The 72,089-nt window shown below is 42.8% G+C and overlaps 3 non-coding genes and 5 pseudogenes across 3 annotated transcripts; 2 read left to right on the forward strand and 6 right to left on the reverse strand.

The window, feature by feature from the left end:
- Window positions 1-2,443: 2,443 nt before the first annotated feature.
- LOC140314840 (U2 spliceosomal RNA) lies at window positions 2,444-2,656 on the forward strand (annotated as a pseudogene).
- Window positions 2,657-6,423: 3,767 nt separating this feature from the next.
- On the reverse strand, window positions 6,424-6,573 carry LOC140314845 (U2 spliceosomal RNA; annotated as a pseudogene).
- A 10,141-nt stretch (window positions 6,574-16,714) lies between these two features.
- Window positions 16,715-16,881, forward strand: LOC140314818 (U2 spliceosomal RNA; annotated as a pseudogene).
- Window positions 16,882-33,263: 16,382 nt separating this feature from the next.
- LOC140314820 (U2 spliceosomal RNA) lies at window positions 33,264-33,430 on the reverse strand (annotated as a pseudogene).
- A 6,460-nt stretch (window positions 33,431-39,890) lies between these two features.
- On the reverse strand, window positions 39,891-40,101 carry LOC140314839 (U2 spliceosomal RNA; annotated as a pseudogene).
- Window positions 40,102-42,618: 2,517 nt separating this feature from the next.
- Window positions 42,619-42,806, reverse strand: LOC140314921 (U2 spliceosomal RNA). The gene has a single exon (XR_011917246.1). It is a non-coding gene; the product is annotated as a U2 spliceosomal RNA (small nuclear RNA).
- A 275-nt stretch (window positions 42,807-43,081) lies between these two features.
- On the reverse strand, window positions 43,082-43,195 carry LOC140314869 (U5 spliceosomal RNA). The gene has a single exon (XR_011917198.1). It is a non-coding gene; the product is annotated as a U5 spliceosomal RNA (small nuclear RNA).
- A 411-nt stretch (window positions 43,196-43,606) lies between these two features.
- LOC140314904 (U2 spliceosomal RNA) lies at window positions 43,607-43,796 on the reverse strand. Its single transcript, XR_011917231.1, has one exon. It is a non-coding gene; the product is annotated as a U2 spliceosomal RNA (small nuclear RNA).
- Between the last annotated feature and the right edge of the window lie 28,293 nt (window positions 43,797-72,089).

Here is a 72,089-nt window from a genome sequence, read left to right on the forward strand (position 1 = left end):
CGAAGCAGACTTTAACACGGCTCTGGGAGCGAGCCGAGTGCGGGCTAACCAGGAGAATTGCTTGAAAGAAACGCGACACCGAATGAGCGGTCAGAACAAAGCCTCAATACGGTGTTCCTGTGGTGTTTTTATAAAATGCGGTGTAAAAAAAGGTGTGAATGCCCCATAGAAAACTAAAAGGTGGAGCGGAAGTGTTCGGCTGCAAGAAGGTGTGAATGTCCGACTATATTTGGTGAAAAGCAGGTGAAGCAAGGTCTGAATGCCCAACCTTACATCATCAAAAGCGAGATCAGAGGTTTTTGGCTGCAAGAAGGCCATAGTTTGCCAAAAGCGGGTAAGGTGCGAATGATCGGCTAAATATCAACAAAAGTGGGGGCGGAGGTCTTCGGATGCAAGTGGGTGTGAATATCCCACCATACAAGTATGGTGGAGAGGAAGCTGTGAATGGCCGACCATAGTTTGCAAAAAGCGGGTGAGAAAAGGTGCGAATGTCCAACCATACATGATCAAAACAGGGAGCGAATGGAAAGCTATAGGCCGATCACGTTGCTCTGTGTGGACTACAAAATTGTGGCTCGAGTCCTAGTTGGTCGTCTTCGGAAGGCTCTACCTCATGTAATCCATGAGGATCAGACGTGTGGGGTGGAGGGAAGGCTAATACAGTGGAATCTGGGATTGGTGAGGGACTGTATTCATTGGGTGGAGGAGCGGGGGATCAATATGAGTTTGGTGGGGTTAGATATGGAGAAAGCGTTTGACAGGGTGAACCACAGGTTTCTTTTTGCAGTTTTGGAGAGGATGGGATTTGGGCCCCGTTTTATAGAGTGGTTGGAGATCATGTACAAGGGGGTGGGGAGCAGAGTTATGGTGAACGGGCACTTGGGTACAGTGGTGGCACAGAGAACTGGGGTGAGGCAGGGATGCCCACTCTCCCCGCTGCTCTTTGTGGCTTACATGGAGCCGCTGGGTTCGGTGGTGCGGGGGGACCCGGGTGTGGTGGGTCTGCACCTTCCTGGAGCAGGTCCGGACAAGTTGACAGTGATGCAGTATGCGGATGACATGACCTTTTTTTTGACAACAGAGAGGTCGGTCACACGGCTGTTGGAAGTGGTGGAGAGTTTTTCAATAGTGTCGGGGGCCAAGGTGAACTTAGGGAAGTCCACCATTAAGTTTTTTGGACCATGGGCTGGTAGGGTGGGAGGCCTAGCTGGTCTGCCCCAGTGCCAGGGCCCAGTGAGAGTCCTGGGGGTAGAGTTTCAGGGAGAAGGGAGTGCAGAATTAAATTGGGGAAGGCGTCTGGCTGCAGCCCGTTCGCGGATGGGGCTGTGGAAATCCCGGCAACTTTCCTTAAGTGGTAGAGTGCTGGTTTTGAAGGCTGATATTTTGCCATTTTTGGTATACCTAGCGTATGTTTTTCCTTTACCTCCTCAATATAGGAGAAGTTTCATGAGAGATGTTTTTTCCTTTGTATGGGGGGGGTATGAATATGTGAGAAGGGAGTGGATGTACCAGGAAGTTCGGATGGGAGGGAGGGGTGTGCCGGACATCCCACTTAAGTTGGATGTGGTTTTCTTTTCCTTTTTGTGCAGGTCTGTGCAACAGACAAGTGGCCATCATTTTCAGGCACTTTTGCTGTTTTGGTTGTCATTCCCCTTCAGGAGATTGGTGTCCTGGGACAATAGAAGGCCAAAGGGGGATGTCTTACCCCCGTATTATAGGCAGGTGGTATGCTGGGGGAAAAAGCACCCAGAGTGTCAGGAGGGGGACCTGTGCTTCAGTCACCGGCGCCTGTACAGGGCTCTGGTGGAAAAAAGGGGGCTGGTGGGGGTGTATGGGGTGGGGCAACAAGGGTGGGTTTTCACACAGCAGAAAGGTCTCACAAACAGGGCGAGGGATATAAATTGGCTCGCCTTACACAGGAGGTTGCCAGTCAGGGAAGTTTTAAATAGACACGGGTTGACACGGGGGAGTTTGTGCCCAAGGGAGGGGTGTGGGGCTGATGAGACAATTGAGCATGTGTTTTGGGAATGTGGGTTTGCAACAAAAGTGTGGGTTGAGTTGGTTCTTTTTTTTCCAAGATTGGGGTCTTTAAAGTATGACATGATAATGCTGGGCTTGGGTTTAAGGGGGAAAGGTAGGGAGGGTTTTCTGTTATGGTTGGTTCTGTCTATGGGAAAGGTGGCGCTGTGGGATGCAAGGACGGCGTTGATTAAAAACAATGTGGACTGGCAGGTGGGAAGGGTGGTGGCAAGGGTGAGGGCAGAGATTGGATGCATGAGAAGAATGGAGGAGGAAAAGTACGGGTATCACGCTGCAAGAGAGCGATGGAAGACTTTATTTTCATGAGCGGGTAGTGTTTCTTTGTGGTTGTTTCTTATGTTTGTATGGTTTTTGTGTCGGACATGTAAAGCATTACTTTGACTGTTTTGTCATGTTGTTCTAAATGTTTCTTGGAAGTTTTGTAATAAAAAAAAAAAAAAAAAAAAAAAAAAAAAAAAAAAAAAAATCTGTACTTATCAGTTTAATATGTGATATGTCTATGCAAGGACTACATATTAAATGGATTTTTATCAATAGGAGTTGAAAAAGGAGCTTGCTCCGTTCACTCCAAGCATCGACCCGGTACTGCAGTGCCGCTGGGAACGGTGCGCTCTCCTCTGCTCTTGTGAAAAAGCAAACAGCGGTGCAGGATGGAAGTTTCTTTAATCTGCTGAGAAAAGAGAGTGAATGCGAAGCAGACTTTAACACGGCTCTGGGAGCGAGCCGAGTGCGGGCTAACCAGGAGAAGTGGTTTAGAATTTCCAACCATTATCTATAAAATGCGGTGAAAAAAAAGGTGTGATAGAACACTAAAAGGTGGAGCGGAAGTGTTCGGCTGCAAGAAGGTGTGAATGTCCGACTATATTTAGTGAAAAGCAGGTGAAGCAAGGTCTGCATGCCCAACCTTACATCATGAAAAGCGAGATCAGAGGTGTTTGGCTGAGAGAAGGCCACAGTTTGCGATGCAATAATTAAAGGCCTCATGCCAGATGTCGCCACTGAAGTAAAGAACATTTACGTGGGATGGTATGAGGGTCCTCGTTTGGCTGACGTTCGCCGATATGCTCGCCATGCTCAGAACCAAGTTGAGACGCGTAAGACAACCAAAAGGGACAAGTGTGAAAAGGAGCTGCATTTGGCAGCCATGACCATGTATTACGCAGTTGGTGTAAACAGAGCACGAGGCCGAAGTTGAAGACGTGGACGTGTGAGAGAGGAGGTCGAAATGGGCCACGCCAGAGCTATGATCCGAATATTTGTTTTTACTGTGGCCAGACTGGACACTGGAAGAAGGACTGTCCACAGCTGAAAAGTGATGAAATTTGGCCAAAGGCTGACTGAGGGTGGGAGGCAGGTTCTGGACGTCACGCGGCAGCGGAGCCTCCACTAATGGGTGATAGCACAAACACACTCACACATTTTTCCTGCTCTGTGTAGTGAAGAAACGCTTGCCGACTGTGATTCACGTAGTAAAGTTTTGCATGCTATTTCCGTCCTAGAGCAAAGATATTTCTCTCAGAATATAGGAACTTATGTTCATCAGTAGTGACGTCAGGGGAGTTTGATTGTCCTCCAAAGTTAAGTGGAAACCACGTTTACTCTATGTCTGCATCAGGCCAGGTTGTGAAGGAGAAAATGACATCGCCCATTGCGTGTGTCACTCCCGATGGGCTCTCCTTCAAACACTCATTTTTGTTATCAGAGTTGTGTCCCATTAACCTAATGGGCTGTGATCTCATGTGTAAATTAGGCATTATTTTAACTTCTACACCAGAGGGTATTAACGTTATGTTACAGCCTGACAAAGTTTTCACAGCAGTGCAGTTTGATTCATCTGCACTTACATATGCTTATGAGTGGAAACTTCCCAGCTCTCCTTTTTCACAACAACTAGTGGAAGAAGCAAAAGCGTTAGTTTCACCCCTTTCTGATTTCATGCAACCTGCTGATTTGCACTGCACATCACACATTTCTTTGGGGCCTGACAATGACTATGAGAAGAAGTGAAAAAATATGTGCGCCTACTTTATTGGCTGTGTCGCTCACTCCAGAGCAATTCGATTTTTTTAATGTTTGTGGTACTCGCCCTCACATTTCCTTGGCCAAACCTACACACTGGCATTGACAAGGTGTGGGAGAGTTTGTTGCTACATGTCAGAAAGAAACGGATTTGACCGTTTCACCTGCTGATCCAAATTTGATGTTTTCTGAACGATTGTCAGCATACAAAAAAATATTTTTGAGTACAATGCATTGTCAAAGAACTGTGGAATTAATTCCTACCACAGAATCACATTTTGAAGCATGTTTTTAATCTGAAAAAGATTTGTCTTCGATACCCATGTTGGCTGAAGTGCCCAATGATCTTTGGGCGAAGAGCAAATATGATGTGGGGTTGTTTATTGTTGAAACTAGATTAGAAGTAGATAAATATGAAGGACAAAGCAGTTTGAACTTGGTTTGAGAGAAGGAATTAATTTTATTGCAAAATCCGAATTCATGCATAACTCGTCAAATAGATAGTGATGTGTCGTTCGTGAGCGATTCGTTCGACATGAACAAATTTTTTATATGACTCGGGAGTAACGAGTTGTCTCAGTGAGTGATTCGTTCATTTTCATGCAGTACCCTTCCTCACCACATGGCAGGCGGCAGCTTCATAAGCTCAGTCAGCAGGACAGGAAACAGTATTGATTCGTTCATGACTCAACTCCTCGACTGACAGGTCCTCGCACAGGAAACAGTATTGATTAGTTTACGACTCAACTCCTTGGGTCTTCGTTCATTTGTCACGTTTTAAATTCTACGTTTCATTTGACAGGCTGAAGAGCAGTAGGCACAACAGTTCGTTCACAAACCGGATCATTAATCTCATAGACTATTCTACCATCAACAACTTGGAAACCACAATCGACTCTCTAGATGCAGAAAAAGCATTTAATGGAGTGAACTGGAAATTTTTTTACAAACTATGCTCGGACATTCAAACCTTCTTGTAACCGAACACATCCAGTCCTGCTTTTGATGATGTATGGTTGGGCATTCGCACCTTTTTTTTTACCCATTTTTGAGGAATTATGGGTGGACATTCACACCTTCTTGAAGCTGAACACCTCCTCTCCCACTTATGATCATGTGCGGTTGGATATTCGAACATTTTTTTTCATGTTTTCTAGCAATTATTGATGGACATTCAGACCTTCTTGCAGCTGAACACCTCCGCTCCCGCTTTTGATGGTGTATAGTCGGGCTTCCGAGCCTTTTCTTCCCCGGTTTTTACAAATTATGGTTGGACATTTAGACCTTCTTGCAGCCGAAAACCTCCGTTCCCTCTTTTGATCATACATTGTCCGGCATTCGCACCTTTTCTTACCCGCTTTTTACAAACCATGGTCGGACTTTCACACCTTTTAGTAGCCAAACAACTCCGCTCCCGCTATTGATTGTGTACAGTCGGGTATTTTAACCTTTTCTTACCCGCTTTTTACCAATTATGGTCGGACATTCACACCTTCTTACAGCGGAACACCTCCGCTCCCTGTTTTGATAATTTATGGTCTGGCAATACTACCTTTTCTTACCCGTTTTTGAGTAATTATGGCTGGACATTCACAGCTTCTTGTAGCCGAACACATCCACTCCTGCTTTTGATGATGTATGGTATGGCATTCGAACCTACTTGTTGCCCGCTTTTCATTAATTATGGGTGGACATTCACACCTTGTCGCAGCCAAACACCTCCGCTCCCTGTTTTGATCATGTATGGTTGGACATTCGCACCTTTTCTCACCCGCTTTTTGCAAACTATGGTCGGCCATTCACAGCTTCCTCTCCACCATACTTGTATGGTGGGATATTCACACCCACTTGCATCCGAAGACCTCCGCCCCCACTTTTATTTATATTTTACTTCACTTTTACTTGATATTTAGTCGGTCATTCGCACCTTACCCGCTTTTGGCAAACTATGGCCTTCTTGCAGCCAAAAACCTCTGATCTCGCTTTTGATGATGTAAGGTTGGGCATTCAGACCTTGCTTCACCTGCTTTTCACCAAATATAGTCGGACATTCACACCTTCTTGCAGCCGAACACTTCCGCTCCACCTTTTAGTTTTCTCTGGGGCATTCACACCTTTATTTTCACTGCATTTTATAAAAACACCACAGGAACACCGTATTGAGGCTTTGTTCTGACCGCTCATTCGGTGTCTCATTTCTTTCAAGCAATTCTCCTGGTTAGCCCGCACTCGGCTCGCTCCCAGAGCCGTGTTAAAGTGTACTTCGCATTCACTCTCTTTTCTCAGCAGACTAAAAGAAAGTTTCATCTTGGGGTCCCTGAAACTTCCATCCTGCACCGCTGTTTGCTTTTTCACAAGAGCAGAGGAGAGCGCACCGTTCCCAGCGGCACTGCAGTACCGGGTCGATGCTTGGAGTGAACGGAGCAAGCTCCTTTTTCAACTCCTATTGATACAAATCCATTTAATATGTGGTCCTTGCATAGACATATCACAACTTGGTTTGAGTGAAGGAATTAATTTTATATCAAAATCCGGAATTGTGTAGAACTCGTGAAACGACGCTTATTCTCGGATTCCTGAAAAGGTTTAGTGTTGTTCTCTCCTATCCTGCAAAGTACAACGTTCTTTTTTGTTTAAAGCTATTTGGACATGGATAAATATGAAGGACAAAGAAGTTTTAACTTAGTTTGAGTGAAGGAATTCATTTTATATCAAAATCCGAAATTGTGTAGAACTCGTAAAAATAAGCTTATTCTCGGATTCCTAAAGGTTTAGTGTTGTTGTTTCCTATCCTGCAAAGTACAACGTTCTTTTTTGTTCAAAGCTATTTAGACATGGATAAATATGAAGGAAAATGCAGTTTTAACTTGGTTTGAGTGAAGGAATTCATTTTATATCAAAATCCGGAATTGTGCATTATGGCAGCAGAATTGTAGTCTGAATACCTTTATGCCAAACAGATTTGCTTTGCCAAGGGAAGTTTTATAATTGTTTATTGTTTATGTTTACAATATATAAACTAGCAGAATAATTAATTCATCCTCCTGGTCCCTCCCACCCCGGAGAGGGCAGCCAGAGACTGGCTGCAATAGGCATCCCCGCTACCTGGGACCCAACACAGGGCAGGAGGGCCTGATGTCCACCAGGCTCGGGGCCTGCAGTCACCATATTCCGGGAGCTACTGTACCCCCAGAAGGAACCCATCCCGCCCCACCCCACTCAACCCAACCCCACCCCAGAGGACCTCTACAAAAACAAACAAACAACAACAAAAATCAAACAAACAAACAAACAAATCACCCGGTTACACCAGTCGCAGCAGCCCGGGCCTGAGACCCACCATCACCCAGGCCCCCCCAGGCCCCCCCCAACAGGGGAAAAGCACACCCCCATACAGACCCCCTCCTCCTCACCGCACGCCCCAACACCCTAAAAAAAACAACCACCTGCGGACACCTTGGAGTTCCCAGAGCAACAAGGCCGGCACCAGGACCTGCACCAACCCACGCATACTGTGGCATGTCCAGGGCAACCCAGACCCCCCAGGCACAGGCAGGGCCCCGCCCCGGGCACAAGGCAGCGGCAAGCCACCAGGTCCAGGCCCAGCTCCACCACCCACGCCAGAGCGGCCCCGTCACCCGGTACAGAGCCAGCAGCCACCACCCCAAGGCCCCTAAGGGACCCCGCCCCACACCGCAAGACAGCCCCACCCGCAAGCCCCCAAAACTGCCCTCCAAGCCCGACACACAGTCCCCCCCAGCAATGACCAACCCGGTCCCCACGACCCGAGAGACCACCAGACGCCCGAAGCCACACAGCCCCCCCCCAGCACACACCCAACCGCCCAGAGCGACGGGACATCAACCCACCACCAACACTATGTGATCAAGCTAATCAGAGGGGACCAGAGAGAATTAAATTCAGCCAATTGATGTTTTGAGGAAGCAGACATTGTTTCCATGCTAATATAATCTAAAAGAAAATTTCTAAACTGGTTAATACACAGATTGTTCTTCGCTTTCCAGTTCATGAGAATAGTTTTCTTTGCTATACATAACACTGTGAGGATCATGTGTGCTAAGCTAAATTCCACGTTGATGTTGTCTAAGTCACCCAGTATGCACAGTGTGGGGCATGCAGGAATGCTACACTTTAGCCATGTTGATAGGTCCGCACAGACTTCAAGCCAGAACTTCTGGACAGGCGCACAAAACCACAAAGCGTGTGCATAATCATCAGGTGTGTTATCTGTGCAATGTGAGCAGATGTTTGAGTGTGTTAGACCCATCCTGAACATCCTTTGTCCGGTATAGTGTGTTCTATGAAGAATTTTGTATTGTATGAGCTGTAAATTAGGATTTCGAGTCATTCTGAAGGTGTTCAAACATATTTGTGGCCAGAAGCTATGACTAGAACTGATGGATAAATCTGCCTCCCATTTTGAGGACGGTAGAGACATTGTGTCATCTATCTTAGACAATAATTTATATATTTTTGATAGTAGTTTTGGGGTGCAGATGCTTAGAAATTCTGCTACCCTAATCGGGAGTTGTAAGTCTGGTTGGTGGAGGATATATTTCTTTGTTATTATAGACTTAAGTTGTTGATATTCTAGGAATTTATTGCTGCCTATCTCATGTTGTGATATGAGCTCATCAAATGAAATAAAATGTCCATTTTGGATTATATGTTCCAGATGTTTGATTCCTTTGATCTTCCACAGAGTAAAGTTTAGCATTTTTTTGTTTTGCAGGATGTCAGGATTGTTCCAGATGGGTGTAAGCTTACACGGGACAAGTGAAGACTTTGTTATTTTAAGAAATTCCCACCAGGCTGTCAGAGAGGTGCTGATGTTAATGCTTTTGAAACATTTGTGATTTTTCACTATTTGACTAATAAGTGGCAGGTCAGAGATTTCCAGATTATCACACAATGCTTGTTCTATACTTATCCATGTTCATCTATTGGGCTAGGTTTAAACCATTTTGATATATACTGTAACCTATTGGCTAAGGAATAGTGCTGAAAATTAGGTAAATCTAATCCACCCTGTCCTTGGTCTTCTGTAGGGTTTTTAAACTAATACGTGGTGGTTTGTTTTTCCACAGAAATTTAGAGATGCATGAATCTAGTGACTTAAACCAAGTAGCAGGTGGTTTTATGGGGATCATTGAGAACAGATAGTTAACTTTTGGTAGTATCATCATTTTAATGGTTGTAACTCTCCCGATAAGTGATATAGGTAAGGACTTCCAACGAGAGAGATCGTCCTTTACTGTCTTTAATAATTCCACATTGAGGCGGCCTGTTGCCACTGCGGGTTCTTTCAGAGAGACTCAGAGACAGAGGACGGTTCAACGTATAGTTTATTTAACCCTTTTTCATGAATGTGGAGTCGTTCGCAGGCCTTCCCTCCCGGTTCGTGCTGCCGACTCCACTTCAATCCTCCTTACAGCTCTGAGTTTTTTAAAGAGGAGAGTGATTAGACAAGTGACTGCCGGTGTACTAATCACTCACCTAGTCCTGCTCCCCAGAGCTCTCTCCACAGCTCTCTCCTGCAGCTGATGCACCACGCCCCCTCCACATACCTCCACCGCCTGACCTTGCGGTCCGGCCTAACCCCCCCCCCCCCCCCCCCCCCCCACACACACACACACACACACACCTCGCCATGCGAGCTGTAAAGGAAGTCGGCCACAGCCATCTGTGCCCCCGGCCTATGGACCACTTTGAATTTAAAAGGCTGTAGTGCCAGATACCAGCAGGTGATCCGTGCATTGACATTTTTCATTCGGTGGAGCCACTGGAGGGGAGCAAGGTCCGAGCAAAGGGTGAATGGGCGCCCCAGCAAGTAATACCGCAGAGCGCCGACCACGCACCGGATGGCCAGGCACTCCCTCTCCACCGTGTTGTATCTGGTCTCCCTCTCGGATAGTTTCTGGCTGATGTAAAGCACTGGGTGGTCAACGCCCCGCACCTGCTGGGACAGAACAGCCCCCAACCCCCTTCCCGATGCATCAGTCTGCAGGACAAATGGGAGAGAGGAGTTAGGTGTGTGGAGAAGAGGCTCCCCACAGAGGGTCTGCTTTACCCTCTCAAGTGACACCTGGCACTGCTTCGTCCACCGGACCGGATCAGAGGCACCTTTTCGGGTAAGGTTGGTCAAAGGGCTGGTCAGCTCCGCGAAGTTGGGAATAAATCGCCGGTAATATCCGGCCAGCCCCAAAAACCGCCTCACCTCTTTCTTGGTCTTAGGTTTTGGGCAGGCTGCAATCGCTGCTGTCTTGTCTACCTGTGGACGCACCTGTCCGCCGCCCAAGTGGTACCCCAGATACCGTACCTCCCTCCATCCAACTGCACACTTCTTTGGGTTGGCCGTGAGCCCCGTGACTCCAGCACTGCCGCCATCTGCTGAACATGCTCCGCCCAGCTGTTGCTATGGATGATGACGTGATCCAGGTAAGCGGCAGCATACGCAGGAACTTACATCATGAAAAGCGAGATCAGAGGTGTTTGGCTGAGAGAAGGCCACAGTTTGCGATGCAATAATTAAAGGCCTCATGCCAGATGTCGCCACTGAAGTAAAGAACATTTACGTGGGATGGTGTGAGGGTCCTCGTTTGGCTGACGTTCGCCGATATGCTCGCCATGCTCATAACCAAGTTGAGACGCGTAAGACAACCAAAAGGGACAAGTGTGAAAAGGAGCTGCATTTGGCAGCCATGACCATGTATTACGCAGTGTGTGTAAACAGAGGACGAGGCCGAAGTCGAAGACGTGGACGTGTGGGAGAGGAGGTCGAAATGGGCCACGCCAGAGCTATGATCCGAATATTTGTTTTTACTGTGGCCAGACTGGACACTGGAAGAAGGACTGTCCACAGCTGAAAAGTGATGAAATTGGGCAAAAGGCTGACTGAGGGTGGGAGGCAGGTTCTGGACGTCACGCGGCAGCGGAGCCTCCACTAATGGGTGATAGCACAAACACACTCACACATTTTTCCTGCTCTGTGTAGTGAAGAAACGCTTGCCGACTGTGATTCACGTAGTAAAGTTTTGCATGCTATTTCCGTCCTAGAGCAAAGATATTTCTCTCAGAATATAGGAAATTATGTTCATCAGTAGTGACGTCAGGGGAGTTTGATTGTCCTCCAAAGTTAAGTGGAAACCACGTTTACTCTATGTCTGCATCAGGCCAGGTTATGAAGGAGAAAATGACAATGCCCATTGCGTGTTGTCACTCCCGATGAGCTCTCCTTCAAACACTCATTTTTGTTATCAGAGTTGTGTCCCATTAACCTGATGGGCTGTGATCTCATGTGTAAATTAGGCATTATTTTAACTTCTACACCAGAGGGTGTTAAGGTTATGTTACAGTCTGACAAAGTTTTCACAGCAGTGCAGTTTGATTCATCGGCACTTACATATGCTTATGAGTGGAAACTTCCCAGCTCTCCTTTTTCACAACAACTAGTGGAAGAAGCAAAAGCGTTAGTTTCACCCCTTTCTGATTTCATGCAACCTACTGATTTGCACTGCACATCACACATTTCTTTGGGGCCTGACAATGACTATGAGAAGAAGTGAAAAAATATGTGCGCCTACTTTATTGGCTGTGTCGCTCACTCCAGAGCACTTCGATTTTTTTAATGTTTGTGGTACTCGCCCTCACATTTCCTTGGCCAAACGTACACACTGGCAGTGACAAGGTGTGGGAGAGTTTGTTGCTACATGTCAGAGAGAAATGGAGTGGACCGTTTCACCTGCTGATCCAAATTTGATGTTTTCTGAACGATTGTCAGCGTACAAAAAAACATTTTTGAGTACAATGCATTCTCAAAGAACTGTGGACTTAATTCCTACCACAGAATCACATTTTGAAGCATGTTTTTTATCTGAAACAGATTTGTCTTCGATACCCATGTTGGCTGAAGTGCCCAATGATCTTTGGGCTAAGAGCAAATATGATGTGGGGTTGATAAAAGGCTGTGAACCAGTAATTGTCACCCCTAAATCAGACTTTTGTCCATGTAAAAAACAATACCCTTTTAAGCCTGAAGCAATTAAAGGGATTAAACCTGTTTTTCAATCTTTTCAGAAAACAGGCGTTATTGTTCCTTTTGAAAATTCACCTGTGCTTACTCCATTGTTTCCTGTTAAAAAGATTAAAGATGCTGGCCAGCCAGATGAATGGCGTTTTGTACAGGACCTCCAAGCGGTGAATGCTGCAGTTCAGCCACATGCTCCTACTGTGCCCAACCCACACACTATTTTGTCTCAAATTACATCAGATGCACAGTTTTTCTCAGTGGTTGACTTGTCGCCAGTGCACCCTGATAGCCCATTTTGGTTTGCTTTTTAGTTTGAAGGGAGATCTTGGACTTTTACCCGGTTATGCCAGGGGTACTGTGAAAGTCCCACTATTTACAATGCTGCCCTCAAAGCTAGTCTGGATTAACTTCAATCAACCACAGGCTCCGCTCTTTTGCAGTATGTGGATGACATCCTTTTATGTAGTCCATCTAAACAACAGTGTGAAAAAGACAGTGAATCTGTTGAAACATCTTCCTTCTTATGGCCATAAAGCCAGCCTTTCTAATTTACAGTTTGTACAGGACGAAGTCACCTTTTTGGGTCATGTGATTTCTAAGGATGGGCGCTCACTTTCTCCTAAACGTGTTGCTGCAGTTCAGATCATTCCTAAACCGGTTACTAAAAAACAGCTTATGTCATTCTTAGGTATAACATCTTACTGCAGGAACTTTATTCCTAACTACTCTTTTCTCGAAGCTCTCTTAGGTGCTCTTATCCATGGTAAAGGCCTCCAGTCAGCTGATCGTGTTCCATGGACTCCTGAGGCTGAATCAGCCTTTAGTCAGCTTAAGCTGGCTCTTCAAACAGCACCAACACTTGGCATTCCAGATCCTCATAAACCTTTCATACAGGCAGTTGATGAGAAGCATGGTTGTATGACATCTGTTCTTATGCAGGAACATGGGGCAGGCAAAGGCCAGTGGCTCATTTCTCAGCAAAACTGGACTCTGTGGCTGCAGGCCTGCCTGGTTGTCTTCGTGCTGTTGCAGCTGCAGAGAAAGCTGTCCTGGCCTCCCAAGATATTGTGGGCTACGCTAATTTGACTGTTTTGGTTCCTCATGCTGTTGCCATTATTCTTCTCGAGCAGAAAACTTCACATCTTTCAACTGCTCGTTGGCTCAGATACACCTCTGTGATATGCCAAATGTCACTGTTAAACGTTGTACTGTTCTGAATCCTGCTACTTTGCTTCCAACTCCTGAGGATGGGGAGCCTCATGACTGTGAAGCTGTTTTGGAACAAGTTTGTACACCCCGACCTGATCTTTTAGAGACTCCTCTTCCAAACTCTGACATGATTCTTTTTGTAGATGGATCAGCTTTGCGTGATCCAGCCACAGGTACTAACTGTGTTTGGTTTGCAGTATGTTCTTCACATGACACTTTGTTGTCTGGTTCTCTTCCTAAACATTTCTCTGCTCAAACTACTGAGCTTATTGCACTTACTGAAGCTTGTAAGTTGGCAGCTGGTAAGTCACTATTTACACAGATTCCAGATATGCTTTTGGTGTTGTTCATGACTTTGGTGCGCTGTGGAAACACAGGCATTTCCTTAAATCAGATGGTAAAACTATTCTGAACTCCAAGCAGGTTTCTGATCTTCTTGATGCGATCCTTTTGCCTACAGCAATCTCGGTCTGTAAGTGTGCGGCTCACACTAACTCAGACGATCCTGTTGCTTGTGGCAATGCCAGAGCTGATGCTGCAGCTAAGCAAGCAGCTAAATCTTTTCCTGTTTTCGCTTCCCTCTCTTTGCAGGCAGAAGACTCCCTCACAGATCTCCATGCTTTGCAAACTTTTGCCTCTGCAGATGAAATTTGGTCACACTTAGCATACTGACTGTCAGTGTAAACGTTAACAACCTTTTTGTTATTTAATTTACAAGCTTCAGTTAAAGCTACCAATTCGACCGCTTGAACAGAGTAATTTTTTGGTAGTGGTTGTTTTAAGAAAACTTCAGTTTTTGTTACTACTGTAAATCCTGTAGCATTTGTGCCATCAGGGTTTTTTGCTTGACCTGTTGAATAAATATAGTTATTTCTGCATTTTCATAACGTATATCAGTTAAGTCTGGCCTGGGTAAAACACTGATGGTTATTTCTGACATGCAATCATGAGGCTTTCCATCTGTGGGGTAGGTAGCAGTGTGGATGGATTAAGTGTAGCACATCTCTCGACAACAAGGTGTGGCTGTGAAAGAAGAACTGTTATGTAGGAGAGATGTCTGGTAAAGATATTTTGTTAAGTAACCATATCACAGCCACTGCATGAGGTACCTTAAGTGTTAATGGGTGAAATAACACCATTATTGTTGATGCCTGCACTGCCAATGGCTTCTGGCCATTGATTCAAAAGTACGATCTCGTCCCTTTTTCCCCCTTTCAGTGGACACTGGCCCCTAATTACCGCAATTCAGCAGGGGGTCTTTCATTAGGAGTACTGGACTCCCCCGTGCACGGTTTCAGCTCCGACCCTGGACAGCGGAAAAAACGTTGAGATCTGGTTTGAGGACCCAATTGTTGAGAAAAGTCTCTCAATGAGACTCAGAGTTGCTGGAGTCAGTTAATGCAAAGGTTTAATCTTGCAGCAAGTTCAAGAATGTGTGTGTGTATGGGTGTATGTGTGCGAACGTGTGTGAGTTTGTGAGAGTTTAAAGAACCTGTTATCCACAGGCAGGTCTTAACTAGTATGGCACGGGTCCAGCCTGTCTCATCTTTTTTGGAAGGTCCAGCGCTCGGCCGTAACCCTTCTGTCTGTTTGGACTCTCACATACATTCGGTTAATCATAGAAAAACGAGAACAAAACTTTTTAGCCCCTTAAATTCATAAAACAGACATGGTGCAGTTATTTCCATTCTAGAAAATAAGAGTAATCACCACCATTTCTATAAATTCTGGATATTCTAACAATCTGAATCTTTTTTAAATGTTCGATGAAGCCCTTTGCTGTTCTGTTTAGAGACTCAGCTGATCATAAACCAAGTTTTGCTCTTGAACCAAGCTTCTAAACTCTTCACCTTTTTCATTTCTCAGTTAGTATTCACTTTAAAACTGATTAAAAGAAAAATTAAATGAATGCCTATCAACAAATGTGGGATCTAAACTCTAGTGCTTCCTCTAAAATAATTTCCTTTCTCAATTCAGAAATGTGTGTGTTTAAGTCACAACTCCCGTGACACCAAAACGGCTTTCTTTTCTCTCTTTTCTCTACACTCTGCACTGTGAGCACACACACCAAATCAGAAAGGCTTTTTTCTCTCTTTTCTACATTATGGACTGTGGGGACACAAAACCGCTCTCTCTTTTTTTTTTTTTGATTGTGTGCCAGGGCGTTGTCTCACGTATTTGATTATGCTTAAGATACGAATGGGTTTATCAGTCACATCAGAATCCATACATACTGATCCTCCCATAATAAAATGGTCGGATCTTATCAAACACACTTTGTTTCTTGTGACAAGTCAGCGAAACAGCGTATACACGTCAAGACACTGAATCAAGTTTGCCACAAGAACTCATAAGTTTGGCAGTATTGCTCTGCCGTCAGCAATCATACACCCATTTTATTTTCATGAGACATGTGCAGGCACCTGTTCATCTACTGTTCTATCACTATGAATTAGTTTATCTATTATCAATAAGGATACTTCTACAACTACTATCAAAGATGTCCGGACTTCTTATGTTGTCAGTTGCTATATATGAATAAGTGGGTTGCTACTGAAAAGCATTAAGCATGTCACACAGCCCAAACATATAACATTTCAGGACACACCACACAGTTAACAACCACAGTGAAGCGTGTCAAAGCCCAAACATGTAACATTCAACAGGACACTTACACAACATATTCAAATCAAACAGTCAGACAACATACAAGAACATATACCCCAGCCGGCATTGCTCCCTGCCTATTTTCCTACAACTCACTATGTGTGCGCACACCTTTATTCACAAACTCTTCAACTTATACTCTTTTACCGAAGCTGCTACAGCTCGATTGGCCAAATACCCTTAGATCCTATTTCGGTGAATTTGACATCTGCCTTGCATTTAACAGATTAGCGGTTTAGCAGTTTTAATTTAGTTTGAGTGAAGGAATTCATTTTATAGCAAAATCCAAAATCGTGAAGAAGAAAGAAGAAAGTATGCTTATTCTCGGATTCCTGAAACTTTAGATTTGCTCTTTCTTTTACTGCAAAGTACAACGTTGAGCAGCACTAATGAGTTGTTTCTATTTTTGGCAGGCTTTACCTTTGTGGATGAAGCCCTTTCTGTCTGTGCAAAAGAAATCTTGTTACTGTGCAGAGTGACTTCTCTGAGTAGAGTCGCCTTACTTGTTGCGACTGTGCCGATGTTCAAAGCTGGAGTGCAAAGTTGTTGCTTGAATGGTGCTCGCTGGAGCATGCGGTAGTGTAAAGTTATACCATTTAAAAGGGTTGAAGAGTGCTCAGTGCAGCGGGTGGGTGGAGGTGCAAAGTGACACTATGGCCATAAAAAGAACACCGCTACAAGTGCGCATTGTGCCAGGAAGGGCCCTCGGACGTGAACCAGTGGACAGATATCGCTTCTCGGCCTTTTGGCTAAGATCAAGTGTAGTATGTGATATGTCTATGCAAGGACTACATATTAAATGGATTTTTATCAATAGGATTTGAAAAAGGAGCTTGCTCCGTTCACTCCAAGCATCGACCCGGTACTGCAGTGCCGCTGGGAACGGTGCGCTCTCCTCTGCTCTTGTGAAAAAGCAAACAGTGGTGCAGGATGGAAGTTTCTTTTAGTCTGCTGAGAAAAGAGAGTGAATGCGAAGTAGACTTTAACACGGCTCTGGGAGCGAGCCGAGTGCGGGCTAACCAGGAGAATTGCTTGAAAGAAACGCGAACCGAATGAGCGGTCAGAACAAAGCCTCAATACGGTGTTCCTGTGGTGTTTTTATAAAATGCGTTGAAAAAAAAGGTGTGAATGCCCCAGAGAAAACTAAAAGGTGGAGCGGAAGTGTTCGGCTGCAAGAAGGTGTGAATGTCCGACTATATTTGGTGAAAAGCAGGTGAAGCAAGGTCTGAATGCCCAACCTTACATCATCAAAAGCGAGATCAGAGGTTTTTGGCTGCAAGAAGGCGATAGTTTGCCAAAAGCGGGTAAGGTGCGAATGACCGACTAAATATCAACAAAAGTGAGGGCGGAGGTCTTCGGATGCAAGTGGGTGTGAATATCCCACCATACAAGTATGGTGGAGAGGAAGCTGTGAATGGCCGACCATAGTTTGCAAAAAGCGGGTGAGAAAAGGTGCGAATGTCCAACCATACATGATCAAAACAGGGAGCGGAGGTGTTTGGCTGCGACAAGGTGTGAATGTCCACCCATAATTAATGAAAAGCGGGCAACAAGTAGGTTCGAATGCCCAACCATACATCATCAAAAGCAGGAGTGGATGTGTTCGGCTACAAGAAGGTTTGTATGTCTGAGCATAGTTTGTAAAAAGCGGGTAAGAAAAGGTTCGAATGCCCAAACAAACACCATCAAAACAGGGAGCGGAGGTGTTCCGCTGTAAGACTGTGTGAATGTCCGACCATATTTGGTAAAAAGTGGGTATGAAAAGGTTCGAATGCCCAAATTCGGCTGCAAAAAACTGTGTTCGGCTGCAAAAAGGTGTGAATGTTTGACTAAAGTTTGTAAAAAGCGGGTAAGACAAGGTGCGAATGCCTGACAATGTATGATCAAAAGCGGGAGCGGAGGTGTTCAGCTGCAAGAAGGTCTAAATGTCCATCATTAATTGCTAGAAAACATGAAAGAAAATTTTCGAAAATCAATCCGCACATGATCATAAGTGGGAGAGGAGGTGTTCAGCTGCAAGAAGGTGTGAATGTCCTACCATAATTGCTGAAAAATGTGTTAGAAACGGTAAGAATGCCGGACCATACATCATCAAAAGCTAGAGAGGTGGTGTTCGGCTGCAAGTAGGTGTGAATGTCTGACTAAAGTTCAAATATATTAACAAAAGCGGGAGGAGAGGTCTTCGGATGAGTGGTTGAGAATTTCCGACCATAATCTATAAAATGCGGTGAAAAAAAAGGTGTGATAGAAACCTAAAAGGTGGAGCGGAAGTGTTCGGCTGCAAGAAGGTGTGAATGTCCATCTATAGTTGGTGAAAAGCAGGAAAAGCAAGGTCTGAATGCCCAATCTTACATCATCAAAAGTGAGATCAGAGGTGTTTGGCGGCAAGAAAACGGGTAAGGTGTGAATGACCGACTAAATATCAACAAAAGTGGGGGCGGAGATCTTCGGATGCAAGTGGGTGTGAATATCCCACCATACAAGTATGGTGGAGAGGAAGCTGTGAATGACCGACCATAGTTTGCAAAAAGCGGGTGAGAAAAGGTGCGAATGTCCAACCATACATGATCAAAACAGGGAGCGGAGGTGTTTGGCTGCGACAAGGTGTGAATGTCCACCCATAATTAATGAAAAGCGGGCAACAAGTAGGTTCGAATGCCCAACCATACATCATCAAAAGCAGGAGTGGATGTGTTCGGCTACAAGAAGGTTTGAATGTCCGAGCATAGGTTGTAAAAAGCGGGTAAGAAAAGGTTCGAATGCCCGAACATACACCATCAAAAGAGGGAGCGGAGGTGTTCCGCTGTAAGACGGTGTGAATGTCCGACCATATTTGGTAAAAAGTGGGTATGAAAAGGTTCGAATGCCCAAATTCGGCTGCAAAAAACTGTGTTCGGCTGCAAAAAGGTGTGAATGTTTGACTAAAGTTTGTAAAAAGCGGGTAAGACAAGGTGCGAATGCCTGACAATGTATGATCAAAAGCGGAAGAAGAGGTGTTCAGCTGCAAGAAGGTCTAAATGTCCATCATTAATTGCTAGAAAACATGAAAGAAAATTTTCGAAAATCAATCCGCACATGATCATAAGTGGGAGAGGAGGTGTTCAGCTGCAAGAAGGTGTGAATGTCCTACCATAATTGCTGAAAAATGTGTTAGAAACGGTAAGAATGCCGGACCATACATCATCAAAAGCTAGAGAGGTGGTGTTCGGTTGCAAGTAGGTGTGAGTGTCTGACTAAAGTTGAAATATATTAACAAAAGCGGGAGGAGAGGTCTTCGGATGAGTGGTTGAGAATTTTCAACTATAATCTATAAAATGCGGTGAAAAAAAAGGTGTGATAGAAACCTAAAAGGTGGAGCGGAAGTGTTCGGCTGCAAGAAGGTGTGAATGTCCGTCTATAGTTGGTGAAAAGCAGGAAAAGCAAGGTCTTATTGCCCAATCTTACATCATCAAAAGCGAGATCAGAGGTGTTTGGCTGCAAGAAAACGGGTAAGGTGTGAATGACCGACTAAATATCAACAAAAGTGGGGGCGGAGGTCTTCGGATGCAAGTGGGTGTGAATATCCCACCATACAAGTATGGTGGAGAGGAAGCTGTGAATGGCCGACCATAGTTTGCAAAAAGCGGGTGAGAAAAGGTGCGAATGTCCAACCATACATGATCAAAACAGGGAGCGGAGGTGTTTGGCTGCGACAAGGTGTGAATGTCCACCCATAATTAATGAAAAGCGGGCAACAAGTAGGTTCGAATGCCCAAACATACATCAACAAAAGCAGGAGTGGATGTGTTTGGCTACAAGAAGGTTTGAATGTCCGAGCATAGTTTGTAAAAAGCGGGTAAGAAAAGGTGCGAATGCCCGACAATGGATGATCAAAAGAGGGAGTGGAGGTTTTCGGCTACAAGAAGGTATGAATGTCCGACCATAGTTTGTAAAAAGCGGGTAAGAAAAGGTGCGAATGCCCGAACATACACCATCAAAAGAGGGAGCGGAGGTGTTTCGCTGTAAGATGGTGCGAATGTCCGACCGGTAAAAAGCGGGTAAGAAAAGGTTCGAATGCCCGAATATATACCATCAAAAGCGGAAGCGGAGGTATTCGGCTGCAAGAAGGTGTGAACGTCCGACCAAAGTTTGTAAAAAGCAGTTAAGAAAAGGTTCGAATATCCAACCAAACATAATCAAAAGTGGGAGGAGAGCTGTTCGACTGCAAGTAGGTGTGAATGTCCACCCATAATTCCTGAAAAATGGGTAAGAAAAGGTGCGAATATCCAACCATACATCATCAAAAGAAGAAATGGATGTGTTCTGCTACAAGAAGGTTTGAATGTCCGAACATAGTTTGTAAAAAGTGGGTAAGAAAAAGTTCGAATGCCCGAACATACACCATCAAAAGAGGGAGCGGAGGTGTTCCGCTGTAAGACGGTGTGAATGTCCGAGCATAATTGGTAAAAAGCGGGTAAGAAAAGGTTAAAATACCCGACTCTACACAATCAATAGCGGGAGCGGAGTTGTTCGGCTAAAAGAAGGTGTGAAAGTCCGACCATGGTTTGTAAAAAGCGGGTAAGAAAAGGTTCGAATGCCAAAATATACACCATCAAAAGCGGAATCCGAGGTGATCGGCTGCAAGTAGGTGTGAATGTCAGATCATAATTTGCAAAAAGCTGATGAGAAAGGTGTGAATGACCGACAATAATTGCTGAAAAATGTGTTAGAAAAGGTAAGAATGCCGGACCATTCATCATCAAAAGCGGGAGAAGAGGTGTTCCGCTGTAAGATGGTGTGAATGTCCGACCATAGTTGGTAAAAAGCGGGTAAGAAAAGGTTCGAATGCCCGAATATATACCATCAAAAGCGGAAGCGGAGGTGTTCGGCTGCAAGAAGGTGTCAACGTCCGACCAAAGTTTGTAAAAAGCAGTTAAGAAAAGGTTCGAATGCCCGAACATACACCATCAAAAGAGGGAGCGGAGGTGTTCCGCTTTAAGATGGTGTGAATGTCCGACCATAGTTGGTAAAAAGCGGGTAAGAAAAGGTTCGAATGCCCGAATATATACCATCAAAAGCGGAAGCGGAGGTGTTCAGCTGCAAGAAGGTGTGAACGTCCGACCAAAGTTTGTAAAAAGCAGTTAAGAAAAGGTTCGAATATCCAACCAAACATAATCAAAAGTGGGAGCAGAGCTGTTCGACTGCAAGTAGGTTTGAATGTCCACCCATAATTCCTGAAAAATGGGTAAGAAAAGGTGCGAATGCCCAACCATACATCATCAAAAGAAGAAGTGGTGGTGTTCTGCTACAAGAAGGTTTGAATGTCCGACCATAGTTTGTAAAAAGTGGGTAAGAAAAAGTTTGAATGCCCGAACATACACCATCAAAAGAGGGAGCGGAGGTGTTCCGCTGTAAGACGGTGTGAATGTCCGACCATAATTGGTAAAAAGCGGGTAAGAAAAGGTTAAAATACCCGACTGTACACAATCAATAGCGGGAGCGGAGTTGTTCGGCTACAAGAAGGTGTGAAAGTCCGACCATGGTTTGTAAAACGCGGGTAAGACAAGGTGCGAATGCCCGACAATGTATGATCAAAAGAGGGAGCGGAGGTTTTCGGCTAAAAGAAGGTCTGAATGTCCGACCATAGTTGGTAAAAAGCGGGTAAGAAAAAGTTTGAATGCCCGACTATACACCATCAAAAGCGGGAGCAGAGGTGTTCAGCTGCAAGAAGGTCTGAATGTCCATCAATAATTACTGAAAAATGGGTAAGAAAAGGTGTGAATGCCCAACTATACATCATCAAAAGCAGAAGTGGATGTGTTCGGCCATAAGAAGGTTTGAATGTCCGACCATAGTTTGTAAAAGGCGGGTAAGAAAAGGTTCGAATGCCCGAACATACACAATCAAAAGAGGGAGTGGAGGTGTTTCGCTGCAAGAAGGTGTGAATGTCCGAGCATAGTTTGTAAAAAGTGGGTAAGAAAAGGTTCGAATGCCAGAACATACACCATCAAAAGAGGGAGCGGAGGTGTTCCGCTGTAAGAAGGTGTGAATGTCCGACCATAGTTTGTAAAAAGCGGGTAAGAAAAGGTTAAAATACCCGACTCTACACAATCAATAGCGAGAGCGGAGTTGTTCGGCTAAAAGAAGGTGTGAAAGTCCGACCATGGTTTGTAAAAAGCGGGTAAGAAAAGGTTCGAATGCCAAAATATACACCATCAAAAGCGGAAGCCGAGGTGTTCGGCTGCAAGTACGTGTGAATGTCAGATCATAATTTGCAAAAAGCTGATGAGAAAGGTGTGAATGACCGACAATAATTGCTGAAAAATGTGTTAGAAAAGGTAAGAATGCCGGACCATTCATCATCAAAAGCGGGAGAAGAGGTGTTCGGCTGCAAGAAGCTGTGAATGTCCAGCCATAATTACTGAAAAACGGGTAAGAAAAGGTAGTATTGCCAGACCATAAATGATCAAAACAGGGAGCGGAGGTGTTCCGCTGAAAGAAGGTGTGAATGTCCGACCATAATTGGTAAAAAGCGGGTAAGAAAAGGTTAAAATACCCGACTGTACACAACCAATAGCGGTAGCGGAGTTGTTTGGCTACTAAAAGGTGTGAAAGTCCGACCATGGTTTGTAAAAAGCGGGTAAGAAAAGGTGTGAATGCCGGACAATGTATGATCAAAAGAGGAAACAGAGGTTTTCGGCTGCAAGAAGGTCTAAATGTCCAACCGTAATTTGTAAAAACCGGGGAAGAAAAGGCTCGGAAGCCCGACTATACACCATCAAAAGCGGGTGCAGAGGGGTTCAGCTGCAAGAAGGTCTGAATGTCCATCAATAATTGCTAGAAAACATGAAAATTTTTTTTCGAATATCCAACCGCACATGATCATAAGTGGGAGAGGAGGTGTTCAGCTGCAACAAGGTGTGAATGTCCACCCATAATTCCTCAAAAATGGGTAAAAAAAAAAGGTGCGAATGCCCAACATACATCATCAAAAGCAGGACTGGATGTGTTCGGCTACAAGAAGGTTTGAATGTCCGAGCATAGTTTGTAAAAAGCGGGTAAGAAAAGGTTCGAATGCCCGAACATACACCATCAAAAGAGGGAGCGGAGGTGTTCCGCCATAAGAAGGTGTGAATGTCCGACCGTAGTTGGTAAAAAGCGGGTAAGAAAAGGTTAAAATACCCGACTGTACACAATCAATAGCGGGAAGGGATGTGTTCGGCTACAAGAAGGTGTGAAAGTCCGACCATGTTTTGTAAAAAGCGTTTAAGAAAAGGTGCGAATGCCCGACAATGTATGATCAAAAGAGGGAGCGGAGGTTTTCGGCTGCAAGAAGGTCTGAATGTCCAACCATAATTTGTAAAAACCGGGGAAGAAAAGGCTCGAAAGCCCGACTATACACCATCAAAAGCGGGAGCAGAGGTGTTCAGCTGCAAGAAGGTCTCAATGTCCATCAATAATTGCTAAAAAACATGAAAGAAAATTTTCGAATATCAAACCGCACATGATCATATGCGAGAGAGGAGGTGTTCAGCTGCAAGAAGGTGTGAATGTCCACCCATAATTCCTGAAAAATGGGTAAAAAAAGGTACGAATGCCCAACCATACATCATCAAAAGCCGGTGTGAATGTCAGATCATAATTTGCAAAAACCTGATGAGAAATGGTGAGAATGCCTGACTATACACCATCAAATGCGGGAGCGGAGGTGTTCAGCTGTGAGTAGGTGTGAATGTCCGACCATACTTGCTGAAAAATATGACAAAGCAGTTTTCACTTGGTTCTAGTGAAGGAATTCATTTTATATCAAAATCCGAAATTGTGTAGAACTCGTTGAAATAAGTTTATTCTTTGATTCCTAAAGGTTTAATGTTGTTCTTTGGTATACTGCAAAGTAATACTTTCTATTTTGTTGAAACCGATTCAGACATAGATGAATATGAAGGACAAAGCAGTTTTAACTTGGTTTGAGTGAAGGAATTCATTTTATATCAAAATCCGAAATTGTGTAGAACTTGTCAATCGACGCTTATTCTCGGATTCCTGAAAAGGTTTAGAGTTGTTCTTTCCTATCCTGCAAAGTACAACGTTCTTTTTTTGTTTAAAGCTATTTAGACATGGATAAATATGAAGGACAAAGCAGTTCCTTCTGTGGGTACAGTAGCTCCCGGAATATGGTGACTGCAGGCCCTGAGCCTGGTGGACATAAGGCCCTCCTGCCCTGTGTTGGGTCCCAGGTTGCGGGGATGCCTATTGCAGCCAGTCTCTGGCTGCCCTCTCCGGGGTGGGAGGGACCAGGCGGATGAATTAATTATTCTGCTAGTTTATATATTTTAAACATAAACAATAAACATTTATAAAACTTCCCTTGGCAAGGCAAATCTGTTTGGCATAAAAGGTATGCAGACTACAATTCTGCTGCCATAATGCACAACTCTGGATTTTGATATAAAATGAATTCCTTCACTCAAACCAAGTTAAAACTGCTTTGTCCTTCATATTTATCCATGTCATAATAGCTTTAAAGAAAAAAAGAACGTTGTACTTTGCAGGATAGGAAATAACAACACTAAACCTTTAGGAATCCGAGAATAATCTTATTTTCACGAGTTCTACACAATTTCGGATTTTGATATAAAATGAATTCCTTCACTCAAACCAAGTTAAAACTGCTTTGTCCTTCATATTTATCCATGTCTAAATAGCTTTAAACAAAAAAAGAACGTTGTGCTTTGCAGGATAGGAAAGAACAACTCTAAACCTTTTCAGGAATCCGAGAATATGCGTCGATTGACGAGTTCTACACAATTTCGGATTTTGATATAAAATGAATTCCTTCACTCAAACCAAGTTAAAACTGCTTTGTCCTTCATATTTATCCATGTCTGAATAGGTTTCAACAAAAAAGAAAGTATTACTTTGCAGTATACCAAAGAACAACACTAAACCTTTAGGAATCCGAGAATAAGCTTCTTGTCACCAGTTCTACACAATTTCGGATTTTGATATAAAATGAATTCCTTCACTCAAACCAAGTTAAAACTGCTTTGTCCTTCATATTTACCCATGTCTAAATAGCTTTAAACAAAAAAGAACGTAGTACTTTGCAGGATAGGAAAGAACAACACTAATTTTTTTCATGAATCCGATAATAAGCTTCTTTTCACGAGTTCTACACAATTCCGGATTTTGATATAAAATGAATTCCTTCACTCAAACCAAGTTAAAACTGCTTTGTCCTTAATATTTATCCATGTCTGAATAGGTTTCAACAAAAAAGAAAGTATTACTTTGCAGTATAGGAAAGAACAAGACTAAACCTTTAGTAATCCGAGAATAAGCTTCTTTTCACTAGTTCTACACAATTTAGGATTTTGATATAAAATGAATTCCTTCACTCAAACCAAGTTAAAACTGCTTTGTCCTTCATATTTATCCATGTCTGAATCGGTTTCAACAAAATAGAAAGTATTACTTTGCAGTATACCAAAGAACAACACTAAACTTTTAGGAATCCGAGAATAAACTTATTTCCACGAGTTCTACACAATTTCGGATTTTGATATAAAATTAATTCCTTCACTCAAACTAAGTGAAAACTGCTTTGTCATATTTTTCAGCAAGTATGGTTGGACATTCACACCTACTCACAGCTGAACACCTCCGCTCCCGCATTTGATGGTGTATAGTCGGGCATTCTCACCATTTCTCATCAGGTTTTTAAATTATGATCTGACATTCACACCTGCTTTTGATGTTGTATGGTTGTGCATTCGCACCTTTTTTTATCCATTTTTCAGGAATTATGGGTGGACATTCACACCTTCTTGCAGCTGAACACCTCCTCTCCCGCATATGATTGTGTGCGGTTTGATATTCAAAAAATTTTCTTTCATGTTTTCTAGCAATTATTGATGGACATTGAGACCTTCTTGCAGCTGAACACCTCTGCTCCCGCTTTTGATGGTGTATAGTCGGGCTTTCGAGCCTTTTCTTCCCCGGTTTTTACAAATTATGGTTGGACATTTAGACCTTCTTGCAGCCGAAAACCTCCGTTCCCTCTTTTGATCATACATTGTCCGGCATTCGCACCTTTTCTTACCCGCTTTTTGCAAACCATGGTCGGACTTTCACACCTTTTAGTAGCCAAACAACTCCGCTCCCGCTATTGATTGTGTACAGTCGGGTATTTTAACGTTTTCTTACCCGCTTTTTACCAATTATGGTCGGACATTCACACCTTCTTACAGCGGAACACCTCCGCTCCCTGTTTTGATCATTTATGGTCTGGCAATACTACCTTTTCTTACCCATTTTTGAGTAATTATGGCTGGACATTCACAGCTTCTTGCAGCCGAACACCTCTTCTCCTGCTTTTGATGATGAATGGTCCGGCATTCTTACCTTTTCTAACACATTTTTCAGCAATTATTGTCGGTCATTCACACCTTTCTCATCAGCTTTTTGCAAATTATGATCTGACATTCACACCTACTTGCAGCTGAACACCTCAGCTTCCGCTTTTGATGGTGTATATTTTGGCATTCGAACCTTTTCTTACCCGGTTTTTACAAACCATGGTCGGACTTTCACACCTTCTTTTAGCCGAACAACTCCGCTCCCGCTATTGATTGTGTAGAGTCGGGTATTTTAACCTTTTCTTACCCGCTTTTTACCAACTATGGTCGGACATTCACACCTTCTTGCAGCGAAACACCTCCGCTCCCTCTTTTGATTGTGTATGTTCGGTCATTCGAACCTTTTCTTACCCGCCTTTTACAAACTATGGTCGGACATTCAAACCTTCTTGTGGCCGAACACTTCCACTTCTGCTTTTGATGATGTATAGTTGGGCATTCACACCTTTTCTTACCCATTTTTCAGTAATTATTGGTGGACATTCAGACCTTCTTGCAGCTGAACACCTCCGCTCCCGCTTTTGATGGTGTATAGTCGGGCTTTCGAGGCTTTTCTTCAACGGTGTTTACAAATTATGGTTGGAAATTCAGACCTTGCAGCCGAACAACTCCGCTCCCTCTTTTGATCATACATTGTCGGGTATTCGCACCTTGTCTTACCCGCGTTTTACAAACCATGGTCGGACTTTCACACCTTCTTGTAGCCGAACAACTCCGCTCCCGCTATTGATTGTGTACAGTCGGGTTTTTTAACCTTTTCTTACCCGCTTTTTACCAACTATGGTCGGACATTCGCAGCATCTTACAGCGGAACACCTCCGCTCCCTCTTTTGATGGTGTATGTTCGGGCATTCGAAGTTTTTCTTACCCACTTTTTACAAACTATGGTCGGACATTCAAACCTTCTTGTAGCAGAACACATCCACTTCTTCTTTTGATGATGTATGGTTGGGCATTCGCACCTTTTGTTACCCATTTTTCAGGAATTATTGGTGGACATTCACACCTACTTGCAGTCGAACAGCTCTGCTCCCACTTTTGATTATGTTTGGTTGGATATTCGAACCTTTTCTTAACTGCTTTTTACAAACTTTGGTCGGATGTTCACACCTTCTTGCAGCCGAACACCTCCGCTTCCTCTTTCGATGGTATATATTCGGGCATTCGCACCTTTTCTTACCCGCTTTTTACAAACTATGGTCGGACATTCAAACCTTTCAATTCAATTCAATTCAATTTTATTTATATAGCGCCAGATTACAACAATTGTCATCTCAAGGCACTTAAGTAATATAGTCCAATTCAAGCCAATTGGAATTCAATTCATTGTAATCATAATCCAATTAATTCATATAGAGCTAATTAAAAAAATTAATATCCTAGCTAAGGAAACCAACAGATTGCACCGAAATGTGTCTTCAGTCCAATCTCCCGTCCTGAGCGTGCCTGTGGCAACTGTGGAAAGGAACGACTCCCTTTTAACAGGAAGAAACCTCTGGCAGAACCAGACTCAGGAAGGGTGGCCATCCGCCTCGACCAGCTGGGGTTTGAGAAGACAGAAAAGAGGGAAAAGAGGGGGGAAAAACACCATAACGCCATTCAAAGGATATCTGTTGGAACAGGGAAACATAGGTTAATAACCACAATAATGTCACATGTACATAAAATCAATTTTGAAATTAAACAGGGGGAAAAAGAGAGCAAAGTGAGGAAAGGTGTGACAGATGAGGTCCCCCAGCAGTCTAAGCCTATAGCAGCTTAACTATGGGATGTTTCAGGATTACCTGAGCCATCCCTAACTATAAGCTTTATCGAAAAGAAAAGTTTTAAGCCTAATCTTAAAAGTGGAAAGGGTGTCTGCTTCCCGGACATTTACTGGCAGCTTATTCCACAAGAGAGGGGCCTGATAACTGAAGGCTCTACCTCCCATTCTACTTTTAGAAACTCTGGGAACAACAAGTAAACCTGCAGTTTGGGAGCGAAGTGCTCTGTTAGGAAAATATTGTACAATGAGATCTTTAAGATATGATGGAGTTCGGTCAGTAAGAGCTTTATATGTGAGGAGAAGAATCTTAAATTCTATTCTGAATTTAACAGGGAGCCAATGAAGAGAAGCTAAAACTGGAGAAACATGATCTCTCCTGTTAGTTCTCATCAGAACTCTGGCTGCAGCATTTTGGATCAGCTGGAGGCTTTTCAGAGAATATGTGGGACAGCCCAATAATAAGGAATTACAGTAGTCCAATCTTGAAGTAACAAATGCATGAACTAGTTTCTCTGCATCACCTTGAGACAGGATGTTCCTGATTTTGGCAATATTACGAAGGTGAAAGAAGGCAGTCCTAGAAACCAGTTTTATATGTGCGTCAAATGATAAATTCTGGTCAAAAATAACTCCAAGGTTCCTCACTGTAGAACTAGAAGCCAAGGAAATACCATCTAGAGTAACTATATAACTAGACAATTTCTCCCTGAAGCGCTCAGGTCCAAAGAGAACAACTTCAGTTTTGTCTGAATTTAAAAGCAGACAGTTCTGAGTCATCCAGGTCTTTATGTCTTTAAGACAGGCTTGTAGCCTGACCAACCTGTAGGTTTCATCTGGTTTCATAGATAAGTACAGCTGAGTATCATCAGCATAACAATGGAAATTTATGCCATGCTGTCTGATAATGTTACCTAATGGAAGCATGTATAAAGTAAAAAGAATCGGTCCAAGCACAGAACCCTGAGGAACTCCATGACTTACTCCAACGTGTGAGGAAGATTCCTCATTTACAAGAACAAACTGGAATCTATCAGATAAATATGACTTAAACCAGCCTAATGCAGTTCCTTTAATCCCAATAACATGTTCAAGTCTCTGTAACAGAATGCTGTGATCGATCGTATCAAATGCAGCACTGAGATCCAACAGGACAAGCACAGAAACAAGTCCGCTATCAGAAGCTAACAGGAGATCATTGGTAACTTTCACCAGTGCCGTTTCTGTGCTATGATGCACTCTGAATCCTGACTGAAACTCTTCAAACAGATTATTTCTATGTAAATGATCACAAAGTTGAACTGCAACTATTTTTTCAAGAACTTTGGACAAAAAAGGGAGATTGGATATAGGTCGATAATTAGCCAACACTTCTGAATCAAGAGTAGGTTTTTTAAGTAAAGGTTTAATTACAGCAACCTTAAAAGTCTGAGGTACATATCCTATCAACAAAGACCGATTGATCAAATCCAATATGGAAGTGTCAATTAAGGGGAAAACCTCCTTGAACAGTCTGGTTGGGATTGGGTCTAACATACAATTTGATGGTTTAGAAGAGACTATTGCTGTTGTTAGCTCAGAAAGATCAACTGGACAGAAGCTGTCTAAATACAATTCAGGTTCTAAAGATACTTCTAAAGCTGCTCTACTTGATGATACATCAGTGATAATAATGGGAAGGATTCCATTAATCTTCTCTCTGATAGAAACAATTTTATTGATGAAGAATCTCATGAAATCATCACTGCTGAGAGTTAAAGGAATACATGGCTCAACAGAGCTCGGAGTCTTTGTCAGTCTGGCAACAGTGCTGAAAAGAAACCTGGGATTATTCTTATTCTCTTCTATCAATAATGAATAATACGCAGTTCTAGCTTTACGAAGTGCTTTCTTATACGTTATTAAACTATCTTTCCAGACTAATTGAGACTCTTCTAAATTAGAGGAACGCCACTGTCTCTCCAGCTTTCTTGCAGTCTGCTTTAACGCACGCAGCTGTGAATTATACCAAGGAGCCAACCTCTTCTGACTGATTACCTTCCTTTTCAGAGGGGCAACATTGTCCAGTGTTGTACGCATTGAAGCTGTAGTGCTGTCAACAAGAGAGTCAAGTTCTACTGGAGTAAAATTTAGGTAGCCATCCTGTGTCATATCAGCACATGGCAGTGAAGAAAAGGATGATGAAATCAACTCTTTAAATCTGGTTACAGCATTCTCTGACAGACACCTTCTATATGTAGAATTCTTCTCAGAAACCGTGTAGTCAAGTAATGTAAATTCAAAAGTTATTAAAAAATGGTCAGACAAGACAGGGTTATGAGGGAACACTGTTAACTGTTCACTCTCAATGCCATAAGTCAGCACAAGGTCAAGGGTATGATTAAGGCAGTGAGTAGGTCTGTGAACACTTTGAGAAAATCCAATAGAGTCTAATATAGAATTAAAGTTAATATTTAGGCTGTCATTTTCAACATCTACATGAATATTAAAGTCACCCACTACAATGACTTTATCTGTACTCAGCACTAACTGGGATAAAAACTCTGAGAATTCAGACAGAAACTCAGAATAAGGGCCAGGTGGACGATACACAACAACAAACACAAGAGGTTTTTGTGATTTCCACTTTGGGTGGGAAAAACTGAGAATCAGAGATTCAAAAGAGCTAAAACTAATCTTGGGTCTAGGACTGATTAGTAACCCTGATCTGAAGATAGCTGCCACTCCTCCTCCTCTACCTGTGGTTCTAGGAACATGAACATTTAAATAGTCAGAGGGAGTTGATTCATTAATGCTAACATGATCCTCCTGCTGCAGCCAGGTTTCTGTAAGACAAAATATATCAATATGATGATCACAAATCAAATCATTCACTAACAGAGACTTCAAAGGGAGAGATCTAATATTCAGCAAACCACATTTAATAGTTTGATGTTTTTGTTCAGTTAAAGTTTTTGTTTTAAATTTTTTTTGCACAAGAGGATTTGCTCCTTTTGTGTTTTTTGATTGAGGGGGGGGCAGCATCAGGTGGGAAGCCGCAGAGAAGTGTGTAAGACTACAACTCTGCATCCTGGTCTCAACCCTGGGATGTCATGTTTTTGGGTGACTAATAAATTCGTCCATATTTCTAGAAATGAGAGCCGCTCCTTCCAAAGTGGGATGGATGCCGTCTCTCCTCATCAGACCAGGTTTTCTCCAGAAAAACCTTGTAGCCGAAAACCTCCACTCCCTCTTTTGATCATACTTTGTCGGGCATTCGCACCTTTTCTTACCCGCTTTTTACAAACTATGCTCGGACATTCAAACCTTCTTGTAGCCAAACACATCCACTCCTGCTTTTGTTGATGTATGGTTGGGCATTCGAACCTACTTGTTGCCCGCTTTTCATTAATTATGGGTGGACATTCACACCTTGTCGCAGCCAAACACTTCCGCTCCCTGTTTTGATCATGTATGGTTGGACATTCGCACCTTTTCTCACCCGCTTTTTGCAAACTATGGTCGGTCATTCACAGCTTCCTCTCCACCATACTTGTATGGTGGGATATTCACACCCACTTGCATCCGAAGATCTCCGCCCCCACTTTTGTTGATATTTAGTCGGTCATTCACACCTTACCCGTTTTCTTGCCGCCAAACACCTCTGATCTCACTTTTGATGATGTAAGATTGGGCATTCAGACCTTGCTTTTCCTGCTTTTCACCAACTATAGATGGACATTCACACCTTCTTGCAGCCGAACACTTCCGCTCCACCTTTTAGGTTTCTATCACACCTTTTTTTTCACCGCATTTTATAGATTATGGTCGGAAATTCTCAACCACTCATCCGAAGACCTCTCCTCCCGCTTTTGTTAATATATTTGAACTTTAGTCAGACATTCACACCTACTTGCAGCCGAACACCACCTCTCTAGCTTTTGATGATGTATGGTCCGGCATTCTTACCGTTTCTAACACATTTTTCAGCAATTATGGTAGGACATTCACACCTTCTTGCAGCTGAACACCTCCTCTCCCACTTATGATCATGTGCGGATTGATTTTCGAAAATTTTCTTTCATGTTTTCTAGCAATTAATGATGGACATTTAGACCTTCTTGCAGCTGAACACCTCCGCTCCCGCTTTTGATCATACATTGTCAGGCATTCGCACCTTGTCTTACCCGCTTTTTACAAACTTTAGTCAAACATTCACACCTTTTTGCAGCCGAACACAGTTTTTTGCAGCCGAATTTGGGCATTCGAACCTTTTCATACCCACTTTTTACCAAATATGGTCGGACATTCACACAGTCTTACAGCGGAACACCTCCGCTCCCTCTTTTGATGGTGTATGTTCGGGCATTCGAACCTTTTCTTACCCGCTTTTTACAAACTATGCTCAGACATACAAACCTTCTTGTAGCCGAACACATCCACTCCTGCTTTTGATGATGTATGGTTGGGCATTCGAACCTACTTGTTGCCCGCTTTTCATTAATTATGGGTGGACATTCACACCTTGTCGCAGCCAAACACCTCCGCTCCCTGTTTTGATCATGTATGGTTGGACATTCGCACCTTTTCTCACCCGCTTTTTGCAAACTATGGTCGGCCATTCACAGCTTCCTCTCCACCATACTTGTATGGTGGGATATTCACACCCACTTGCATCCGAAGACCTCCGCCCTCACTTTTGTTGATATTTAGTCGGTCATTCGCACCTTACCCGCTTTTGGCAAACTATCGCCTTCTTGCAGCCAAAAACCTCTGATCTCGCTTTTGATGATGTAAGGTTGGGCATTCAGACCTTGCTTCACCTGCTTTTCACCAAATATAGTCGGACATTCACACCTTCTTGCAGCCGAACACTTCCGCTCCACCTTTTAGTTTTCTCTGGGGCATTCACACCTTTTTTTTCAACGCATTTTATAAAAACACCACAGGAACACCGTATTGAGGCTTTGTTCTGACCGCTCATTCGGTTCGCGTTTCTTTCAAGCAATTCTCCTGGTTAGCCCGCACTCGGCTCGCTCCCAGAGCCGTGTTAAAGTCTACTTCGCATTCACTCTCTTTTCTCAGCAGACTAAAAGAAACTTCCATCCTGCACCACTGTTTGCTTTTTCACAAGAGCAGAGGAGAGCGCACCGTTCCCAGCGGCACTGCAGTACCGGGTCGATGCTTGGAGTGAACGGAGCAAGCTCCTTTTTCAAATCCTATTGATAAAAATCCATTTAATATGTAGTCCTTGCATAGACATATCACATACTACACTTGATCTTAGCCAAAAGGCCGAGAAGCGATATCTGTCCACTGGTTCACGTCCGAGGGCCCTTCCTGGCACAATGCGCACTTGTAGCGGTGTTCTTTTTATGGCCATAGTGTCACTTTGCACCTCCACCCACCCGCTGCACTGAGCACTCTTCAACCCTTTTAAATGGTATAACTTTACACTACCGCATGCTCCAGCGAGCACCATTCAAGCAACAACTTTGCACTCCAGCTTTGAACATCGGCACAGTCGCAACAAGTAAGGCGACTCTACTCAGAGAAGTCACTCTGCACAGTAACAAGATTTCTTTTGCACAGACAGAAAGGGCTTCATCCACAAAGGTAAAGCCTGCCAAAAATAGAAACAACTCATTAGTGCTGCTCAACATTGTACTTTGCAGTAAAAGAAAGAGCAAATCTAAAGTTTCAGGAATCCGAGAATAAGCTTACTTTCTTCTTTCTTCTTCACGATTTTGGATTTTGCTATAAAATGAATTCCTTCACTCAAACTAAATTAAAACTGCTAAACCGCTAATCTGTTAAATGCAAGGCAGATGTCAAATTCACCGAAATAGGATCTAAGGGTATTTGGCCAATCGAGCTGTAGCAGCTTCGGTAAAAGAGTATAAGTTGAAGAGTTTGTGAATAAAGGTGTGCGCACACATAGTGAGTTGTAGGAAAATAGGCAGGGAGCAATGCCGGCTGGGGTATATGTTCTTGTATGTTGTCTGACTGTTTGATTTGAATATGTTGTGTAAGTGTCCTGTTGAATGTTACATGTTTGGGCTTTGACACGCTTCACTGTGGTTGTTAACTGTGTGGTGTGTCCTGAAATGTTATATGTTTGGGCTGTGTGACATGCTTAATGCTTTTCAGTAGCAACCCACTTATTCATATATAGCAACTGACAACATAAGAAGTCCGGACATCTTTGATAGTAGTTGTAGAAGTATCCTTATTGATAATAGATAAACTAATTCATAGTGATAGAACAGTAGATGAACAGGTGCCTGCACATGTCTCATGAAAATAAAATGGGTGTATGATTGCTGACGGCAGAGCAATACTGCCAAACTTATGAGTTCTTGTGGCAAACTTGATTCAGTGTCTTGACGTGTATACGCTGTTTCGCTGACTTGTCACAAGAAACAAAGTGTGTTTGATAAGATCCGACCATTTTATTATGGGAGGATCAGTATGTATGGATTCTGATGTGACTGATAAACCCATTCGTATCTTAAGCATAATCAAATACGTGAGACAACGCCCTGGCACACAATCAAAAAAAAAAAAAGAGAGAGCGGTTTTGTGTCCCCACAGTCCATAATGTAGAAAAGAGAGAAAAAAGCCTTTCTGATTTGGTGTGTGTGCTCACAGTGCAGAGTGTAGAGAAAAGAGAGAAAAGAAAGCCGTTTTGGTGTCACGGGAGTTGTGACTTAAACACACACATTTCTGAATTGAGAAAGGAAATTATTTTAGAGGAAGCACTAGAGTTTAGATCCCACATTTGTTGATAGGCATTCATTTAATTTTTCTTTTAATCAGTTTTAAAGTGAATACTAACTGAGAAATGAAAAAGGTGAAGAGTTTAGAAGCTTGGTTCAAGAGCAAAACTTGGTTTATGATCAGCTGAGTCTCTAAACAGAACAGCAAAGGGCTTCATCGAACATTTAAAAAAGATTCAGATTGTTAGAATATCCAGAATTTATAGAAATGGTGGTGATTACTCTTATTTTCTAGAATGGAAATAACTGCACCATGTCTGTTTTATGAATTTAAGGGGCTAAAAAGTTTTGTTCTCGTTTTTCTATGATTAACCGAATGTATGTGAGAGTCCAAACAGACAGAAGGGTTACGGCCGAGCGCTGGACCTTCCAAAAAAGATGAGACAGGCTGGACCCGTGCCATACTAGTTAAGACCTGCCTGTGGATAACAGGTTCTTTAAACTCTCACAAACTCACACACGTTCGCACACATACACCCATACACACACACATTCTTGAACTTGCTGCAAGATTAAACCTTTGCATTAACTGACTCCAGCAACTCTGAGTCTCATTGAGAGACTTTTCTCAACAATTGGGTCCTCAAACCAGATCTCAACGTTTTTTCCGCTGTCCAGGGTCGGAGCTGAAACCGTGCACGGGGGAGTCCAGTACTCCTAATGAAAGACCCCCTGCTGAATTGCGGTAATTAGGGGCCAGTGTCCACTGAAAGGGGGAAAAAGGGACGAGATCGTACTTTTGAATCAATGGCCAGAAGCCATTGGCAGTGCAGGCATCAACAATAATGGTGTTATTTCACCCATTAACACTTAAGGTACCTCATGCAGTGGCTGTGATATGGTTACTTAACAAAATATCTTTACCAGACATCTCTCCTACATAACAGTTCTTCTTTCACAGCCACACCTTGTTGTCGAGAGATGTGCTACACTTAATCCATCCACACTGCTACCTACCCCACAGATGGAAAGCCTCATGATTGCATGTCAGAAATAACCATCAGTGTTTTACCCAGGCCAGACTTAACTGATATACGTTATGAAAATGCAGAAATAACTATATTTATTCAACAGGTCAAGCAAAAAACCCTGATGGCACAAATGCTACAGGATTTACAGTAGTAACAAAAACTGAAGTTTTCTTAAAACAACCACTACCAAAAAATTACTCTGTTCAAGCGGTCGAATTGGTAGCTTTAACTGAAGCTTGTAAATTAAATAACAAAAAGGTTGTTAACGTTTACACTGACAGTCAGTATGCTAAGTGTGACCAAATTTCATCTGCAGAGGCAAAAGTTTGCAAAGCATGGAGATCTGTGAGGGAGTCTTCTGCCTGCAAAGAGAGGGAAGCGAAAACAGGAAAAGATTTAGCTGCTTGCTTAGCTGCAGCATCAGCTCTGGCATTGCCACAAGCAACAGGATCGTCTGAGTTAGTGTGAGCCGCACACTTACAGACCGAGATTGCTGTAGGCAAAAGGATCGCATCAAGAAGATCAGAAACCTGCTTGGAGTTCAGAATAGTTTTACCATCTGATTTAAGGAAATGCCTGTGTTTCCACAGCGCACCAAAGTCATGAACAACACCAAAAGCATATCTGGAATCTGTGTAAATAGTGACTTACCAGCTGCCAACTTACAAGCTTCAGTAAGTGCAATAAGCTCAGTAGTTTGAGCAGAGAAATGTTTAGGAAGAGAACCAGACAACAAAGTGTCATGTGAAGAACATACTGCAAACCAAACACAGTTAGTACCTGTGGCTGGATCACGCAAAGCTGATCCATCTACAAAAAGAATCATGTCAGAGTTTGGAAGAGGAGTCTCTAAAAGATCAGGTCGGGGTGTACAAACTTGTTCCAAAACAGCTTCACAGTCATGAGGCTCCCCATCCTCAGGAGTTGGAAGCAAAGTAGCAGGATTCAGAACAGTACAACGTTTAACAGTGACATTTGGCATATCACAGAGGTGTATCTGAGCCAACGAGCAGTTGAAAGATGTGAAGTTTTCTGCTCGAGAAGAATAATGGCAACAGCATGAGGAACCAAAACAGTCAAATTAGCGTAGCCCACAATATCTTGGGAGGCCAGGACAGCTTTCTCTGCAGCTGCAACAGCACGAAGACAACCAGGCAGGCCTGCAGCCACAGAGTCCAGTTTTGCTGAGAAATGAGCCACTGGCCTTTGCCTGCCCCATGTTCCTGCATAAGAACAGATGTCATACAACCATGCTTCTCATCAACTGCCTGTATGAAAGGTTTATGAGGATCTGGAATGCCAAGTGTTGGTGCTGTTTGAAGAGCCAGCTTAAGCTGACTAAAGGCTGATTCAGCCTCAGGAGTCCATGGAACACGATCAGCTGACTGGAGGCCTTTACCATGGATAAGAGCACCTAAGAGAGCTTCGAGAAAAGAGTAGTTAGGAATAAAGTTCCTGCAGTAAGATGTTATACCTAAGAATGACATAAGCTGTTTTTTAGTAACCGGTTTAGGAATGATCTGAACTGCAGCAACACGTTTAGGAGAAAGTGAGCGCCCATCCTTAGAAATCACATGACCCAAAAAGGTGACTTCGTCCTGTACAAACTGTAAATTAGAAAGGCTGGCTTTATGGCCATAAGAAGGAAGATGTTTCAACAGATTCACTGTCTTTTTCACACTGTTGTTTAGATGGACTACATAAAAGGATGTCATCCACATACTGCAAAAGAGCGGAGCCTGTGGTTGATTGAAGTTAATCCAGACTAGCTTTGAGGGCAGCATTGTAAATAGTGGGACTTTCACAGTACCCCTGGCATAACCGGGTAAAAGTCCAAGATCTCCCTTCAAACTAAAAAGCAAACCAAAATGGGCTATCAGGGTGCACTGGCGACAAGTCAACCACTGAGAAAAACTGTGCATCTGATGTAATTTGAGACAAAATAGTGTGTGGGTTGGGCACAGTAGGAGCATGTGGCTGAACTGCAGCATTCACCGCTTGGAGGTCCTGTACAAAACGCCATTCATCTGGCTGGCCAGCATCTTTAATCTTTTTAACAGGAAACAATGGAGTAAGCACAGGTGAATTTTCAAAAGGAACAATAACGCCTGTTTTCTGAAAAGATTGAAAAACAGGTTTAATCCCTTTAATTGCTTCAGGCTTAAAAGGGTATTGTTTTTTACATGGACAAAAGTCTGATTTAGGGGTGACAATTACTGGTTCACAGCCTTTTATCAACCCCACATCATATTTGCTCTTAGCCCAAAGATCATTGGGCACTTCAGCCAACATGGGTATCGAAGACAAATCTGTTTCAGATTAAAAACATGCTTCAAAATGTGATTCTGTGGTAGGAATTAATTCCACAGTTCTTTGACAATGCATTGTACTCAAAAATATTTTTTTGTATGCTGACAATCGTTCAGAAAACATCAAATTTGGATCAGCAGGTGAAACGGTCCAATCCGTTTCTTTCTGACATGTAGCAACAAACTCTCCCACACCTTGTCAATGCCAGTGTGTAGGTTTGGCCAAGGAAATGTGAGGGCGAGTACCACAAACATTAAAAAAATCGAATTGCTCTGGAGTGAGCGACACAGCCAATAAAGTAGGCGCACATATTTTTTCACTTCTTCTCATAGTCATTGTCAGGCCCCAAAGAAATGTGTGATGTGCAGTGCAAATCAGCAGGTTGCATGAAATCAGAAAGGGGTGAAACTAACGCTTTTGCTTCTTCCACTAGTTGTTGTGAAAAAGGAGAGCTGGGAAGTTTCCACTCATAAGCATATGTAAGTGCAGATGAATCAAACTGCACTGCTGTGAAAACTTTGTCAGGCTGTAACATAACGTTAATACCCTCTGGTGTAGAAGTTAAAATAATGCCTAATTTACACATGAGATCACAGCCCATTAGGTTAATGGGACACAACTCTGATAACAAAAATGAGTGTTTGAAGGAGAGCCCATCGGGAGTGACACACGCAATGGGCGATGTCATTTTCTCCTTCACAACCTGGCCTGATGCAGACATAGAGTAAACGTGGTTTCCACTTAACTTTGGAGGACAATCAAACTCCCCTGACGTCACTACTGATGAACATAAGTTCCTATATTCTGAGAGAAATATCTTTGCTCTAGGACGGAAATAGCATGCAAAACTTTACTACGTGAATCACAGTCGGCAAGCGTTTCTTCACTACACAGAGCAGGAAAAATGTGTGAGTGTGTTTGTGCTATCACCCATTAGTGGAGGCTCCGCTGCCGCGTGACGTCCAGAACCTGCCTCCCACCCTCAGTCAGCCTTTGGCCAAATTTCATCACTTTTCAGCTGTGGACAGTCCTTCTTCCAGTGTCCAGTCTGGCCACAGTAAAAACAAATATTCGGATCATAGCTCTGGCGTGGCCCATTTCGACCTCCTCTCTCACACGTCCACGTCTTCGACTTCGGCCTCGTGCTCTGTTTACACCAACTGCGTAATACATGGTCATGGCTGCCAAATGCAGCTCCTTTTCACACTTGTCCCTTTTGGTTGTCTTACGCGTCTCAACTTGGTTCTGAGCATGGCGAGCATATCGGCGAACGTCAGCCAAACGAGGACCCTCATACCATCCCACGTAAATGTTCTTTACTTCAGTGGCGACATCTGGCATGAGGCCTTTAATTATTGCATCGCAAACTGTGGCCTTCTCTCAGCCAAACACCTCTGATCTCGCTTTTCATGATGTAAGGTTGGGCATGCAGACCTTGCTTCACCTGCTTTTCACTAAATATAGTCGGACATTCACACCTTCTTGCAGCCGAACACTTCCGCTCCACCTTTTAGTGTTCTATCACACCTTTTTTTTCACCGCATTTTATAGATAATGGTTGGAAATTCTAAACCACTTCTCCTGGTTAGCCCGCACTCGGCTCGCTCCCAGAGCCGTGTTAAAGTCTGCTTCGCATTCACTCTCTTTTCTCAGCAGATTAAAGAAACTTCCATCCTGCACCGCTGTTTGCTTTTTCACAAGAGCAGAGGAGAGCGCACCGTTCCCAGCGGCACTGCAGTACCGGGTCGATGCTTGGAGTGAACGGAGCAAGCTCCTTTTTCAACTCCTATTGATAAAAATCCATTTAATATGTAGTCCTTGCATAGACATATCACATATTAAACTGATAAGTACAGATTTTTTTTTTTTTTTTTTTTTTTTTTTTTTTTTTTTTTATTACAAAACTTCCAAGAAACATTTAGAACAACATGACAAAACAGTCAAAGTAATGCTTTACATGTCCGACACAAAAACCATACAAACATAAGAAACAACCACAAAGAAACACTACCCGCTCATGAAAATAAAGTCTTCCATCGCTCTCTTGCAGCGTGATACCCGTACTTTTCCTCCTCCATTCTTCTCATGCATCCAATCTCTGCCCTCACCCTTGCCACCACCCTTCCCACCTGCCAGTCCACATTGTTTTTAATCAACGCCGTCCTTGCATCCCACAGCGCCACCTTTCCCATAGACAGAACCAACCATAACAGAAAACCCTCCCTACCTTTCCCCCTTAAACCCAAGCCCAGCATTATCATGTCATACTTTAAAGACCCCAATCTTGGAAAAAAAAGAACCAACTCAACCCACACTTTTGTTGCAAACCCACATTCCCAAAACACATGCTCAATTGTCTCATCAGCCCCACACCCCTCCCTTGGGCACAAACTCCCCCGTGTCAACCCGTGTCTATTTAAAACTTCCCTGACTGGCAACCTCCTGTGTAAGGCGAGCCAATTTATATCCCTCGCCCTGTTTGTGAGACCTTTCTGCTGTGTGAAAACCCACCCTTGTTGCCCCACCCCATACACCCCCACCAGCCCCCTTTTTTCCACCAGAGCCCTGTACAGGCGCCGGTGACTGAAGCACAGGTCCCCCTCCTGACACTCTGGGTGCTTTTTCCCCCAGCATACCACCTGCCTATAATACGGGGGTAAGACATCCCCCTTTGGCCTTCTATTGTCCCAGGACACCAATCTCCTGAAGGGGAATGACAACCAAAACAGCAAAAGTGCCTGAAAATGATGGCCACTTGTCTGTTGCACAGACCTGCACAAAAAGGAAAAGAAAACCACATCCAACTTAAGTGGGATGTCCGGCACACCCCTCCCTCCCATCCGAACTTCCTGGTACATCCACTCCCTTCTCACATATTCATACCCCCCCCATACAAAGGAAAAAACATCTCTCATGAAACTTCTCCTATATTGAGGAGGTAAAGGAAAAACATACGCTAGGTATACCAAAAATGGCAAAATATCAGCCTTCAAAACCAGCACTCTACCACTTAAGGAAAGTTGCCGGGATTTCCACAGCCCCATCCGCGAACGGGCTGCAGCCAGACGCCTTCCCCAATTTAATTCTGCACTCCCTTCTCCCTGAAACTCTACCCCCAGGACTCTCACTGGGCCCTGGCACTGGGGCAGACCAGCTAGGCCTCCCACCCTACCAGCCCATGGTCCAAAAAACTTAATGGTGGACTTCCCTAAGTTCACCTTGGCCCCCGACACTATTGAAAAACTCTCCACCACTTCCAACAGCCGTGTGACCGACCTCTCTGTTGTCAAAAAAAAGGTCATGTCATCCGCATACTGCATCACTGTCAACTTGTCCGGACCTGCTCCAGGAAGGTGCAGACCCACCACACCCGGGTCCCCCCGCACCACCGAACCCAGCGGCTCCATGTAAGCCACAAAGAGCAGCGGGGAGAGTGGGCATCCCTGCCTCACCCCAGTTCTCTGTGCCACCACTGTACCCAAGTGCCCGTTCACCATAACTCTGCTCCCCACCCCCTTGTACATGATCTCCAACCACTCTATAAAACGGGGCCCAAATCCCATCCTCTCCAAAACTGCAAAAAGAAACCTGTGGTTCACCCTGTCAAACGCTTTCTCCATATCTAACCCCACCAAACTCATATTGATCCCCCGCTCCTCCACCCAATGAATACAGTCCCTCACCAATCCCAGATTCCACTGTATTAGCCTTCCCTCCACCCCACACGTCTGATCCTCATGGATTACATGAGGTAGAGCCTTCCGAAGACGACCAACTAGGACTCGAGCCACAATTTTGTAGTCCACACAGAGCAACGTGATCGGCCTATAGCTTTCCATTCGCTCCCTGTTTTGATCATGTATGGTTGGACATTCGCACCTTTTCTCACCCGCTTTTTGCAAACTATGGTCGGCCATTCACAGCTTCCTCTCCACCATACTTGTATGGTGGGATATTCACACCCACTTGCATCCGAAGACCTCCGCCCCCACTTTTGTTGATATTTAGCCGATCATTCGCACCTTACCCGCTTTTGGCAAACTATGGCCTTCTTGCAGCCAAAAACCTCTGATCTCGCTTTTGATGATGTAAGGTTGGGCATTCAGACCTTGCTTCACCTGCTTTTCACCAAATATAGTCGGACATTCACACCTTCTTGCAGCCGAACACTTCCGCTCCACCTTTTAGTTTTCTATGGGGCATTCACACCTTTTTTTACACCGCATTTTATAAAAACACCACAGGAACACCGTATTGAGGCTTTGTTCTGACCGCTCATTCGGTGTCGCGTTTCTTTCAAGCAATTCTCCTGGTTAGCCCGCACTCGGCTCGCTCCCAGAGCCGTGTTAAAGTCTGCTTCGCATTCACTCTCTTTTCTCAGCAGATTAAAGAAACTTCCATCCTGCACCGCTGTTTGCTTTTTCACAAGAGCAGAGGAGAGCGCACCGTTCCCAGCGGCACTGCAGTACCGGGTCGATGCTTGGAGTGAACGGAGCAAGCTCCTTTTTCAACTCCTATTGATAAAAATCCATTTAATATGTAGTCCTTGCATAGACATATCACATATTAAACTGATAAGTACAGATACTACACTTGATCTTAGCCAAAAGGCCGAGAAGCGATAACTGTCCACTGGTTCACGTCCGAGGGCCCTTCCTGGCACAATGCGCACTTGTAGCGGTGTTCGTTTTATGGCCATAGTGTCACTTTGCACCTCCGCCCACCCGCTGCACTGAGCACTCTTCAACCCTTTTAAATGGTATAACTTTACACTACCGCACGCTCCAGCGAGCACCATTCAAGCAACATCGGCACAGTCGCAACAAGTAAGGCGACTCTACTCAGAGAAGTCACTCTGCACAGTAACAAGATTTCTTTTGCACAGACAGAAAGGGCTTCACCCGCAAAGGTAAAGCCTGCCAAAAATAGAAACAATTCATTAGTGCTGCTCTCCACGGAAGTCTTTAGTAAAAGGCGAAAGACTTGTACATTATGAAGAGAAACCAGTGTATGATTATCCATCACTGCGGGAGCAGGGCATCAGGCTAGTTGGCATAGCCACCTTCCCCATGGTGAGCTTTGCTTGGTTGAGACGCTTGCTCCCCCCCCTTGCTCCTCGGCTGACCAAGTAGGAACAATCGGGCCCTATTCGATGGCTGCCTTGTCTTTTACTCTGTGCAAAAGACAAGGCAGCCACAAACAACACGGGAACACCGTATTGAGGCTTTGATCTGACTGCTCATTCGGTGTCGCGTTTCTTTCAAGCAATTCTCCCGGTTAGCCCGCACTCGGCTCGCTCCCAGAGCCGTGTTAAAGTCTGCTTCGCATTCACTCTCTTTTATCAGCAGATTAAAAGAAAGTTTCATCTTAGGCTCCCTGAAACTTCCATCCTGCACCGCTGTTTGCTTTTTCACAAGAGCAGAGGAGAGCGCACCGTTCCCAGCGGCACTGCAGTACCGGGTCGATGCTTGGAGTGAACGGAGCAAGCTCCTTTTTCAACTCCTATTGATAAAAATCCATTTAATATGTAGTCTCGCATAGAGGACATATCAGACATTAAACTGATAAGAACAGATACTACACTTGATCTTAGCCAAAAGGCCGAGAAGCGATAACTGTCCACTGGTTCACGTCCGAGGGCCCTTCCTGGCACAATGCGCACTTGTAGCGGTGTTCTTTTTATGGCCATAGTGTCACTTTGCACCTCCGCCCACCCGCTGCACTGAGCACTCTTCAGCCCTTTTAAATGGTATAACTTTACACTACCACACGCTCCAGCGAGCACCATTCAAGCAACAACTTTGCACTCCAGCTTCGAACATCGGCACAGTCGCAACAAGTAAGGCGACTCTAGTCAGAGAAGTCACTCTGCACAGTAACAAGATTTCTTTTGCACAGACAGAAAGGGCTTCATCCGCAAAGGTAAAGCCTGCCAAAAATAGAAACAACTCATTAGTGCTGCTCAACGTTGTACTTTGCAGTAAAAGAAAGAGCAAATCTAAAGTTTCAGGAATCCGAGAATAAGCTTACTTTCATGAGTTCTTCACGATTTCGGATTTTGCTATAAAATGAATTCCTTCACTCAAACTAAATTAAAACTGCTAAACCGCTAATCTGTTACATACAAGGCAGATGTCAAATTCACCGAAATAGGATCTAAGGGTATTTGGCCAATCGAGCTGTAGCAGCTTCGGTAAAAGAGTATAAGTTGAAGAGTTTGTGAATAAAGGTGTGCGCACACATAGTGAGTTGTAGGAAAATAGGCAGGGAGCAATGCCGGCTGGGGTATATGTTCTTGTATGTTGTCTGACTGTTTGATTTGAATGTGTTGTGTAAGTGTCCTGAAATGTTATATGTTTGGGCTGTGTGACATGCTTAATGCTTTTCAGTAGCAACCCACTTATTCATATATAGCAACTGACAACATAAGAAGTCCGGACATACTTTGATAGTAGTTGTAGAAGTATCCTTATTGATAATAGATAAACTAATTCATAGTGATAGAACAGTAGATGAACAGGTGCCTGCACATGTCTCATGAAAATAAAATGGGTGTATGATTGCTGACGGCAGAGCAATACTGCCAAACTTATGAGTTCTTGTGGCAAACTTGATTCAGTGTCTTGACGTGTATACGCTGTTTCGCTGACTTGTCACAAGAAACAAAGTGTGTTTGATAAGATCCGACCATTTTATTACGGGAGGATCAGTATGTATGGATTCTGATGTGACTGATAAACCCATTCGTATCTTAAGCATAATCTAATACGTGAGACAACGCCCTGGCACACAATCAAAAAAAAAAAGAGAGAGAGCGGTTTTGTGTCCCCACAGTCCATAATGTAGAAAAGAGAGAAAAAAGCCTTTCTGATTTGGTGTGTGTGCTCACAGTGCACAGTGTAGAGAAAAGAGAGAAAAGAAAGCTGTTTTGGTGTCACGGGTGTTGTGACTTACACACACACATTTCTGAATTGAGAAAGGAAATTATTTTAGAGAAAGCACTAGAGTTTAGATCCCACATTTGTTGATAGGCATTCATTTAATTTTTCTTTTAATCAGTTTTAAAGTGAATACTAACTGAGAAATGAAAAAGGTGAAGAGTTTAGAAGCTTGGTTCAAGAGCAAAACTTGGTTTATGATCAGCTGAGTCTCTAAACAGAACAGCAAAGGGCTTCATCGAACATTTAAAAAAGATTCAGATTGTTAGAATATCCAGAATTTATAGGAATGGTGGTGATTACTCTTATTTTCTAGAATGGAAATAACTGCACCATGTCTGTTTTATGAATTTAAGGGGCTAAAAAGTTTTGTTCTCGTTTTTCTATGATTAACCGAATGTATGTGAGAGTCCAAACAGACAGAAGGGTTACGGCCGAGCGCTGGACCTTCCAAAAAAGATGAGACAGGCTGGACCTGTGCCATACTAGTTAAGACCTGCCTGTGGATAACAGGTTCATTAAACTCTCACATACACAAACTCACACACGTTCGCACACATACACCCATTCACACACACATTCTTGAACTTGCTGCAAGATTAAACATTTGCATTAACTGACTCCAGCAACTCTGAGTCTCATTGAGAGACTTTTCTCAACAATTGGGTCCTCAAACCAGATCTCAACGTTTTTTCCGCTTTCCAGGGTCGGAGCTGAAACCGTGCACGGGGGAGTCCAGTACTCCTAATGAAAGACCCCCTGCTGAATTGCGGTAATTAGGGGCAAGTGTCCACTGAAAGGGGGAAACAGGGACGAGATCGTACTTTTGAATCAATGGCCAGAAGCCATTGGCAGTGCAGGCATCAACAATAATGGTGTTATTTCACCCATTAACACTTAAGGTACCTCATGCAGTGGCTGTGATATGGTTACTTAACAAAATATCTTTACCAGACATCTCTCCTACATAACAGTTCTTCTTTCACAGCCACACCTTGTTGTCGAGAGATGTGCTACACTTAATCCATCCACACTGCTACCTACCCCACAGATGGAAAGCCTCATGATTGCATGTCAGAAATAACCATCAGTGTTTTACCCAGGCCAGACTTAACTGATATACGTTATGAAAATGCAGAAATAACTATATTTATTCAACAGGTCAAGCAAAAAACCCTGATGGCACAAATGCTACAGGATTTGCAGTAGTAACAGAAACTGAAGTTTTCTTAAAACACCAACTACCAAAAAATTACTCTGTTCAAGCAGTCGAATTGGTAGCTTTAACTGAAGCTTGTAAATTAAATAACAAAAAGGTTGTTAACGTTTACACTGACAGTCAGTATGCCTTCTCAACTGTACATGTGTTAACACAGCATTGGAAAAACAGGTATGTTGACATCCACAGCTAAATGTATAAACTACAAATATTTTAGCATTATTAGATGTTATTCAATTGCCATCTACAATAGACTCGTATGAATGACCGGAAGGAAAACCATACTGCCAAAGAATTTGTTTAAATATGCTGCAGTATTGAGCCACGGACCATGTCATGTCTCAACAGGAGGGATGGAAGCAATAATGAACAAGGTTTTTACAGCATATGGTTTTACTAATTATTGAATTTTTTTTTTAGAATAAATAAATGAATAAAGTTTTGTCTAGCAGGTCAAATATGTGCAAAATACATTCCACAGGGCAATCTAAGACCAAAACGAAGATAATTCCCTAAGCCAGTGTATCTTTTTCAACATATTTGTTTGTATTTCATTATTTCATTATTGTGTAGATTTCATTGAACTAAATTAATGTTAAGGGAAACGATTCTGCTCAGTGACAACAGAGGTTTTTACCAAATGGTCTGAAATATTTCCATGTGCACAAGCAGATGCACTCTCAGTAGCAAAATCACGCGTAAAATAACTCATTTCTAGATTTGAAATTCCTGAAAAGATCTTCAGTGATAATTTGACACACTTTGTAAACTATGTCATCTCACTGATGGCAAAGAACTTAAAATAGATCTTAGAAACCACTGTGATATAGAAGGTTTCGCTAACACATTGGAATTGTTTTACTATTTACATATGCATGTGCAGTGAAGAATTGCTTGCTGCTGATAAATGCAAAGAAGAACAGCTTACACATAGATGCTCACATATAGGCTGCTGAATGCAATGAAGACCTGCTTATCCAGTAAAGTTCAATGTCAATGTGTAATATTCAATTAGGATTTGCAAAACAGTGAAGTTAAACAATGAATGGGTCCATAGTCGGTATGAGAAGACTACAGGAATATTTACCTGGGTGTACGTTCAAACAGAGATGAGAAAATTGCGATAAATTATTGTTTGTTTGTTTGTTAGTATGTATATGAATGTTATGTGTATAAACTGTGTTGAGTTGTAGTTACTCAGTAGTGTCTCAGTGAAACAACCGACGGGGGAAGCCTTGCGGTGACAACAAAAGCAGTGTTTTACTGATCAGTCAAGTTGCTCCAGTGTACTCCATACAAACTGGTTGGCTACTGAAGGGATAGAAAATGGGGAATACTTGTTTTAAAGCAAACAAGGAATTAGATGGGAAAAATACATGTTTTAACGGGACCCAGACAATATTATATAGATGTCGCCACTGAAGTAAAGAACATTTACGTGGGATGGTGTGAGGGTCCTCGTTTGGCTGACGTTCGCCGATATGCTCGCCATGCTCAGAACCAAGTTGAGACGCGTAAGACAACCAAAAGGGACAAGTGTGAAAAGGAGCTGCATGTGGCAACCATGACCATGTATTACGCAGTTGGTGTAAACAGAGGACGAGGCCGAAGTCGAAGACGTGGACGTGTGGGAGAGGAGCCACGCCAGAGCTATGATCCGAATATTTGTTTTTACTGTGGCCAGACTGGACACTGGAAGAAGGACTGTCCACAGCTAAAAAGTGATGAAATTGGGCAAAAGGCTGACTGAGGGTGGGAGGCAGGTTCTGGACGTCACGCGGCAGCGGAGCCTCCACTAATGGGTGATAGCACAAACACACTCACACATTTTTCCTGCTCTGTGTAGTGAAGCAACGCTTGCCGACTGTGATTCACGTAGTAAAGTTTTGCATGCTATTTCCGTCCTAGAGCAAAGATATTTCTCTCAGAATATAGGAACTTATGTTCATCAGTAGTGACGTCAGGGGAGTTTGATTGTCCTCCAAAGTTAAGTGGAAACCACGTTTACTGTATGTCTGCATCAGGCCAGGTTGTGAAGGAGAAAATGACAATGCCCATTGCGTGTTGTCACTCCCGATGAGCTCTCCTTCAAACACTCATTTTTGTTATCAGAGTTGTGTCCCATTAACCTGATGGGCTGTGATCTCATGTGTAAATTAGGCATTATTTTAACTTCTACACCAGAGGGTGTTAAGGTTATGTTACAGCCTGACAAAGTTTTCACAGCAGTGCAGTTTGATTCATCGGCACTTACATATGCTTATGAGTGGAAACTTCCCAGCTCTCCTTTTTCACAACAACTAGTGGAAGAAGCAAAAGCGTTAGTTTCACCCCTTTCTGATTTCATGCAACCTACTGATTTGCACTGCACATCACACATTTCTTTGGGGCCTGACAATGACTATGAGAAGAAGTGAAAAAATATGTGCGCCTACTTTATTGGCTGTGTCGCTCACTCCAGAGCACTTCGATTTTTTTAATGTTTGTGGTACTCGCCCTCACATTTCCTTGGCCAAACGTACACACTGGCAGTGACAAGGTGTGGGAGAGTTTGTTGCTACATGTCAGAAATAAATGGAGTGGACTGTTTCACCTGCTGATCCAAATTTGATGTTTTCTGAACGATTGTCAGCATACAAAAAAACATTTTTGAGTACAATACATTGTCAAAGAACTGTGGACTTAATTCCTACCACAGAATCACATTTTGAAGCATGTTTTTTATCTGAAACAGATTTGTCTTCGATACCCATGTTGGCTGAAGTGCCCAATGATCTTTGGGCTAAGAGCAAATATGATGTGGGGTTGATAAAAGGCTGTGAACCAGTAATTGTCACCCCTAAATCAGACTTTTGTCCATGTAAAAAACAATACCCTTTTAAGCCTGAAGCAATTAAAGGGATTAAACCTGTTTTTCAATCTTTTCAGAAAACAGGCGTTATTGTTCCTTTTGAAAATTCACCTGTGCTTACTCCATTGTTTCCTGTTAAAAAGATTAAAGATGCTGGCCAGCCAGATGAATGGCGTTTTGTACAGGACCTCCAAGCGGTGAATGCTGCAGTTCAGCCACATGCTCCTACTGTGCCCAACCCACACACTATTTTGTCTCAAATTACATCAGATGCACAGTTTTTCTCAGTGGTTGACTTGTCGCCAGTGCACCCTGATAGCCCATTTTGGTTTGCTTTTTAGTTTGAAGGGAGATCTTGGACTTTTACCCGGTTATGCCAGGGGTACTGTGAAAGTCCCACTATTTACAATGCTGCCCTCAAAGCTAGTCTGGATTAACTTCAATCAACCACAGGCTCTGCTATTTTGCAGTATGTGGATGACATCATTTTATGTAGTCCATCTAAACAACAGTGTGAAAAAGACCAAATGACTCAAATAACTTTTTTGCTTTCAAAATTTTTCCTCTAGTGACGCTGACTTAGAGAGGGATGAAGATAATCATGTTTAATTGTTCATGTTTTGATTGTTTATCATTGGACCCTTTATTACTATGATGCCTGCATTTTAAACTCACGTTGTGTGCAAATGCAGGCTGATGTTTTACAGATAAAGTTATTATTTTCCTTGTTTCTTTTGGGTTGATTAATATAATGGTATTATTATAATCAAAAGGGAGGAATGTAATGGAAAATAATTCTTATATGCATTGTATTGAGTGTTACTGTGTATAACCTGCAAATGACCGAGCTGCAAGGTACCACCCTGCCCTGTTTTCTTAAATTCCTCTTTACAATGGTGGGCTTGTTATAATGAGATAGCTGCACTTTAGGGGGGACAGGGTTAGGCTGGTATTTACGAGTGTGTCTGGGTAACCTCAACTGATGGTTGGGGAGGAAAGTTAGAAGAACAATCAATTATACCCAAAAACAGATGACGTGATGAGCGGGCAATATAACTGTGTGTTTTTGCTTCAGTGGTCAGAGCAACTCTGTATTCTGTACTGTGTTGTTCTCTCTTGCAAGATATTATTATTAAAGTCTCTTATCTCCTCACAAGAAAATAACTGACTCCCCAAATGCAAGTGTCAGGACAAATGATCAAACTTCTCCAAGCTTCAGTCTGCAGAGAAGTACAAGACAGGGTTGCTCACTTTCTCCCTCACTTTTTGCTATTTTCATCAAACCTTTAGCAGCTGCTATCAGACAAGATAGAAATATTAAAGACATCCAACCCCAAAATATTGAGCATAAAATAAGTCTTTATGCTGATGATGTATTACTTTTCCTTCAGAACTCACAGACGTCTCTCACTCACGATCACACTCATAAATAAATTCTCAGCACTTTCTGACTACTCTATCAATTGGTCTAAGACCACAGTTCTGCCCATTAACTGTAGGGTCCAGAATATACCTGCGATCACTTTACAGTCAGGAAATATTAGATATTTAGGCATAAACATTTCCTCCAGGCTCTCAGAGCTAACAAAGCTAATTTATGTGCAATTATTAAAGACAGTAGAGGACAATCTCTCTCGTTGGAAGTCCTTACCTATATCACTTATGGGGAGAGTTACAACCATTAAAATGATGATACTACCAAAAGTTAACTATTTGTTCTCAATGATCCCAATAAAACCAACCTGCTACTTGGTTTAAGTCACTAGATTCATGCATTTCCAAATTTCCGTGGAAAAACAAACCACCACGTATTAGTTTAAAAACCCTACAGAAGACCAAGGACAGTGGTGGATTAGATTTACCTAATTTTCAGCACTATTCCTTAGCCAATAGGTTACGGTATATATCAAAATGGTTTAAACCTAGCCCAATAGATGAACATGGATAAATATAGAACAAGCATTGTGTGATAATCTGGAAATCTCTGACCTGCCACTTATTAGTCAAAACGTAAAAAATCACAAATGTTTCAAAAGCATTAACATCAGCACCTCTCTGACAGCCTGGTGGGAATTTCTTAAAATAACAAAGTCTTCACTTGTCCCGTGTAAGCTTACACCCATCTGGAACAATCCTGACATCCTGCAAAACAAAAAAATGCTAAACTTTACTCTGTGGAAGATCAAAGGAATCAAACATCTGGAACATATAATCCAAAATGGACATTTTATTTCATTTGATGAGCTCATATCACAACATGAGATAGGCAGCAATAAATTCCTAGAATATCAACAACTTAAGTCTATAATAACAAAGAAATATATCCTCCACCAACCAGACTTACAACTCCCGATTAGGGTAGCAGAATTTCTAAGCATCTGCACCCCAAAACTACTATCAAAAATATATAAATTATTGTCTAAGATAGATGACACAATGTCTCTACCGTCCTCAAAATGGGAGGCAGATTTATCCATCAGTTCTAGTCATAGCTTCTGGCCACAAATATGTTTGAACACCTTCAGAATGACTCAAAATCCTAATTTACAGCTCATACAATACAAAATTCTTCATAGAACACACTATACAGGACAAAGGATGTTCAGGATGGGTCTAACACACTCAAACATCTGCTCACATTGCACAGATAACACACCTGATGATTATGCACACGCTTTGTGGTTTTGTGCGCCTGTCCAGAAGTTCTGGCTTGAAGTCTGTGCGGACCTATCAACATGGCTAAAGTGTAGCATTCCTGCATGCCCCACACTGTGCATACTGGGTGACTTAGACAACATCAACGTGGAATTTAGCTTAGCACACATGATCCTCACAGTGTTATGTATAGCAAAGAAAACTATTCTCATGAACTGGAAAGCGAAGAACAATCTGTGTATTAACCAGTTTAGAAATTTTCTTTTAGATTATATTAGCATGGAAACAATGTCTACCTCCTCAAAACATCAATTGGCTGAATTTAATTCTCTCTGGTCCCCTCTGATTAGCTTGATCACATAGTGTTGGTGGTGGGTTGCTGTCCCGTCGCTCTGGGCGGTTGGGTGTGTGCTGGGGGGGGCTGTGTGGCTTCGGGCGTCTGGTGGTCTCTCGGGTCGTGGGGACCGGGTTGGTCATTGCTGGGGGGGACTGTGTGTCGGGCTTGGAGGGCAGTTTTGGGGGCTTGCGGGTGGGGCTGTCTTGCGGTGTGGGGCGGGGTCCCTTAGGGGCCTTGGGGTGGTGGCTGCTGGCTCTGTACCGGGTGACCGGGCCGCTCTGGCGTGGGTGGTGGAGCTGGGCCTGGACCTGGTGGCTTGCCGCTGCCTTGCGCCCGGGGCGGGGCCCTGCCTGTGCCTGGGGGGTCTGGGTTGCCCTGGACATGCCACAATATGCGTGGGTTGGTGCAGATCCTGGTGCCGGCCTTGTTGCTCTGGGAACTCCAAGGTGTCCGCAGGTGGTTATTTTTTTTAGGGTGTTGGGGCGTGCAGTGAGGGGGAGGGGGTCTGTGTGGGGGTGTGCTTTTCCCCTGTTGGGGGGGGCCTGGGTGATGGTGGGTCTCGCTGCTGCGACTGGTGTGACCGGGTGATTTGTTTGTTTGTTTGTTTGATTTTTGTTGTTGTTTGTTTGTTTTTGTAGAGGTCCTCCGGGATGGGGTTGGGTTGAGTGGGGTGGGGCGGGATGGGTTCCTTCTGGGGGTACAGTAGCTCCCGGAATATGGTGACTGCAGGCCCCGAGCCTGGTGGACATCAGGCCCTCCTGCCCTGTGTTGGGTCCCAGGTAGCGGGGATGCCTATTGCAGCCAGTCTCTGGCTGCCCTCTCCGGGGTGGGAGGGACCAGGAGGATGAATTAATTATTCTGCTAGTTTATATATTGTAAACATAAACAATAAACATTTATAAAACTTCCCTTGGCAAAGCAAATCTGTTTGGCATAAAGGTATTCAGACTACAATTCTGCTGCCATAATGCACAATTCCGGATTTTGATATAAAATGAATTCCTTCACTCAAACCAAGTTAAAACTGCTTTGTCCTTCATATTTTTGCATGTCTAAATAGGTTTCAGGCATAAAATTCTTCATATTACCCTGTATGTGAAAGAAGCATACTTGTGATGGAGCAATACACTCCTTTTGGGTAACCTAAACTGATGGTTGGGGAGGAAAGTTAGAAGAACAATCAACTATCAACCAAAGACAGATGACGTGATGAGCGGGCAATATAACTGTGTGTTTTTGCTTCAGTGGTCAGAGCAACTCTGTATTCTGTACTGTGTTGTTCTCTCTTTCAAGATATTATTATTAAAGCCTCTTATCTCCTCAGAAGAAAATAACTGACTCTGTGCGTTACTAAATTTCCACCACAATTTTGGCGTCACGAACAGGATCCCTCGACTGGTGTCTCTGGACCGGATCGCAGTGCATGGCCAGCCTGGACTGAAGTAGCTGTTCCAGCCTCATACCTCCAAGGCCTTTTCTGAGAGAGAGGACTGGCAGGTCCTTTTCTTGAATACCAGCGCTGGGATCATTTTTGAAATATGATAGTCTGAGACGATAGGACTGCTTTTTAGTTTTTATTTGAATAAAAGAGTGTTTCCCGGTTGTGTCATCAGTGAGACAGAGATTTCATGGGTAAGTGAAACTTTTGAAGCAGTCCGAAGAAGTGTGAAGTACTCCGAAGAAGTGTGAGTACAGATTAAGGTCCTCATTGGAGACGTCCTTTGAGTGAAGGAATATATTTCCCCATTCCAAGTCTGAGAATGGGAAACAGTAGGTCTCAGACTTTTGACCCTACCGGGGGACCTAAGCATGATGAAATGAAAAAGACATATGGTCCAGAGGTTTTCCACCTGAAGGTTCTTTTAGTATGTTAGAAATAAGAAAATTAGAAGAAAAGTTTTGCAAATATGAGAAAGAGATGAAGCAAAAAAAAGAAAATTAAGTTTAAATAAGAAGTAAGAAAGGTATAGAATTTTGGAAAAAATAAAGTGTATTAAGAGAAAGAAAGGAAAATGTTAAACAAATGCCATGACGGAATGATGATAATAATTTAGTATTAGCTGTGCCGGATCCAGACCTGGACTCCTGCCCTGCAACAACAACAGCCAGCCCTGCCACAAGCCTCTGGCTCTCGGGAAGAAGGGACTTCTTCCATCCTCCCTCGGGAAGAAATTCCATCATTCTCACAACATCAGTTACATAGGTCTGATGATGAGGAAAAGGAAGACGTTTGGTTCTCCAGCGTACCTGCCCAAGAACTTTTAACGCAAGTGACAAAAATCCTTTACCCACAATCTGGACTTCAGAGATCTAAACGTGAGAAAAAACAAAACCAGATTCAAACCATGCCTATGGTTAAAGTTGCAGTTCCCACTGGACCATTACTGGTTTATCGACCCTGGACTGAGACTGACATCATGGAAGCATAACAATGCTTACCAGATCCAGAGATTTCTGGACCCCATTTTGCTGACGAGTTGCGAGATTTCTGCGCACAATCTGCCCGACTGGGGTTGAATTGCGTCGCACATTGGCAAAAAAGTTCAAACCGACCGACCTCTGCAAAATAGAGGCCAGTATGCTACAACTGGATTTGCGACCTACCAACAGTGAACGAGGACATAATGATAACGCTCAATATGAAGCAGCCATCCAAAGACTGTGTCAAGCCATCACCACTCAATTTCCAACCAAAATCAATATGTCCCACATTTACACCTGCAAACAGAAACCCGGTGAAGGGACTGATGATTTTGTACACCGCATCCTTGAGGAAGTCAGCAAGCACAGCGGTCATCAGAGACCAAGGGATTTGGGTAATGAATCAGGACCATGGGAGAGTATTGCATGCAATGCAATAATTAAAGGCCTCATGCCAGATGTCGCCACTGAAGTAAAGAACATTTACGTGGGATGGTGTGAGGGTCCTCGTTTGGCTGACGTTCGCCGATATGTTTGCCATGCTCATAACCAAGTTGAGACGCGTAAGACAACCAAAAGGGACAAGTGTGAAAAGGAGCTGCATTTGGCAGCCATGACCATGTATTACGCAGTTGGTGTAAACAGAGGACGAGGCCGAAGTTGAAGACGTGGACGTGTGGGAGAGGAGGTCGAAATGGGCCACGCCAGAGCTATGATCCGAATATTTGTTTTTACTGTGGCCAGACTGGACACTGGAAGAAGGACTGTCCACAGCTGAAAAGTGATGAAATTGGGCAAAAGGCTGACTGAGGGTGGGAGGCAGGTTCTGGACGTCACGCGGCAGCGGAGCCTCCACTGATGGGTGATAGCACAAACACACTCACACATTTTTCCTGCTCTGTGTAGTGAAGAAACGCTTGCCGACTGTGATTCACGTAGTAAAGTTTTGCATGCTATTTCCGTCCTAGAGCAAAGATATTTCTTTCAGAATATAGGAACTTATGTTCATCAGTAGTGACGTCAGGGGAGTTTGATTGTCCTCAAAAGTTAAGTGGAAACCACGTTTACTGTATGTCTGCCTCAGGCCAGGTTGTGAAGGAGAAAATGACAATGCCCATTGCGTGTTGTCACTCCCGATGAGCTCTCCTTCAAACACTCATTTTTGTTATCAGAGTTGTGTCCCATTAACCTGATGGGCTGTGATCTCATGTGTAAATTAGGCATTATTTTAACTTCTACACCAGAGGGTGTTAAGGTTATGTTACAGCCTGACAAAGTTTTCACAGCAGTGCAGTTTGATTCATCGGCACTTACATATGCTTATTAGTGGAAACTTCCCAGCTCTCCTTTTTCACAACAACTAGTGGAAGAAGCAAAAGCGTTAGTTTCACCCCTTTCTGATTTCATGCAACCTACTGATTTGCACTGCACATCACACATTTCTTCGGGGCCTGACAATGACTATGAGAAGAAGTGAAAAAATATGTGCGCCTACTTTATTGGCTGTGTCGCTCACTCCAGAGCACTTCGATTTTTTTAATGTTTGTGGTACTCGCCCTCACATTTCCTTGGCCAAACGTACACACTGGCAGTGACAAGGTGTGGGAGAGTTTGTTGCTACATGTCAGAAAGAAATGGAGTGGACCGTTTCACCTGCTGATCCAAATTTGATGTTTTCTGAACGATTGTCAGCATACAAAAAAACATTTTTGAGTACAATGCATTGTCAAAGAACTGCGGACTTAATTCCTACCACAGAATCACATTTTGAAGCATGTTTTTTATCTGAAACAGATTTGTCTTCGATACCCATGTTGGCTGAAGTGCCCAATGATCTTTGGGCTAAGAGCAAATATGATGTGGGGTTGATAAAAGGCTGTGAACCAGTAATTGTCACCCCTAAATCAGACTTTTGTCCATGTAAAAAACAATACCCTTTTAAGCCTGAAGCAATTAAAGGGATTAAACCTGTTTTTCAATCTTTTCAGAAAACAGGCGTTATTGTTCCTTTTGAAAATTCACCTGTGGTTACTCCATTGTTTCCTGTTAAAAAGATTAAAGATGCTGGCCAGCCAGATGAATGGCGTTTTGTACAGGACCTCCAAGCGGTGAATGCTGCAGTTCAGCCACATGCTCCTACTGTGCCCAACCCACACACTATTTTGTCTCAAATTACATCAGATGCACAGTTTTTCTCCGTGGTTGACTTGTCGCCAGTGCACCCTGATAGCCCATTTTGGTTTGCTTTTTAGTTTGAAGGGAGATCTTGGACTTTTACCCGGTTATGCCAGGGGTACTGTGAAAGTCCCACTATTTACAATGCTGCCCTCAAAGCTAGTCTGGATTAACTTCAATCAACCACAGGCTCTGCTCTTTTGCAGTATGTGGATGACATCCTTTTATGTGGTCCATCTAAACAACAGTGTGAAAAAGACAGTGAATCTGTTGAAACATCTTCCTTCTTATGGCCATAAAGCCAGCCTTTCTAAGTTACAGTTTGTACAGGACGAAGTCACCTTTTTGGGTCATGTGATTTCTAAGGATGGGCGCTCACTTTCTCCTAAACGTGTTGCTGCAGTTCAGATCATTCCTAAACCGGTTACTAAAAAACAGCTTATGTCATTCTTAGGTATAACATCTTACTGCAGGAACTTTATTCCTAACTACTCTTTTCTCGAAGCTCTCTTAGGTGCTCTTATCCATGGTAAAGGCAGCTGCAGTTCTGACATGCAGCTCTCTTTGCAGGCAGAAGACTCCCTCACAGATCTCCATGCTTTGTAAACCTTTGCCTCTGCAGATGAAATTTGGTCCTCTGGACGCATTTGGTCCTCTGTGGGTGCAACTTATATGGATGGTGTTTGGATGGGACCTGATGGTAAACCCTGTCTACCTAAACATTTTTTTCCTCATTTTTCAAAATTGACACATGGGTTGGACCATGTGTCAAAAGGGGGGATGCTGAATGCACTCACTGCTCAGTGGTTCACAAAAGGGTTCAGTTCATATGCGCAAAAATACTGTCAGTCATGTATGGTTTGTGCCACACATAATGTAGGAAAGGCATTACACACATCGCAAGTTCCACACCCTCCATCAGAGAAACCTTTTGAACATTTGATGATGGATTTTGTTGAACTCACACCAGCTGAAGGAAAGAAATATGCACTAGTAATAGTGGACGTGTTTAGTAAATGGGTTGAAGTTTTCACTGCAAAACATGCAAACAGTAATGCAGTGACTAAAGCACTGCTAAACAGAAATCATTCCTAGATGGGGCATTCCAGAGAAGATCAGCAGTGATAATGGCACACATTTTGTAAACACTGCATTGACTGAGGTTGGTAAATTCCTGGGAATAACCTTGCGCACACATTGTGCTTATCATCCACAGAGTGGAGGTGCTGTGGAAAGAGAAAATGGTACATTAAAGTCCAAGTTAGCCAAATGTTGTGAAGAAACAGGTCTGCCATGGACAAAAACATTACCTATTGTGCTTACCTACATGAGAATGAGAATCAGAGCTCAAGTGAATCTCAGCCCATTTGAAATTTTATTTGGCAGACCTCCTAACCTGGGATTGGGACCTGTAACCAGACCCCTCCCTTCCACAACTGTTTGTGATGATGCTATGTTGTCTTACTGTCGAAACCTTTCCACTGTTCTATCTCAAGTTTCACAGACAGTAAAAGCAGCCCTTCCAGCCACAGAAAACACACCACTCCAACCAGATGACAGGTGGTGAAGGAACTTCGCAGGAAACATTGGAAGTCCAAACGTTGGCAAGGCCCGTTCCAGGTGCTACTGGTCACTCATACAGCTGTTAAAGTTGCAGAGAGAGCAACCTGGATTCATGCCAGTCACTGTAAGAAGGTACCAGAACCAGTAGATGACTTCCACCCTGACATACATCAGCCTAACCAACACGCCCGGAAGGACAAAGATAAGAGTCAGCAGTAAAAGCTGTACTCCACCGGTGTGTTAAGTGCTAGTAACCTCTGACACCGAAGATTGAAACATCCTTACTGAGACCTGTGATGAAGATGATCATACACATGCTGTGAACCATGGAAGAAACTGTTTGTTGTTTGTATTTTCTTATTTGTAACCAGCATGTGCACATTGTATCTTGATTTCACAGGAAGCAATAATACAGGGCTGCTGTATTTTTCCCTGTGTGAAAGGCCTCATTGTATGTATCTCACCAAATGATTCAAATGACTCAAAGAACTTTTTTGCTTTCAAAATTTTTCTTCTAGTGACGCTGACTTAGAGAGGGATGAAGATAATCATATTTAATTGTTCATGTTTTGATTGTTTATCATTGGACCCTTTATCACTATGATGCCTGCATTTTAAACTCACGTTGTGTGCAAATGCAGGCTGATGTTTTACAGATAAAGTTATTATTTTCCTTGTTTCTTTTGGGTTGATTAATATAATGGTATTATTATAATCAAAAGGGAGGAATGTAATGGAAAATAATTCTTATATGCATTGCATTGAGTGTTACTGTGTATAACCTGCAAAACACTGAGCTGCAAGGTACCACCCTGCCCTGTTTTCTTAAATTCCTCTTTACAATGGTGGGCTTGTTATTATGAGATAGCTACACTTTAGGGGGGACAGGGTTAGGCTGGTATTTACGAGTGTGTCTGGGTAACCTCAACTAATGGTTGGGGAGGAAAGTTAGAAGAACAATCAACTATACCCAAAAACAGATGACGTGATGAGTGGGCAATATAACTGTGTGTTTTTGCTTCAGTGGTCAGAGCAACTCTGTATTCTGTACTGTGTTGTTCTCTCTTGCAAGATATTATTATTAAAGCCTCTTATCTCCTCAAAAGAAAATAACTGACTCCCCAAGTGCAAGTGTCAGGACAAATGATCAAACTTCTCCAAGCTTCAGTCTGCAGAGAGGTACAAGACAGGGTTGCCCACTTTCGCCCTCACTTTTTGCTATTTTCATCGAACCTTTAGCAGCTGCTATCAGACAAGATAGAAATATTAAAGGCATCCAACCCCAAAATATTGAGCATAAAATAAGTCTTTATGCTGATGATGTATTACTTTTCCTTCAGAACTCACAAACGTCTCTCACTCACACGATCACACTCATAAATAAATTCTCAGCACTTTCTGACTACTCTATCAATTGGTCTAAGACCACAGTTCTGCCCATTAACTATAGGGACCAGAATATACCTGCGATCACTTTACAGTCAGGAAATATTAGATATTTAGGAATAAACATTTCCTCCAGGCTCTCAGGGCTAACAAAGCTAAATTATGTGCAATTATTAAAGACAGTAGAGGACGATCTCTCTCGTTTGAAGTCCTTACCTATATCACTTATGGGGAGAGTTACAACCATTAAAATGATGATACTACCAAAAGTTAACTATTTGTTCTCAATGATCCCCATAAAACCATCTGCTACTTGGTTTAAGTCACTAGGTTCATGCATCTCCAAATTTCTGTGGAAAAACAAACCACCACGTATTAGTTTAAAAACCCTACAGAAGACCAAGGACAGGGTGGATTAGATTTACCTAATTTTCAGCACTATTCCTTAGCCAATAGGTTACAGTATATATCAAAATGGTTTAAACCTAGCCCAATAGATGAACCATGGATAAATATAGAACAAGCATTGTGTGATAATCTGGAAATCTCTGACCTGCCACTTATTAGTCAAAACGTAAAAAATCACAAATGTTTCAAAAGCATTAACATCAGCACCTCTCTGACAGCCTGGTGGGAATTTCTTAAAATAACATAGTCTTCACTTGTCCCGTGTAAGCTTACACCCATCTGGAACAATCCTGACATCCTGCAAAACAAAAAAATGCTAAACTTTACTCTCTGGAAGATCAAAGGAATCAAACATCTGGAACATATAATCCAAAATGGACATTTTATTTTATTTTATGAGCTCATATCACAACATGAGATAGGCAGCAATAAATTCCTAGAATATCAACAACTTAAGTCTATAATAAAAAAGAAATATATCCTCCACCAACCAGACTTACAACTCCCGATTAGGGTAGTAGAATTTCTAAGCATCTGCACCCCAAAACTACTATCAAAAATATATAAATTATTGTCTAAGATAGATGACACAATGTCTCTACCGTCCTCAAAATGGGAGGCAGATTTATCCATCAGTTCTAGTCATAGCTTCTGGCCACATATATGTTTGAACACCTTCAGAATGACTCGAAATCCTAATTTACAGCTCATACAATACAAAATTCTTCATAGAACACACTATACAGGACAAAGGATGTTCAGGATGGGTTTAACACACTCAAACATCTGCTCACATTGCACAGATAACACACCTGATGATTATGCACACGCTTTGTGGTTTTGTGCGCCTGTCCAGAAGTTCTGGCTTGAAGTCTGTGCGGACCTATCAACATGACTAAAGTGTACCATTCCTGCATGCCCCACACTGTGCATACTGTGTGACTTAGACAACATCAATGTGGAATTTAGCTTAGCACACATGATCCTCACAGTGTTATGTATAGCAAAGAAAACTATTCTCATGAACAGGAAAGCGAAGAACAATCTGTGTATTAACCAGTTTAGAAATTTTCTTTTAGATTATATTAGCATGGAAACAATGTCTGCTTCCTCAAAACATCAATTGGCTGAATTTAATTCTCTCTGGTCCCTTCTGATTAGCTTGATCACATAGTGGTGGTGGTGGGTTGCTGTCCCGTCGCTCTGGGCGGTTGGGTGTGTGCTGGGGGGGGCTGTGTGGCTTCGGGCGTCTGGTGGTCTCTCGGGTCGTGGGGAAATACAGCAGCCCTGTATTATTGCTTCCTGTGAAATCAAGATACAATGTGCACATGCTGGTTACAAATAAGAAAATACAAACAACAAACAGTTTCTTCCATGGTTCACAGCATGTGTATGATCATCTTCATCGCTGGTCTCAGTAAGGATGTTTCAATCTTCGGTGTCAGAGGTTACTAGCACTTAACACACCGGTGGAGTACAGCTTTTACTGCTGACTCTTATCTTTGTCCTTCCGGGCGTGTTGGTTAGGCTGATGTATGTCAGGGTGGAAGTCATCTACTGGTTCTGGTACCTTCTTACAGTGACTGGCATGAATCCAGGTTGCTCTCTCTGCAACTTTAACAGCTGTGTGAGTGACCAGTAGCACCTGGAACGGGCCTTGCCAACGTTTGTGCTTCCAATGTGAAGTTCCTTCACCACCTGTCATCTGGTTGGAGTGGTGTGTTTTCTGTGGCTGGAAGGGCTGCTTTTACTGCCTGTGAAACTTGAGATAGAACAATGGAAATGTTTCGACAGTAAGAAAACATAGCATCATCACAAACAGTTGTGGAAGGGAGGGGTCTGGTTACAGGTCCCAATCCCAGGTTAGGAGGTCTGCCAAATAAAATTTCAAATGGGCTGAGATTCACTTGAGCTCTGATTCTCATTCTCATGTAGGTAAGCACAATAGGTAATGCTTTTGTCCATGGCAGACCTGTTTCTTCACAACATTTGGCTAACTTGGACTTTAATGTACCATTTTCTCTTTCCACAGCACCTCCACTCTGTGGATGATAAGCACAATGTGTGCGCAAGCTTATTCCCAGGAATTTACCAACCTCAGTCAATGCAGTGTTTACAAAATGTGTGCCATTATCACTGCTGATCTTCTCTGGAATGCCCCATCTAGGAATGATTTCTGTTTAGCAGTGCTTTAGTCACTGCATTACTGTTTGCATGTTTTGCAGGGAAAACTTCAACCCATTTACTAAACACGTCCACTATTACTAGTGCATATTTCTTTCCTTCAGCTGGTGTGAGTTCAACAAAATCCATCATCAAATGTTCAAAAGGTTTCTCTGGTGGAGGGTGTGCAACTTGCGATGTGTGTAATGCCTTTCCTACATTATGTGTGGCACAAACCATACATGACTGACAGTATTTTTGCGCATATGAACTGAACCCTTTTGTGAACCACTGAGCAGTGAGTGCATTCAGCATCCCTCCTTTTGACACATGGTTCAACCCATGTGTCAATTTTGAAAAATGAGGAAAAAAATGTTTAGGTAGACAGGGTTTACCCTCAGGTCCCATCCAAACACCATCCGTATGAGTTGCACCCACAGAGGACCAAATGCGTCCAGAGGACCAAATTTCATCTGCAGAGGCAAAAGTTTGCAAAGCATGGAGATCTGTGAGGGAGTCTTCTGCCTGCAAAGAGAGGGAAGCGAAAACAGGAAAAAAATTAGCTGCCTACTTAGCTGCAGCATCAGCTCTGGCATTGCCACAAGCAACAGGATCGTCTGAGTTAGTGTGAGCCGCACACTTACAGACCGAGATTGCTGTAGGCAAAAGGATCGCATCAAGAAGATCAGAAACCTGCTTGGAGTTCAGAATAGTTTTACCATCTGATTTAAGGAAATGCCTGTGTTTCCACAGCGCACCAAAGTCATGAACAACACCAAAAGCATATCTGGAATCTGTGTAAATAGTGACAGACTTACCAGCTGCCAACTTACAAGCTTCAGTAAGTGCAATAAGCTCAGTAGTTTGAGCGGAGAAATGTTTAGGAAGAGAACCAGACAACAAAGTGTCATGTGAAGAACATACTGCAAACCAAACACAGTTAGTACCTGTGGCTGGATCACGCAAAGCTGATCCATCTACAAAAAGAATCATGTCAGAGTTTGGAAGAGGAGTCTCTAAAAGATCAGGTCGGGGTGTACAAACTTGTTCCAAAACAGCTTCACAGTCATGAGGCTCCCCATCCTCAGGAGTCGGAAGCAAAGTAGCAGGATTCAGAACAGTACAACGTTTAACAGTGACATTTGGCATATCACGGAGCACAGAGGTGTATCTGAGCCAACAAGCAGTTGAAAGATGTGAAGTTTTCTGCTCGAGAAGAATAATGGCAACAGTATGAGGAACCAAAACAGTCAAATTAGCGTAGCCCACAATATCTTGGGAGGCCAGGACAGCTTTCTCTGCAGCTGCAACAGCACGAAGACAACCAGGCAGGCCTGCAGCCACAGAGTCCAGTTTTGCTGAGAAATGAGCCACTGGCCTTTGCCTGCCCCATGTTCCTGCATAAGAACAGATGTCATACAACCATGCTTCTCATCAACTGCCTGTATGAAAGGTTTATGAGGATCTGGAATGCCAAGTGTTGGTGCTGTTTGAAGAGCCAGCTTAAGCTGACTAAAGGCTGATTCAGCCTCAGGAGTCCATGGAACACGATCAGCTGACTGGAGGCCTTTACCATGGATAAGAGCACCTAAGAGAGCTTCGAGAAAAGAGTAGTTAGGAATAAAGTTCCTGCAGTAAGATGTTATACCTAAGAATGACATAAGCTGTTTTTTAGTAACCGGTTTAGGAATGATCTGAACTGCAGCAACACGTTTAGGAGAAAGTGAGCGCCCATCCTTAGAAATCACATGACCCAAAAAGGTGACTTCGTCCTGTACAAACTGTAACTTAGAAAGGCTGGCTTTATGGCCATAAGAAGGAAGATGTTTCAACAGATTCACTGTCTTTTTCACACTGTTGTTTAGATGGACCACATAAAAGGATGTCATCCACATACTGCAAAAGAGCAGAGCCTGTGGTTGATTGAAGTTAATCCAGACTAGCTTTGAGGGCAGCATTGTAAATAGTGGGACTTTCACAGTACCCCTGGCATAACCGGGTAAAAGTCCAAGATCTCCCTTCAAACTAAAAAGCAAACCAAAATGGGCTATCAGGGTGCACTGGCGACAAGTCAACCACTGAGAAAAACTGTGCATCTGATGTAATTTGAGACAAAATAGTGTGTGGGTTGGGCACAGTAGGAGCATGTGGCTGAACTGCAGCATTCACCGCTTGGAGGTCCTGTACAAAACGCCATTCATCTGGCTGGCCAGCATCTTTAATCTTTTTAACAGGAAACAATGGAGTAAGCACAGGTGAATTTTCAAAAGGAACAATAACGCCTGTTTTCTGAAAAGATTGAAAAACAGGTTTAATCCCTTTAATTGCTTCAGGCTTAAAAGGGTACTGTTTTTTACATGGACAAAAGTCTGATTTAGGGGTGACAATTACTGGTTCACAGCCTTTTATCAACCCCACATCATATTTGCTCTTAGCCCAAAGATCATTGGGCACTTCAGCCAACATGGGTATCGAAGACAAATCTGTTTCAGATAAAAAACATGCTTCAAAATGTGATTCTGTGGTAGGAATTAAGTCCACAGTTCTTTGACAATGCATTGTACTCAAAAATGTTTTTTTGTATGCTGACAATCGTTCAGAAAACATCAAATTTGGATCAGCAGGTGAAACAGTCCACTCCATTTATTTCTGACATGTAGCAACAAACTCTCCCACACCTTGTCACTGCCAGTGTGTACGTTTGGCCAAGGAAATGTGAGGGCGAGTACCACAAACATTAAAAAAATCGAAGTGCTCTGGAGTGAGCGACACAGCCAATAAAGTAGGCGCACATATTTTTTCACTTCTTCTCATAGTCATTGTCAGGCCCCAAAGAAATGTGTGATGTGCAGTGCAAATCAGTAGGTTGCATGAAATCAGAAAGGGGTGAAACTAACACTTTTGCTTCTTCCACTAGTTGTTGTGAAAAAGGAGAGCTGGGAAGTTTCCACTCATAAGCATATGTAAGTGCCGATGAATCAAACTGCACTGCTGTGAAAACTTTGTCAGGCTGTAACATAACCTTAACACCCTCTGGTGTAGAAGTTAAAATAATGCCTAATTTACACATGAGATCACAGCCCATCAGGTTAATGGGACACAACTCTGATAACAAAAATGAGTGTTTGAAGGAGAGCTCATCGGGAGTGACAACACGCAATGGGCATTGTCATTTTCTCCTTCACAACCTGGCCTGAGGCAGACATAGAGTAAACGTGGTTTCCACTTAACTTTGGAGGACAATAAAACTCCCCTGACGTCACTACTGATGAACATAAGTTCCCATAATCTGAGAGAAATATCTTTGCTCTAGGACGGAAATAGCATGCAAAACTTTACTACGTGAATCACAGTCGGCAAGCGTTTCTTCACTACACAGAGCAGGAAAAATGTGTGAGTGTGTTTGTGCTATCACCCATTAGTGGAGGCTCCGCTGCCGCGTGACGTCCAGAACCTGCCTCCCACCCTCAGTCAGCCTTTTGCCCAATTTCATCACTTTTCAGCTGTGGACAGTCCTTCTTCCAGTGTCCAGTCTGGCCACAGTAAAAACAAATATTCGGATCATAGCTCTGATCCCACACATCCACGTCTTCGACTTCGGCCTCGTCCTCTGTTTACACCAACTGCGTAATACATGGTCATGGCTGCCAAATGCAGCTCCTTTTCACACTTGTCCCTTTTGGTTGTCTTACGCGTCTCAACTTGGTTATGAGCATGGCGAGCATATCGGCGAACGTCAGCCAAACGAGGACCCTCACACCATCCCACGTAAATGTTCTTTACTTCAGTGGCGACATCTGGCATGAGGCCTTTAATTATTGCATTGCATGCAATACTCTCCCATGGTCCTGATTCATTACCCAAATCCCTTGGTCTCTGATGACCGCTGTGCTTGCTGACTTCCTCAAGGATGCGGTGTACAAAATCATCAGTCCCTTCACCGGGTTTCTGTTTGCAGGTGTAAATGTGGGACATATTGATTTTGGTTGGAAATTGAGTGGTGATGGCTTGACACAGTCTTTGGTTGGCTGCTTCATATTGAGCGTTATCATTATGTCCTCGTTCACTGTTGGTAGGTCGCAAATCCAGTTGTAGCATACTGGCCTCTATTTTGCAGAGGTCGGACGGTTTGAACTTTTTTGCCAATATGCGACGCAATTCAACCCCAGTCGGGCAGAATTGTGCGCAGAAATCTCGCAACTCGTCAGCAAAATGGGGTCCAGAAATCTCTGGATCTGGTAAGCATTGTTATGCTTCCATGATGTCAGTCTCAGTCCAGGGTCGATAAACCAGTAATGGTCCAGTGGGAACTGCAACTTTAACCATAGGCATGGTTTGAATCTGGTTTTGTTTTTTCTCACGTTTAGATCTCTGAAGTCCAGATTGTGGGTAAAGGATTTTTGTCACTTGCATTAAAAGTTCTTGGGCAGGTACGCTGGAGAACCAAACGTCTTCCTTTTCCTCATCATCAGACCTATGTAGCTGATGTTGTGAGAATGATGGAATTTCTTCCCGAGGGAGGATGGAAGAAGTCCCTTCTTCCCGAGAGCCAGAGGCTTGTGGCAGGGCTGGCTGTTGTTGTTGCAGGCGTTGTGGAGGGCAGGAGTCCAGGTCTGGATCCGGCACAGCTAATACTAAATTATTATCATCATTCCGTCATGGCATTTGTTTAACATTTTCCTTTCTTTCTCTTAATACACTTTATTTTTTCCAAAATTCTATACCTTTCTTACTTCTTATTTAAACTTAATTTTCTTTTTTTTTGCTTCATCTCTTTCTCATATTTGCAAAACTTTTCTTCTAATTTTCTTATTTCTAACATACTAAAAGAACCTTCTGGTGGAAAACCTCTGGACCATATGTCTTTTTCATTTCATCATGCTTAGGTCCCCCGGTAGGGTCAAAAGTCTGAGACCTACTGTTTCCCATTCTCAGACTTGGAATGGGGAAATATATTCCTTCACTCAAAGGACGTCTCCAATGAGGACCTTAATCTGTACTCACACTTCTTCGGAGTACTTCACACTTCTTCGGACTGCTTCAAAAGTTTCACTTACCCATGAAATCTCTGTCTCACTAATGACACAACCGGGAAACCCTCTTTTATTCAAATAAAAACTAAAAAGCAGTCCTATCGTCTCAGACTATCATGTCTGTTTTATGAATATAAGGGGCTAAAAAGTTTTGTTCTCGTTTTTCTATGATTAACCGAATGTATGTGAGAGTCCAAACAGACAGAAGGGTTACGGCCGAGCGCTGGACCTTCCTACCCGGCTGGGGTATATGTTCTTGTATGTTGTCTGACTGTTTGATTTGAATGTGTTGTGTAAGTGTCCTGTTGAATGTTACATGTTTGGGCTTTGACACGCTTCACTGTGGTTGTTAACTGTGTGGTGTGTCCTGAAATGTTATATGTTTGGGCTGTGTGACATGCTTAATGCTTTTCAGTAGCAACCCACTTATTCATATATAGCAACTGACAACATAAGAAGTCCGGACATACTTTGATAGTAGTTGTAGAAGTATCCTTATTGATAATAGATAAACTAATTCATAGTGATAGAACAGTAGATGAACAGGTGCCTGCACATGTCTCATGAAAATAAAATGGGTGTATGATTGCTGACGGCAGAGCAATACTGCCAAACTTATGAGTTCTTGTGGCAAACTTGATTCAGTGTCTTGACGTGTATACGCTGTTTCGCTGACTTGTCACAAGAAACAAAGTGTGTTTGATAAGATCCGACCATTTTATTACGGGAGGATCAGTATGTATGGATTCTGATGTGACTGATAAACCCATTCGTATCTTAAGCATAATCTAATACGTGAGACAACGCCCTGGCACACAATCAAAAAAAAAAAGAGAGAGAGCGGTTTTGTGTCCCCACAGTCCATAATGTAGAAAAGAGAGAAAAAAGCCTTTCTGATTTGGTGTGTGTGCTCACAGTGCAGAGTGTAGAGAAAAGAGAGGAAAGAAAGCCGTTTTGGTGTCACGGGTGCTGTGACTTACACACACACATTTCTGAATTGAGAAAGGAAATTATTTTAGAGAAAGCACTAGAGTTTAGATCCCACATTTGTTGATAGGCATTCATTTAATTTTTCTTTTAATCAGTTTTAAAGTGAATACTAACTGAGAAATGAAAAAGGTGAAGAGTTTAGAAGCTTGGTTCAAGAGCAAAACTTGGTTTATGATCAGCTGAGTCTCTAAACAGAACAGCAAAGGGCTTCATCGAACATTTAAAAAAGATTCAGATTGTTAGAATATCCAGAATTTATAGGAATGGTGGTGATTACTCTTATTTTCTAGAATGGAAATAACTGCACCATGTCTGTTTTATGAATTTAAGGGGCTAAAAAGTTTTGTTCTCGTTTTTCTATGATTAACCGAATGTATGTGAGAGTCCAAACAGACAGAAGGGTTACGGCCGAGCGCTGGACCTTCCAAAAAAGATGAGACAGGCTGGACCTGTGCCATACTAGTTAAGACCTGCCTGTGGATAACAGGTTCTTTAAACTCTCACACACACAAACTCACACACGTTCGCACACATACACCCATACACACACACATTCTTGAACTTGCTGCAAGATTAAACATTTGCATTAACTGACTCCAGCAACTCTGAGTCTCATTGAGAGACTTTTCTCAACAATTGGGTCCTCAAACCAGATCTCAACGTTTTTTCCGCTTTCCAGGGTCGGAGCTGAAACCGTGCACGGGGGAGTCCAGTACTCCTAATGAAAGACCCCCTGCTGAATTGCGGTAATTAGGGGCCAGTGTCCACTGAAAGGGGGAAAAAGGGACGAGATCGTACTTTTGAATCAATGGCCAGAAGCCATTGGCAGTGCAGGCATCAACAATAATGGTGTTATTTCACCCATTAACACTTAAGGTACCTCATGCAGTGGCTGTGATATGGTTACTTAACAAAATATCTTTACCAGACATCTCTCCTACATAACAGTTCTTCTTTCACAGCCACACCTTGTTGTCGAGAGATGTGCTACACTTAATCCATCCACACTGCTACCTACCCCACAGATGGAAAGCCTCATGATTGCATGTCAGAAATAACCATCAGTGTTTTACCCAGGCCAGACTTAACTGATATACGTTATGAAAATGCAGAAATAACTATATTTATTCAACAGGTCAAGCAAAAAACCCTGATGGCACAAATGCTACAGGATTTGCAGTAGTAACAGAAACTGAAGTTTTCTTAAAACAACCACTACCAAAAAATTACTCTGTTCAAGCAGTCGAATTGGTAGCTTTAACTGAAGCTTGTAAATTAAATAACAAAAAGGTTGTTAACGTTTACACTGACAGTCAGTATGCCTTCTCAACTGTACATGTGTTAACACAGCATTGGAAAAACAGGTATGTTGACATCCACAGCTAAATGTATAAACTACAAATATTTTAGCATTATTAGATGTTATTCAATTGCCATCTACAATAGACTCGTATGAATGACCGGAAGGAAAACCATACTGCCAAAGAATTTGTTTAAATATGCTGCAGTATTGAGCCACGGACCATGTCATGTCTCAACAGGAGGGATGGAAGCAATAATGAACAAGGTTTTTACAGCATATGGTTTTACTAATTATTGAATTTTTTTTTTTAGAATAAATAAATGAATAAAGTTTTGTCTAGCAGGTCAAATATGTGCAAAATACATTCCACAGGGCAATCTAAGACCAAAACGAAGATAATTCCCTAAGCCAGTGTATCTTTTTCAACATATTTGTTTGTATTTCATTATTTCATTATTGTGTAGATTTCATTGAACTAAATTAATGTTAAGGGAAACGATTCTGCTCAGTGACAACAGAGGTTTTTACCAAATGGTCTGAAATATTTCCATGTGCACAAGCAGATGCACTCTCAGTAGCAAAATCACGCGTAAAATAACTCATTTCTAGATTTGAAATTCCTGAAAAGATCTTCAGTGATAATTTGACACACTTTGTAAACTATGTCATCTCACTGATGGCAAAGAACTTAAAATAGATCTTAGAAACCACTGTGATATAGAAGGTTTCGCTAACACATTGGAATTGTTTTACTATTTACATATGCATGTGCAGTGAAGAATTGCTTGCTGCTGATAAATGCAAAGAAGAACAGCTTACACATAGATGCTCACATATAGGCTGCTGAATGCAATGAAGACCTGCTTATCCAGTAAAGTTCAATGTCAATGTGTAATATTCAATTAGGATTTGCAAAACAGTGAAGTTAAACAATGAATGGGTCCATAGTCGGTATGAGAAGACTACAGGAATATTTACCTGGGTGTACGTTCAAACAGAGATGAGAAAATTGCGATAAATTATTGTTTGTTTGTTTGTTAGTATGTATATGAATGTTATGTGTATAAACTGTGTTGAGTTGTAGTTACTCAGTAGTGTCTCAGTGAAACAACCGACGGGGGAAGCCTTGCGGTGACAACAAAAGCAGTGTTTTACTGATCAGTCAAGTTGCTCCAGTGTACTCCATACAAACTGGTTGGCTACTGAAGGGATAGAAAATGGGGAATACTTGTTTTAAAGCAAACAAGGAATTAGATGGGAAAAATACATGTTTTAACGGGACCCAGACAATATTAAATACTCAGACAGATGGGAGAAGAAGTGTAGTTTTGTAGGAAATCACAAAATTATTACATAAAATTAGTGAAATCAATTGAAGAATGCCTTTTTGAAGAGCTGTTTACCACAGATGAGCAGCTTTGCGACCAAGCACATTGTAGATCGCTTTACTGCCAAAATGATCTAGTTTAATGGATTGGTTTAGACATGCATAACAGCATTTTAAGAACAAAGAGAGAAACAAAAAGGGACAACGCTTCATGGTGGAAGGTGATGTATAAATAACTGTGTATATGATGAAGGAGAGACCATTTGAGCAGCACAGCCATTTCGCAGCACAGGGACAGCAGTCCAAGTTAAAGGATCTCCCACGTGGTATCACCTGTCACACTGTGTCAAGGCATCAAAAGAAGAAAAAATCACCAAACTCAAGGACAAAGAGACGAAGACTCCGGTGAACGAAGAGAGAGGACTTACAAACCAGAAATACAAAAGGATGCTCGATATCAAGATCCAGAAGAAGAGGCTAACAATGCCACGAACACTTACGATGCTGGGAATGATGCCAGCAATGAACAGAGAAGAAGATTCAGTGTCATCAATCTGCAACACGTGCCTCTAATGAGGGGGTGAATATAGAATCCTCAACGATTACAACGTCTCTGGGAACTGTGACAACAACAAGGTTTAAACCATTTTGATATATATTGTAACCTATTGGCTAAGGAATAGTGCTGAAAATTAGGTAAATCTAATCCACCACTGTCCTTGGTCTTCTGTAGGGTTTTTAAACTAATACGTGGTGGTTTGTTTTTCCACAGAAATTTGGAGATGCATGAATCTAGTGACTTAAACCAAGTAGCAAATGGTTTTATGGGGATCATTGAGAACAAATAGTTAACTTTTGGTAGTATCATCATTTTAATGGTTGTAACTCTCCCCATAAGTGATATAGGTAAGGACTTCCAACGAGAGAGATCGTCCTCTACTCTCTTTAATAATTGCACATAATTTAGCTTTGTTAGCTCTGAGAGCCTGGAGGAAATGTTTATGCCTAAATATCTAATATTTCCTGACTGTAAAGTGATCGCAGGTATATTCTGGACCCTACAGTTAATGGGCAGAACTGTGGTCTTAGACCATTTGATAGAGTAGTCAGAAAGTGCCGAGAATTTATTTATGAGTG

The sequence above is a fragment of the Leuresthes tenuis genome, unplaced genomic scaffold, assembly GCF_036924035.1.
Source record: "Leuresthes tenuis unplaced genomic scaffold, fLeuTen1.0.hap1 SCAF_9, whole genome shotgun sequence".
Classification (NCBI taxonomy): Eukaryota; Metazoa; Chordata; class Actinopteri; order Atheriniformes; family Atherinopsidae; genus Leuresthes; species Leuresthes tenuis.